General features: G+C 41.2%; 1 protein-coding gene across 1 annotated transcript; it reads left to right on the top strand.

Annotated features, from left to right (window-relative positions):
• Nucleotides 1-7635: 7635 nt before the first annotated feature.
• chrna6 (cholinergic receptor, nicotinic, alpha 6) lies at nt 7636-57419 on the top strand. The gene is made up of 9 exons (XM_034188583.1): nt 7636-7786; nt 31038-31177; nt 34000-34044; nt 35788-35897; nt 36373-36580; nt 38981-39589; nt 42439-42711; nt 56750-56885; nt 57049-57419. Exons 1-8 carry the CDS (start codon nt 7729-7731, stop codon nt 56873-56875), a joined length of 1569 nt encoding a protein of 522 aa, XP_034044474.1. The 5' UTR covers nt 7636-7728; the 3' UTR covers nt 56876-56885; nt 57049-57419.
• The last annotated feature ends 7064 nt before the right edge of the window (nt 57420-64483 follow it).

Below are 64483 nucleotides of genomic sequence, written 5' to 3'. Positions count from 1 at the left end.
CATTCATACAGTCATATTTTACATGATATTTCTAAAATCAGTGGTTACAGAACTGAGTATCTTTCGGTAAATTTTTCAGTTTGTTCTTGAAGCTTCCAATAGAATCAGAGTTGTTGATGCTGTCAGGGAGAACGTTCCACTGAGTCGTGACTTTCACAGAGAAAGCTGACTGACCAAAAGCAGTACGACAGAAAGGCAGAGAACAGGCTCTTATTGAAGATGTTCTGGTAGATCTTATAGACTGCTCCGGACCAATATTAACAAATTGACGTAATGGGGAAAGAGCCAAGTCATTTAAGATCTTAAATGTAAGAAACAGATTACAAAACAGTTTATAATTCTCAAAACTAAGCAGATGAAGCTTTTCTAGAATCCTGCAGTGGCGATATCACATAGATTTTTTTATGTAGAGTTTTTAAGGTTTGTTTATACAAAGATTACAGTGGTTTAATAGTTGTTTCTCCAGCCTGCCCCCAACGTGTGATACAATATGACAAATGAGAAAGGATCATAGCATGCATGAAGGTCTTTGCAGCATCCATTGAGAAACAGCCTCTAATATGTTTAAAATGTATCAAATTATATCTGATGGTTTTGGTCATTTTTTTCACATGTGACTTAAAATTAAGATTTGAATCAATTACTCCTCCAAGATATTTCAACTCCCTCACATTGTCAATCCTCTCAGCCTTTATAATGATTTCATTACTCGCAAACTGGTTGGTTTTAGAAAGTAACATACCTTTTGTCTTACTTATGTTAAGGCTGAGACATGACTGGTCAAGCCACTCTGTGATCCTTTCCATAGCAGCTGTCAGCTTCCTAGCTGCTAGTTCAGCAGTTTTTGCATGTGTGTATAAAGCAGTATCATCGGCATACATTTGCAGATCCATGCCCTGACACACCTGTGCCAGATCATTAATATAAAGACTAAAGAGGAGGGGGCCCAAAACAAAACCTTGTGGCGCACCCATTGTACACTTAATGTTATCAGAAAAAAACATCACTAACTTTAACACATTGCATCCTATCAGATAAATAAGAAGCCATCCATTGCAGCATTTCTGATAAAATATTAAAATTTGAAAGTTTTGAGATAAGAACATTATGATTTACTGTATCAAATACTTTTCTCAAATCTAAAAATATGGCACCAACTACCCCCCCCCCCACCCTTTGTCTAGTTTAAATTTTTTCTGCTCGATCAGAGTTCTGTGTTTCAATTTCAATTTATTTTTCAATTTATTTTCCTTTATATAGCGCCAAATCACAACAGAGTTGCCTCAAGGCGCTTCACACAGGTAAGGTCTAACCTTACCAACCCCCAGAGCAACAGTGGTAAGGAAAAACTCCCTCTGAGGAAGAAACCTCAAGCAGACCAGACTCAAAGGGGTGACCCTCTGCTTGGGCCATGCTACAAACATAAATTGTTGTGTGGGCCGCCTGAAAAGGAGGTACTGCTGGCCCAACACCAGAGGGCGCCCTGCCTGTTGTTGGGTTTCAGGCACCAGAGGGCGCAGTCGCCACAGGAGTCCGCCAGGTGCTCGGTGCTGACAGCTGTCACACATCATCATTCATCACATCACATCCATAAAAGCCTGGGAGAGACATCATAACTCCGCCGAGTTATCAGCTTACCTGTCAGGTAACCGACTCAGCCGTCTTGTGCCGTACGCACATGTTTTGCTTCTGATCTTTGCAGTCGTGATCCTTTTGTATACTTACAGCTTGGAGCTGGGTTTGTGGAAGTTTGGAGGAGCTGGCGTTTCCACTCCTCACTTTCCTAACTTTCTAAGTATTACATTAGGCACTGCACGTTTTCAGTGTTCCTGTTTTCTGGGAGTGGTGGAGTTTTCCCTCAGGAGAGGAACTGAACTGTTTGCTGACTGTTGCTGGGTGTACACACACCCACCTATAACCTCTGTCTATTCCTACCAGCAGTACCAGATCCAACAGCTGGAAGCGGTGGCCACCTGGGGCTCAGGACTTGGCAGCTTCGGTGGATTGCAGGTCTCCGTTGGCGGTGGAACCTCGTGGGTCCCAGCTCTTCTCTGGATAGGCGTCTCCTACCCTCGGGCCTGCCCACGCGTCATCTTTTGTGTAGATTGATTGACAGACTAAAAGCATATTTGGTTGTTGTGCACATTTGCAGAATAAATTGTTATTTATTCAGACTTCCTATTGGCCGTTCATTTATGCCCCCTATCGTGGGTCTGTGTACTTTACTTTCCCAACATAAATTACAGAAACAATTCACAGAACAATTCACGAACGAATATACAAGAATTGCTGTTGGTGCACAGGACAGGAGGATCGCCAACACAAATACAACTCCCATCTCTGGATGGAGCTGCACCTTAAACAGAGAAAAAAACAGAATTGATGCAGGGAGATCATTCCACAGAACAGGGGCACGATAAGAGAAAGCTCTGTGACCCGCAGACTTCTTATTCACCCTAGGGACACAAAGTAGTCCTGCACCCTCAGAACGTAAAGCCTGGGCCGGTACATAAGGTTTAATTAGGTCAGCTAGGTAGGGAGGTGCCAGTCCATGAATAATTTTATAGGTTAGTAGCAGAACCTATAAGCCTATAACCTATAGTGTTCCCTTTGAGTGACAAAGAGATATCCTGTCATTGTGTGGATAATACGGGAAAACTGCATAAATTCAGACTAAATGGCACTAGAACCACTGTAGTGGTGCAGCTTAGCTACAATTTCCATAAAAAAAATGTTCATTTTGTGATAAAAGCATGGAATTTGGCACACATATTTTAAATTAACTAATTAATTAATTAACTATGGAGCCATCCTGGAGCTGACCTCTAATGAGCTACAGGGGTCAATAAAGAATTACACAGGGGTCAAAATTTAAAATGCTCCAATCATGTTGAAATCATGCTGAAAACTATATCACATTATTTGTGTGATCATAACGATACAAAAAAGGTCAATATGGAGTGCATGTTGCACATTCCCTCTCGCATTCAAGCCCACTCCAAACCTAATTTCTTTCATCATCTCAGCATTTTCTAAATAAAATGTTCCGTATATAAGTTGTAATAATAACAACAGAACGTGGTTGTAGAACGTTCATGTTTAGAGGCCTCGGAGTCTGTGTTGTGTGACGTATGGACTGTAAAACCCACTGAAGTGTTTCTGTAATTACGGGCTGTAAAAATAAACCTGGCTTGAGTTGTCACTCCTCACTTGCTTCCTTTCTGCGTGCTCATTGAGAGGTTTGGTGACAGCTCTGCTCAGCTCGACTTGTCTTATTTCCTTAATTACTTAGTTTGATGACGTCTTTCCGAGCGTGAAAAATTATAGGCTAGAATTAAACTTAATCGAGGCAATCCCCTGGCTGCTAAACAGGCATCTGCGGCACAGAGCGCCAGCAGCTCTCTCCGATGAAGCGGAAACTATCTTTTGCCGTCACTAAACTTTAGTCTGCAGCACAACAAAGTGTTGCAGTGCCTTCGCTGATGAAACAAGAACGAGCGATCAAGAGAAGCATCCGTGTTTAATCATGACATCAAGTTTCATGAACTAAATCTGGACTGAGCAGCAAGCGCAGTGTCACAATCTTACAATATAAAGCCCAACATTATTTTATTATATATCATATGTGTTGCTGGCATTTAGATCATATATTGAGCAATTCCAAAGGATTGGATGGTTATATCCAAATGGAAGAGACATTCTGTATTTTTTTTTTTAAATCTCAGTCTATTTATAGCAGGGTAACTTCAAAATGATTAAAATCAAAATAATGTTTTCTGAAAAAATAGTATTCATAACCTTGAAATCTTTTTAATATAATTAATTATTGCTATATAATATTATATAAATACGTTTGGGGTTTTTTTTTACTTTTCTCATCACACTTTGGTTCAAAAGTATCACAAAATAAAAAGCCACACTCTGATTGGCTGATGGCTCAACTCGGGTCAAGAGAAAATGATTATCATTTAAAGGTAATCATTTTACACATTTTGATGACATCCAGGAACATCTCTGAAGTCTACCATGGTGAAGATGGTTTTAGGTTGGATGGTCGACAAAAGATTATCCAACCTAAAACCAATTTCGCTGTGGCCTTTGGTATGTGTGTGTGTGTGTGTGTGTGTGTGTGTGTGTGTGCGTGCGTGCGACAAAGACCATCACGATTCATTTTTCATCTAATTTTAATCTTCACATATTTATATGAATTTTTAATTGATTTGCGACGCTGTGTTGCCTCCTTGGAAATGAGTTTCTGTGCTGATTTGTGCTGTTGTCGAGTTTCACAAGATCAGGACTGAAAATTCATTCAATCTTGAATCCTAACAGAGTCAGAACAGCTGGCTTTATTTTGTGTATACAAATGAATATCTGTTAATGGCTGCAGGATATACTTAAATTGTAAATATGGTTGTGACGAATAATTTTTGCTGCTACAATTATGATTATATGTCATCATAATCTGAAATGATTAGATTTATCTGTAGTGATTGTGACAGCTGCTGTTCCATCACTTCTGGCCTCATTATCAAATTACACATTGAGTGAGCGCCCTCTGTTGACAGATGCTAGTTACTAATGATTTTTTAAATTATTTGATTTAAAGAATTTAATGAAAGTGAGCTGCATTTGGCCCCACCCCACCAGTTACCCATTCATGCTCAACCACAGTGATGAAAGCTGAAAAGAAAGCCAGTGTTCAGGGTTGCGCTAGAACTGACCGTGGTGCTGAAACCAGTGATGTCGCAGCCATGTGGCCCTGAAACCAGCTGTGTCACTGTCACATGGTGCTGAAACCAATGGTGGCGTTAACACATGGTGCTGAAACCAATGGTGGCATTAACACATGGTGCTGAAACTAGCGGTGGTGCTGTCTGCAGTGCTGAAACCAGCGGTGGCACTATAACGTGGTGCTGAATCCAACGGTGGCGCTACAACGCGGTGCTGAAAACAACAACCAGCGGTGGCTTTGTCCGCGGTGCTGAAACCAGAGGTGGTGCTGTGACATGGTGCTGAAACCAACAGTGGCGCTGTCACGTAGTGCTGAAACCAGTGGTGGCGCTGTCACATGGTGCTGAAACCAACAGTGGCGCTGTTACGTGGTGCTGAAACCAGCGGCGGCGCTGTCCATGATGCTGAAACCAGCGGTGGCACTGGCCACAGTGCTGAAAACAGTGGTGATGCTGTAACGTGGTGCTGAAACCAGTGGTGGCACAGCCATGTGGTCCTGAAACCAACGGTGTAGCCCGGCACCTGGCTATGAATTGGGCTGGACTCCATTTTGGAGTGAGATTTCCCACTCCTAAATGACCAATAGGAGAGCAGTGCTTGCACAACACCAAAGTGAGGCTGACATCAGCATCTCAGCCGCCAACCAATTGCAGGCTAGGAGAGACAAGCCACTCTCTGGCCCAATTCAAGGATGGTTGTCGGGCTACCAGCGGTGGTACTGTCATGTTGTGCAAAAATCAGCGGTGGCACTGTCACGTGGTGCTGAAGCCAGCAGTGGCACGGTCATGTGGTGCTGAAACCAGCTGTGGCGTTGTCCGCAGAGCTAAGACCTGTGGTGGTGCTGTCACATGGTGCTGAAACCAACAGGTGGGCTATCACGTGGTGCTGAAACCAGCGGTGGTGATGTGCACGGCGGTGAAACCAGCAGTGGTGCTGTCACGTGGTGCTGAAACCAGCAGTGGCGCTGTCACATGGTGCTGAAACCAGCTGTGGCGTTGTCCGCAGAGCTAAGACCTGTGGTGGTGCTGTCACATGGTGCTGAAACCAACAGGTGGGCTATCACGTGGTGCTGAAACCAGCGGTGGTGATGTGCACGGCGGTGAAACCAGCAGTGGTGCTGTCACGTGGTGCTGAAACCAGCAGTGGCGCTGTCACATGGTGCTGAAACCAGCAGTGGCGCTGTCACATGGTGCTGAAACCAGCAGTGGCGCTGTCACATGGTGCTGAAACCAGCAGTGGCACGGTCATGTGGTGCTGAAACCAGTGGTGGTGCTGTCCGCAGAGCTAAGACCAGTGGTGGTGCTGTCACTTGGAGCTGAAACCAGCGGTGGTGCTGTGCATGGTGGTGAAACCAGCTGTGGTGCTGTCATGTGGTAGCACCATGTGACAGTGCCACCGCTGGTTTCAGCACCATGTGATAGCACTGCTGGTTTCACCACTGTGCACAGAAGAAAGCAGTCCCTGTAATGTCTCTAATGTGGAAGTCAAAAGACAACATAGGATCAAAAATTACCCCAAGATTCCTCACTTTATCCATATGATGTATAACACACGAACCTAAGCTAAGTGCTAGCTGATCAAATTGACGCCAATACCTCGCTGGACCAAGAACCATAACTTCAGTCTTATCAGAATTTAAAAGTAGGAAGTTACTAGACATTCAACTTCTCACTGATGCAAGGCAATTTTCCAAAGATTTTATGTGAATGAGATTACCAGCAGTTAATGGCATGTACAATTGGGTATCATCAGCATAGCAATGAAAGGCAATCCCAGAACGCTGCAGTATATTCCCAAGGGGTGCTACATAAAGGAAAAAAAGCAGGGGGCCTAAAATGGATTCCTGTGGAACCTCAAACTTCATGTCCCTAAGATCAGAGGAAGTGCCATTACACAACACACAGTAAGAACGACTGGACAGGTATGATGTCAACCATGCAAGGGCAGTTCCGTAATGCCAAAATGATTCTCCAGCCTATCGAGTAAAATATGATGATCTACTGTATCAAACGCAGCACTAAGATCCAACAGCACCAAGACTGTAGTGGTATCCGAGTCCATTGCTCGCAAAAGGTCATTCACAGCTTTAGTAAGTGCTGTCTCTGTGGAGTGATATTTTCTAAAAGCAGACTGCAATGGCTCAAAAAGTTTATTCTCAGTGAGGTAGTCCACAAGCTGTCTGAAACCACTTTTTCCAGGATTTTAGAACAAAATGATAGATTTGATATCAGTCGATAATTTTTCAATAGACTAGGGTCGAGATTGGATTTCTTAAGTAATGGTTTAATCACTGCAGACCTGAAACATTTCGGAACAGATCCAGAAGTTAGTGAGAGATTTATAATTTCCAGCACAGTCGGCCCAAGAATGGGCCATAAATCCTTAAGCAGTTTTGCTGGTATGGGATCAAATAAGCAAGTAGTGCTTTTTGTAAACATCACAAGCATCGTCAGCGCGCCTAGCGAGATACCATCAAAATCTATAAATCTGGGTAACATCTCAGTGGGAGCATCCACCTCCATAGCAGCATGCGATGGTTGGACGAAGGCCTGCTGAGATATGCTCAATCACATGGTGCTGAAACCAGCGGTAGCGCTATAACGAGGTGCTGAACTGAAGCTTTCTTTAGCAGGGAAACTTTTCAGCAGTTTAATCATCAGGATTTTTGGCCATAAAAGCGAATATCTTGGGAAAATAATGAAATGAAAAACTATTATTATTCCTATTTCAAATAAGTGACATTGAAACTCATTCCTTGTCATCTTCAGACCACATGGCATTTTCCAAATTCCGTGTGTTCGCGTGCGGACTCCGTGTGGCTGCGCCAGAGGGAAACCTTGTCTCACTCGTAGGGAGGGACGAAGTCAAGTTGGGATCAGAGCAGGAAGGCGCGCACGGGCACAGCCAAGCGCACGGCGCCGAAAGAGGGACGCGATCGAGCAGTGTTCGTGCGTCTCAGAGTTTCGACCGGAGAAAGTGAAGCTGATCCCAGGAGCGATGCAGCCGGCGGCACCGTGGACTCTGCGGCTCCTGCTGGCAGGCGTGATGGCACAAGGTGAGCAGCAGCGTCCAGCTGGAGCTCCTCAGGACGCAAAGAAGAGGGGGGGAGCAGAATGAGTCTGTCAACTTTTACGTCAGCTTTACGCAATTTAGTCAACAAGTTCTGAAAAAAATAATGATAAAAACAAAATCGTGCGCTGCAGCAGTGAAATCGTGGTGTTGCTTCAGCTTCATGTTAAATAGGCTGACAAAACAAAAAATGTGTGTGTGTGTGGGGGGGCAAAAATCCACAAAATGCAAATGGACTTTTAATGGGTGCAGATTTTGCTTTGAGGTAGAAAGTGAGATTTCAGGAAAGAAAAACGCATGAAATGTCTTTGGAGCTGCGTTTTCTAAATGTGTGCTCACAGACGTTGTGCAAATATTTTATTTAGAAGGCAGAGTGGAGCTTTTAGGTCCGTGTGTAACACTGTGCAAAAGCCTTCCTTAAACAGAAAAAAAGACTAGAAAATACGAAAACATTTAAAATGATTTCTGCAAGTATGCAAGTATATGACGACTTTTTGCCTTTTAAATCTGAATGCTTGTGGTCGAAGTATAGCTGTTTTACAAGAACATCATGTTGGTCAATTCATTACTTATTGATTGATTATTATCTGAATTCGGTTGGAAATGACTGCAACTTTCTTTAAACATAAAGATCTAAACCCACATTTATGCAAAAACCCCAAGGAGTTGAAGGTTTGCACTATACAGCATTCGTACATATGTGTGTGTGCGTGCATGCGCATGGCATGCATTTTGATACTCCTGGACTTATTCGATATTATTACTATAATATATAATATTAGCAGTGGCTACTTTGTATAATATATTATTATACAGTTATTGACCATCCATTCATAACGTTTTTAGTTCAGTGTTGCTATACTGCTAACATCTGTCTGGATCTCAGATCTAGAACATGTTCTGGATTGACTCAAAAATTACATAAATTGTTCCCTAGAACCTTGATTCACGTGGTCATAAAATATTGTCAAAGTATATCGAGAATATGTTCCAGGTCAAAATCAACATAAAATCCCCCATTTCCGAGGACATTATCCATCTGTTCACCACATTTCATCAACATGCTCTCACAATGTTTTGAGCTAAATGTTCCTATGTGCCAAACATTCCTCCAGATATCAATTCCACAATATAATCTGGATCAACTTCAAAATGGAGTCCCTTACTTCCCAGAACTGTATCCTTCTGCTCACCAAATTTAATTGAAATCTGTTTATTACTTTTTGAATGATCCTATTAACAGTCAAACAGACAAACACTGGTGAAAACATTACCTCTTTGGTGGACGTAATCATCAAATATGTAACAATGGTGAATTCAACAGTGTCATTAATAAATCATGTCATTCTTTTGGTTTCATGTCAGTGACATGTGCCCTCGAGCCTCACAGACTGTTTCATGTAGAGCTTCTAAAATCTGGATCACTTGTACCTTCTTGTCTCATGTGTCTTGTTCTGTGCTGAGTTTGGTTTTATTGCTAAACCATTTGTAAATGAGTATCTATATTTAATTAATCCATGTAGTTAACTGAGCTATCTAATGTTAGCTAAATACACCACGAGGTCCAAGCTGTGACTGATATATACAGCACTAGCGTGTTGCCTGTGGGGATCCATGGGCTCTAGATTGGGTAGTGTTTATAAAATAAGTAGCTGACATTTTTCAAGGGATGGTAATAAATTATGCAAAGTTTGTATAATGATTTGGAATGGTGTGTGAGTCCACAATGTAATCACCAATGTCCATTGTTCACTGTTGTTACACAATATCCATAATGTGTCCAAATTAGTGTTATCAGTGTTCTATTTTGGCAGCGTTCATCCTTGACTCAAAATACATAAACATACCAAATGGCAAATGTCAGCTCTCCCCAGTGACACAGGCCACTTTGCTTTTAATCTATTAGATGCTGCGTTTGAGTTCCAAAATCTCCAAGTGACTCAAACACAGTCAGCCACTGCTGCGTTTGAGTTTCGTCAGAACAGTTGTAATTTGGAGCTTTTTTTTTTTTTATCTCTGCACATGCGAATTTGGAAACAACATGGCTGTCTCCATGGAAACAGCTGTCAGGCAGGATGACGGTGGATTTGGTTAACGACCCTGTCTCTGCATTTTCTTGGTTCCGATTAAAGAATTTAGTACTACAGCTCCATTATTACTTGAGCATTCAAACCTGGAGCCTGAGTCATCCAAGGTGAAGGGTTACTCCAACAACGGCGGACAAATTTACATATTAATTGGGATATGAACTCAGTGAGTCTATTCAAACTTATGTGTCAACGCTCTGAATGACAAACTCATTGAGCGTGTTTTGTTATCAAACAACACATCAGGGACTTAAAGGTTAGAAAGTTAATTTTGTTTTGCTTCCAACTACAAAAGCAAATAATAATAATAATAATAATAATAATAATAATAATAATAATAATAAGAAGAAGAAGAAGAATAACTAGAAGCACTCGGAGAGTGCAAACCTCTGCCAAGGCCATAGGGTCACTGACATCACATAGAATGCCCTTTGGCAAAGAAACTTATTCCATGTCGTTTCACGCATCTACTGTCATGTTTCAGATTCAGTGGTTAAACCCTTAGATCTTCAGCAAATGTATTTATAAAGAGAAATGGCATGAACTGCACAAGTTTTTTTTTATTATTTTCTAATAAGTTTATTCAATGAGGAGAAACAAATGCTAAATTATTGTTGTGTCGTAACTTAATTTTTGTTCAGCCTTTATGACCCGTCTTCATGAAGTTAGATGCAAAAATGTTGAAATTGGCTCTATCCTGCAATGATGAAGAATTCTTAAAAAAATTACTGGATCCAGATCGTATTCCAGATCATTACCAAAATTTAATAACTTCTAAGTTAGGCCAAGATACACCCCTGGTAAAAATTTTATTGAAATCTGTTGAGGATTTTTTGAGTAATCCTGCTAACAACCAACCAACCAGCCAACCAAGCAACCAACCAACAAACAAACAAACGGACGCGTCCGAAAACACAACCTCCTTGGCAGAGGTAATAAGTTACCTCCACCAAACAAAGAAAGAAATAAGAAATTTGAAGAGCTTGTTTGTATATCTGTGGATTTTTCGTATTTGAAAACGTGATAGTTGGACTCCAACAAAGTTTTGATGGCTGATGGCTCTTGAAAGAAGAGTTGTTGATATTTTGGCAGTGACAGAAATCATCTTCCCTTTTATCTCTCTCTTTGATGTTGTAAGCTACATGTCCTTTGTGTCTCTTTCATTTAAAAACATGCCTTATGATGTCACAAAGGTCTGGTACGTTTAATAATTAAGTAATTACATCGTAACAGAATTAGCAATTTTTTAATGGTTGTATAAAATGTGGGCATATTTTACAGCCATTGTAATTCTGTTAATATAGAATTGTGTTGGCCATGAGTCCTCTTTTGGTTGAGCATGGACTGGGTGTTGGGTCAGGTGGTGGAAGCTAGTGGTTTGTGCCTTTTTCGGTGATGAAATGTCTACCGACGTTGACTTTGTGCTCAGTGCTTTATGCTCCAAACTGCACAATTTGAAGCTTTTAAATGCAACAAAATGACAATACTTAGTGGGACTTGACCTTCTGTTGCTCTGATTAGTGGAACTATAGTTCTTGTGAGAGCCTCGCTGGAATAATAGTTACCGTGAGAGGAGAAACCCAGCAGCTGCATTCCATCCATGGAAACACTGTCCTTTTGCTATTGTACTTTGTTGACATTCTGAAAATGTCACTTAACTTTGGTACAAATCTGTCATGGAAACCCAACAAACAGTGACATTCATGTCTCTGCATCCTCGGCCTTTGAGATAAAGAAATGCCTGTGAGGAATCACGAGACCACTGGACAGAGATGTTTGGTGATGCTGGTATCTTTGCAGGAGAACAAAGTCTTTATGGTCCTGTCTTAGGGTCCTATTTCACTGTGTGGTTTTAACGTTCTGGACACAAACCAGTGTCTGGATGTGTTTAGTATTTGTTCTCTTTGGAAGTTCTTTGGTTGCCATTAGAATGACTTTGTGTTAAAAAGAACAGTCATTTAAGGAGACTAAGATGACAACTGTCATTTGCACTGAGAGGGAGTGTCCCCATGTGACATCTTTCCCTGTCCATGATCCAGCACATGCCTGGATGTGCTGAGTGTTGAGGACCCCAGAGGGTGGAGAAGGTGAAGGACACAGTCACATTTCACCTGTCAGCGAAAGATAGATGGTTACTTTGAAGAGGTGGCGATGGACCGGGTGTCTGCATGGATGGTTGGGGTAATTCATTATTATCAGGTTTTCCTAAAAGTTCCCTGAAAAGCCTTCAGTTAATTCAAAATGCTGCAGCTAGAGTACTGACAGGGACTAGAAGGAGAGAGCATATCTCACCCATATTGGCCTCTCTTCATTGGCTTCCTGTTAATTCTAGAATAGAATTTAAAATTCTTCTTCTTACTTATAAGGTTTTGAATAATCAGGTCCCATCTTATCTTAGGGACCTCATAGTACCATATCACCCCAATAAAGCGCTTCGCTCTCAGACTGCAGGCTTACTTGTAGTTCCTAGGGTTTGTAAGAGTAGAATGGGAGGCAGAGCCTTCAGCTTTCAGGCTCCTCTCCTGTGGAACCAGCTCCCAATTCAGATCAGGGAGACAGACACCCTCTCTACTTTTAAGATTAAGCTTAAAACTTTCCTTTTTGCTAAAGCTTATAGTTAGGGCTGGATCAGGTGACCCTGAACCATCCCTTAGTTATGCTGCTATAGACTTAGACTGCTGGGGGGTTCCCATGATGCACTGAGTGTTTCTTTCTCTTTTTGCTCTGTATACACCACTCTGCATTTAATCATTAGTGATTGATCTCTGCTCCCCTCCACAGCATGTCTTTTTCCTGGTTCTCTCCCTCAGCCCCAACCAGTCCCAGCAGAAGACTGCCCCTCCCTGAGCCTGGTTCTGCTGGAGGTTTCTTCCTGTTAAAAGGGAGTTTTTCCTTCCCACTGTCGCCAAGTGCTTGCTCACAGGGGTCGTTTTGACCGTTGGGGTTTTTCCGTAATTATTGTATGGCTTTGCCTTACAATATAAGGCGCCTTGGGGCAACTGTTTGTTGTGATTTGGCGCTATATAAATAATATTGATTTGATTTGATTTGATGGTTGCCCTGCGGGACCCGTGATGGTTCTGCGGTGTGATGGATGCAGCGACATGCAGAATCAGGTGGTCAATCAGGTGGTCATCATGGTCTCTGTCCTGACATGACCTGAACTCGTGGAGAACCTCTAGTGTCCATCTAGTTCCTGTTTTACTGACTTATGCTTAACCCAATTAGCTAGCGTGGTTAACTTTCCAACAACTGTCAGTGCCCTGCGATAGACTGGCGTCCTGTCCAGGGTGTACCCGGCCTCATGCCCAGTGACTGCTGGGTTAGGCTCCAGCCACCCGAGACCCTGAATTGGAGTAAGTGGGTACAGAAAAAGGATGGATAGACCAGTGTCAGTCATATGTAAGCCCTGAGGCCTGTTGGTGCCAGTGGATGAGGGTGTATGACTTCCCCTGAAGGGGAAACTAGTCTGACACAGGTTATTTCACCAGCCAAGGTGGACTGAGACAATACACATTAAGTGTCAACTTTTGAGTGATTTAAAAAAAATCAATCTGATCAGATGTTGTGAGTCAGACAGGAAGAAGAATGAGTTAATTGCTCAACATGAATGAGCAGATGAAACATAATATCTGAGAAAGCTGAATGAAGGAGAAGCTGGAAATGAGAGATTTGTGTTTGTCCACAAACACATCACTCTGTAACAGATTTGACCTGGAATTCTTTTCCTACTGACAGAGCGACGCTTCATTACCAGAATGAAATCAGTGTCCTTACCTGTTCTCTGTCTTTTGAGATTAATGTACAGGGGTGATCACATGACCTCCATCCTCCTCTTTGGGCTGTTGGAGGTAACAATGAGCTGATTTGAACACAGGGAGTCTTCATCTTGTGCTTCCGGTGTTTGTTACATGTGTGTGATATTTCAGCCTGTAGGCAGCTGTATGATGCGTTCACTTGTCTTCGCGGGGAGGCTGCTGTCTGTGTTCGAATGCCGAACTGATGATCTGCTCAGTGAAATGCACAACACGATGATTTTGTGTGTGTGTGTGTGGCCGCACAATAATGAGGCCTCACGTCACACTGATACTTATGGAGCAGGACACGGAGCAGACGAGCAGAGGAGGTGTCGCCAAACACAAACTGAGTCACAGACAAATGTGTTCAGAGCGCCTCACGCCGCACAGCGCTGTAAATAATCAACAGTCTGGTCGTGGAGCTCAGTTATGCACACAAACAGAGAGGAAGCCGTCTCCACGTTTCCAGCACATTTGTCAACGAACCAGGCATCTGGGCGACTGCAGTGTCTCACCGCTGCCAGCTAATTTTTTTGAGTTTGATTGACATCACATGAAGCTAGTGACATATGAGGTGTGATATATTCGTTAGCTTCAGGAGAGTTGATGCAGAAAACCAGTTTTCAGTATCTCATGTCGTTCCACAGCGCTAACTTTAATTCTAACCATAACCTAACTCTAACCATAACCTAACCCTCTCCCTTACCATAACCATACTCTAACCCTTTCCCTAACCTAACCTAAACTATCCTAACCTAACCTAATCCTCTCCCTTTCCCTAGCCCTTTCCCTAATCCTAATCCTAACTCTAACCATAACCTAACTCTAACCATAACCTAACCCTCTCCCTTACCATAACCATAACCATACTCTAACCCTTTCCCTAACCTAACCTAAACTATCCTAACCTAACCTAACCTAATCCTCTCCCTTTCCCTAGCCCTTTCCCTAATCCTAATCCTAACTCTAACCATAACCTAACTCTAACCATAACCTAACCCTCTCCCTTACCATAACCATAACCATACTCTAACCCTTTCCCTAACCTAACCTAAACTATCCTAACCTAACCTAACCTAATCCTCTCCCTTTCCCTAGCCCTTTCTCTAATCCTAATCCTAACTCTAACCATAACCTAACTCTAACCATAACCTAACCCTCTCCCTTACCATAACCATAACATAACCCTTTCCCTAACCTAACCTAACCTAACCTTACCTAACCCTCTCGCTTTCCCTAGCCCTTTCCCTAATCCTAATCTTAACTCTAACCATAACCTAACTCTAACCAATAACCTAACCCTCTCCCTTACCATAACCATAACCATAACCGTAACATAACCCTTTTCCTAATCTAACCTAAACTAACCTAACCTAACCTAACTTAACCTAACCTAAACTAACCCTCTCCCTTTCCCTAGCCCTTTCCCTAATCCTAATCCTAACTCTAACCCTAACCCTAACCCTAACCCTAACCCTAACCATAACCATAACCATAACCTAACCCTCTCCTTTCCCCTAAACCTTTCCCTAACCATAACCATAACCATAACCTAACCCAAACCTCCACAGACTCCCCCCCCCCCGCATCACCCCACATTTCATGAAAATGTGAGGGAAGGAAGGAATGTGCCGCTTTTTGTAACAGTATTATGAACCAGTAGGTTAATTTACTTGTGATGCCATCACGAAATGGTGTACAGTTGGGTTGATTTAATTCACCAAGTTTGATTCAAAGGTCACTTTGCATTTCAAAGATATCACCACAGACAGACTCAACTGAAATTTCCCCTGTATTCTCTCCGTATATTTCTGCTGTTCATTTTTGTTGCCAGATTGGCCATTCAGGTGTGCTTTTGGAGATGTTGAGGAAATGTTTCCATGTTCTTTGAATTTGTTATGAGTTCTTCAAAGAGTGGATCCCTCAACAGAGTGATTTCAGCCAAATGTGACTTGAATAACACATTTGCTCTGAACAGTCATTTACTTGACACCAGTGATGCCGGTAACGCGTTACTTAGTAACGCGTTAGTCTAATCTGACCACTTTTTTTAGTAACGAGTAATCTAACGCGTTAATCTTTCCAAATCAGTAATCAGATTAAAGTTACTTCTCCAAGTCACTGTGCGTTACTATTATTTTTGCATTGTGGGTCGATAGCAGCATTAAACTTGGTCTGTGGGCAGGAGGTCGGGGTTCGACTGAACTGCCCACTTTAAACGAGCTGTGAGCTTTTCATCCGCGGTTTTCTACAGCAGCTACAACTCGTCCTCACCTCTTAAAGCGCAGTGATAACAGCACACCTGCACTGAGATTTACAAAGACATTTTTATACTTTTTTCCTCCTTTATTTAGAATTCTGAGCTGAGCCGCTCCGTATCTGCTGCTAAAAACAGCTGATCCTCCGCGACACGTCAACAACTAACACTATTTTCCACTCAAATGCACCTAAACTCTCTTTCTGAGGACCACATGATGTGAAAATGCAATAAAACTTTCTTACCTGTAAATCTGGTCATGTTTTCTGCATAAATAAATGTTATCCATTCTTTGTGCTCAGACGCCAAAGCAGGGGCGAATCCAGATTGAATGGGGGCATGGGGCAAGGATGTGCCCCCCTCCCCCCCCCATAACACCCCTAGATTAAAGGTCCAGTTTTGAAGCCTTTTTTGTTTACTACAACTACTAATACTACTTATAATAATAATTTGGACAAGTAAAATGTTTAGAGAGAATTTAAATGTTAGAAAAATGTTAGAAAAAAATTCAATAGTTACATTTATAAACAATGTAGGTTAGAAATGGCAAGTTTTACTGTTACAGTGCTGTCAACAGTTAAATATGAGGTCAAGAAAGATGTCTTTATTTTACTTTTTATAAAACAAGTATTTATTTTCATTGAAGTCAAGAAAGGGTGACTATAAAGTGAGTTTTGGCAAAACAGGTATCATTGTCATGTTGATGTGGGTTGTTGTCAGCAGCTGGGAAAAGTAACTAAAAAAGTAACTAGTAATCTAACTTAGTTACTTTTCCAGTTGAGTAATCAGTAAAGTAACTAAGTTACTTTTTCAAGGAGTAATCAGTAATCAGTAATTGGATTACTTTTTCAAAGTAACTGTGGCAACACTGCTTGACACAAGTGTCTGACTGAATGGCCACTTTAAATTTGAAGTGTTTCTTGATGAATAATGCAGCAACGAACTATGCAAGGGGCTGCATTGTTCCCCTCATCCAGTGACAATTCTTCTCCTCACCACTGATGAGGCACTGACGACTGCAGTGTTGTGACCCATGATTGACTGAGCTCACCCCAAATGCTGAGCAGCTTCTGATTGGTCAGTACAATCTGATAACTGAAAATAACAGCTGCTAGTGATGGCATTATTTCTTGCAGTATTTGCCGCATTTGTTGACCTTATGTAGGCTTCCAAGAAGAAATTCTTTATCTAGCTTAACTATCTGAATGCACATAAACCTGTGCCAGCTACCAGAGGATGGTAGCAGACACTGTAGATCAGGGGTAGGCAACCTGTTCCAGAAAGAGCCATGAGGGTGCAGGTTTTCTTTGCAGCCACTGACTCCACCAGGTGATTTTACTGATTAATATCACTTTGAGCAGATGGAATCAGTTAATCAGTGAAATCACCTGGTGGAGTCAGTGGCTGCAAAGAAAACCTGCACCCTCATGGCTCTTTCTGGAACAGGTTGCCTACCCCTGCTGTAGATGTTTGTCATGTCATAAGTATGTTTCAAGTCACATCACAAGACAGAAAGGTCTTGCATCATAACACATGAAGGGTATGTTTGTATTATGGTGTCATAAAGCAAGAATTTAAGGAGTGCTTTTTAGTACATTGTAAGGTAGAAGGATTTGATGCCATTAATTTGTAATAAAGCAAGAATGTTAATGTGTCAATAGAATGAAATAGAATATATTTGTTGTCACTGCAATACACATGATTATACCGTGCAACCGAATGAGGTTTGCAGCTCTATTACATCACACGGCGAGACGGTTTGATGCTCGAAGACAAGAAGCTAAGGTTTTCTTAATGTGCCATAAAGCAGAAATGTTTGTTTTTCCTTTGAGCTTTGTCTTATCATAGGACAAGAAGGTGTGATATCAATTCCATTCAGTTTATTTGTGTAGTGCCAAATCACAACACAGGTTGTCTCAAGGTGCTTTACAAGAACAGGTTCCAAATAAGAGTGGACCCAACTCAGTTGGTTGACCATCCAGTCTGGCAACCACAACAAAGTAAAACGTCAATAGACGCAATGCAAAATACAAGAGATTTGTTTCATCAAACAGCAATGCAAGTAAAGTTTATGTAACAACAATAAAATATGCTAACAATCAAATTCACACAATTAAAACAAGAGGTAAAAATGCAAATCAGTAGCACCAAATCAGTGTCAGTTGTAAGAAAAAGAGCAGTTTAAGTTTTTCACTGAGACTGAAATTATTCTACAGAATCAGACTGTCTGATTTCAATGATCAAACTGTTCCATGAAAAAGGAGGTGGAAAAGAAAAGACCCTGTAACCAGCTAAGGTCTTCTTAACCCTCTGAACTTCCAACAAAGCTACACACCAAGAACAGACAGCACAAACTGGTACATACGGTGTGAGTAAGTCAACCAAATATGATGGAGCTCGTCCATGAAGATTTTGTCTTCAAATCAAATCAAATCAATTTTATTTATATAGCGCCAAATCACAACAAACAGTTGCCCCAAGGTGCTTTATATTGTAAGGCAAAAGCCATACAATAATTACAGAAAAACCCCAACATCAAAACGACCCCCTATGAGCAAGCACTTGGAGACAGTGGGAAGGAAAAACTCCCTTTTAACAGGAAGAAACCTCCAGCAGAACCAGGCTCAGGGAGGGGCAGTCTTCTGCTGGGACTGGTTGGGGCTGAGGGGAGAGAATCAGGAAAAAGACATGCTGTGGAAGAGAGCAGAGATCAATCACTAATGATTAAATGCAGAGTGGTGCATACAGAGCAAAAAGAGAAAGAAACACTCAGTGCATCATGGGAACCCCCCAGCAGTCTAAGTCTATAGCAGCATAATTAAGGGATGGTTCAGGGTCACCTGATCCAGCCCTAACTATAAGCTTTAGCAAAAAGGAAAGTTTTAAGCCTAATCTTAAAAGTAGAGAGGGTGTCTGTCTCCCTGATCTGAATTGGGAGCTGGTTCCACAGGAGAGGAGCCTGAAAGCTGAAGGCTCTGCCTCCCATTCTACTCTTACAAACCCTAGGAACTACAAGTAAGCCTGCAGTCTGAGAGCGAAGCGCTCTATTGGGGTGATATGGTACTATGAGGTCCCTAAGATAAGATGGGACCTGATTATTCAAAACCTCATAAGTAAGAAGAAGAATTTTCAATTCTATTCTGGAATTAACAGGAAGCCAATGAAGAGAAGCCAATATGGGTGAAATATGCTCTCTCCTTCTAGTCCCCGTCAGTACTCTAGCTGCAGCATTTTGAATTAACTGAAGGCTTTTCAGGGAACTTTTAGGACAACCTGATAATAATGAATTACAATAGTCCAGCCTAGAGGAAATAAATGCATGAATTAGCTTTTCAGCATCACTCTGAGACAAGATCTTTCTAATTTTAGAGATATTGTGCAAATTGAAAAAAGCAGTCCTACATATTTGCTTAATGTGCGCATTGAAGGACATATCCTGATCAAAAATGACTCCAAGATTTCTCACAGTATTACTGGAGGTCAGGGTAATACCATCCAGAGTAAGGATCTGGTTAGACACCATGTCTTGATGTCATACATGTCATAAATCAAGAAGGCTTTAGTTTCTTTATTGTGTCATAAAGGAAGAAAGCCTTGAACTTCATGACATGAGACATTGTAAACTAAGCCTTTTGAATGTGATGAAAGTGAAACGTTTGTTGTGTCCACATCAACATTCCATGAGTTCTTTCTTGTCCTGTGCATCACTCTTTTGACATATTCCCTGAAGATCTGCAAACACATTTTCAGGTATCCTGATTAAAACAAAAATAGTCATCTGGTTCATCTTCTCACCACTCATTTCAAACCTTTATTTGATGTCATAGAATTTGTTTTGCTGACTTTAGAGGGTTTGCTGATGCTTTTATTTTCTAAATTCTTGGTATGTATTCTCCCATTGAAGACTCCGTTCTCTACAGGGTCTTGTCAGGGCCACACGGAGACTCTAGAAATAAGAAAACGGCTGCTGAAACATCAGACTGCAAAGGTTAAGTGACGCTTTCACATGAAACAAATTCAAATTCATATAACCCACTTTTTGTGTGCCTTCAGGGAAAGATGAGTGATGTTTATTTGATCTGCTGATTCTGAAGGTGAAAACATGTGGGCGTACACATACATGTGCAGAATTCTCTGACTGTCACACAGCATTTAATAGAGACAAATTTGAATTATATTGGAATTTACTGTATAAAAGAAGCAGAGGAAGGAAGGAAGGAAGGAAGGAGGGAAGGAAGGAAGGAAGGAAGGAAGGAAGGAAGGAAGGAAGGAAGGAAGGAAGGAAGGAAGGAAGGAAGGAAGGAGGGAAGGAAGGAAGGAAGGAAGGAAGGAAGGAAGGAAGAAAGGAAGGAAGGAAGGAAGGAAGGAAGGAAGGAAGGAAGGAAGGAAGGAAGGAAGGAAGGAAGGAAGGAAGGAAGGATTATCAGCTCCCCCCCCCAAGCTACTGCCCAAAGGTGATAAAATATGGCAAAGGTCTTCCATAAAAAAGTCTGATTGATGAACGCCACTGAATGCAGAATTACAAGATTTCCATTGTTTAAAATATAAATAGATTATTAAAGTCATGGTTAGAGAGTCAGTGTTCAGCTTCCCAGATGGAATTAAAATGCAGGAACCAGGATATAGATTTTTAAACTTTTCCGGTGAAAGGGTGGAGAGCATGCCTTTGAATTTGGTGAGTTATAAGATGACAGAACTGATTGTTTTTGAGTTGCTGTCTGTTCGCTCCGGCTGTGATGGACTCAATCAAGAACGGATGCTGTTTACCAAACAGGAAAAAACAGCAGGAATCTTTGTTTTTTTCCAACTGAAGGAAGGAAAAATGTCACGTTCATCCGACTTGTGTTCATCTGTGCATTAATTCACGTCTTCACGTTTAGACACAGAGTCAAACTCCCGGCGTCTCCTCGGCTGTTTGTACTCGTCGATCACGTCTCGCTCTTCCATTGTATACGATCTCATTTACAAATCTCTCAGGTTCTCTTTCTGTCATCCACTCTGTTTCATCTGTTGTTTCTCTTCTCTGTCTCTTTCCATCTCTACCTTTTCCTTCCCTCCCAAGTCTGTCAGTTGGATTTGGTTTGTTGCTGCCAAAGAAAAACCAGCTCACTGCAAATTAATTACTCCTTTATTCACTGTTTACTGGAAACAAACTGATATTTTTAACATGAAATAAAGATGTAAAAGTAAAAACACACTGCTCTCTTCCTCTCTCTCCCTCCCTCCCCTTCTCTCTCTCCCTCCCTCTCCCTTCTTCTTTCTTCCTCCCCCCTCTCAATTTTGATTTTAATTTCATTGGTGCTTTATTGACATGGGAAACATGTCAAAGTAAATGTTACATAGAACAACAAATAATAAAAATTAAGATGTACACACAGTTAACAAAGTAAATAAATGTGTAAACAGGAGATGTGGGATTGAAATAATAGTAAAAATTGTGCTTTTGGTGTAAAAATATACTATCCTATGAAATGTGTTATATTATACATAGATAGACAGAGAAGTTTAATTTTCTGTTTTGGGTTTATGGTGGTTTACAGTAGTGTTCAGAATAATAGTAGTGCTATGTGACTAAAACGATTAATCCAGGTTTTGAGTATATTTCTTATTGTTACATGGGAAACAAGGTACCAGTAGATTCAGTAGATTCTCACAAATCCAACAAGACCAAGCATTCATGATATGCACACTCTTAAGGCTATGAAATTGGGCTATTAGTAAAAAAAAAAGTAGAAAAGGGGGTGTTCACAATAATAGTAGCATCTGCTGTTGATGCTACAAACTCAAAACTGTTATGTTCAAACTGCTTTTTTAGCAATCCTGTGAATCACTAAACTAGTATTTAGTTGTATAACCACAGTTTTTCATGATTTCTTCACATCTGCGAGGCATTAATTTTGTTGGTTTGGAACCAAGATTTTGTTCGTTTACTAGTGTGCTTGGGGTTATTGTCTTGTTGAAACACCCATTTCAAGGGCATGTCCTCTTCAGCATAAGGCAACATGACCTCTTCAAGTATTTTGACATATCCAAACTGATCCATGATACCTGGTATGCGATATATAGGCCCAACACCATAGTAGGAGAAACATGCCCATATCATGATGCTTGCACCACCATGCTTCACTGTCTTCACTGTGAACTGTGGCTTGAATTCAGAGTTTGGGGGTCGTCTCACAAAATGTCTGCGGCCCTTGGACCCAAAAAGAACAATTTTACTCTCATCAGTCCACAAAATATTCCTCCATTTCTCTTTAGGCCAGTTGATGTGTTCTTTGGCAAATTGTAACCTCTTCTGCACATGTCTTTTATTTAACAGAGGGACTTTGCGGGGTATTCTTGCAAATAAATTAGCTTCACACAGGCGTCTTCTAACTGTCACAGCACTTACAGGTAACTCCAGACTGTCTTTGATCATCCTGGAGCTGATCAATGGGTGAGCCTTTGCCATTCTGGTTATTCTATCCATTTTGATGGTTGTTTTCCATTTTCTTCCACACGTCTGTTTTTTTTTTTTTTTTTGTCCATTTTAAATCATTGGAGATCACTGTAGATGAACAGCCTATACTTTTTTGGACCTGTGTATAAGTTTTCCCCCCTCCAATCAACTTTTTAATCAAACTACGCTGTTCTTCTGAACAGTGTCTTGAACGTCCCATTTTCCTCAGGCTTTCAAAGAGAAAAGCATGTTCAACAGGTGCTGGCTTAATCCTTAAATAGGGGACACCTGATTCACACCTGTTTGTTCCACAAAATTGACGAACTCACTGACTGAATGCCACACTACTATTATTGTGAACACCCCCTTTTCTACTTTTTTTTACTAATAGCCCAATTCCTTAAGAGTGTGCATATCATGAATGCTTGGTCTTGTTGGATTTGTGAGAATCTACTGAATCTGCTGGTGCCTTGTTTCCCATGTAACAATAAGAAATATACTCAAAACCTGGATTAATCTTTTTAGTCACATAGCACTATTGTTATTCTGAACACTACTGTATGTGCGTTTCTCCTTCTTGTCGTGTCACAGCGGCTCACAAACCTTGCTGCTGTGTTTGTACATTGTTGTACTTCAGCCAGCAGATAGTGAAGTTTGTCGATGTTGGTCGTGCTGTCAGAGTCTGTTTGGGTGTTTGTGATCTGTGTGTCTGTTCATGTTTCTGATGTCTTGGTCCAGCTGGCAGGTGGTCAGGAAGTGCAGCTTGCTCTCCACCTGGTGTTGTGAGCAGTGGGTGCTCAGTCTGTCCTCTCTGGTGAGCCAGGTCTGTCTGTGGTGGCCTTTCTCCACGGTGAGGCTGTGCTCACTGAGTCTGTTCATGGTCAAGGATTTCCTGAGCTTTGAGTTGGTCACAGTGCTCAGGTATTCTGACACAGAGTTCTGTCTGTTTAGGGACAAACAGCATTCCAATGTACTCTGGGTTTTGGTTGATTTTTTTCCAATGTGTAGTTTTCTTTTCATTTTCTTATAATTTGGTTTAGTCTCCCCCCTCTCTCTCTCTCCCTCTTTGTCTCTCCCTCCCTCCCTCTCTCTCTCTCTCTCTCTCTCTCTCCCTCCCTCTTCCTCTTTATCTCCCCCACCTCTCTGTCTCTGTCCTTTAAAAGCATTTCTCCCTCATAGGAGAATGAGCCCTTAATGGCTCTCTTATATCCTCTCAAACAGCTGATAAAACACACTCTTCCTTCTTCACTCATTATTCATCCTTCACTTCTTTTTCTCCTCCTCTTTTTCAATTTCTCTCTTTCCTCTCTCACTTCCCCACCACAGGAGTTTTGCTGACCACTGAACCTCTTAATACATTTGACCTCTCGTGCTGAGTAGTTCTGGAGATTTCCTGGAACCGGCTCATCTCTTCCTTGCCTGGATTCCTGCTGAACTTTAACTTTTTTAACTGACCGTTAATCCTGGAATGATAAACCGATGGAAATTCCAGATTGAGATCTATAGACGAGTAATTGGAAAGATGGTGTGATAATTTATGAGCAGGATGACTGTGTCACATGTGGATGAAAGGAGGCGAGTGGGCGCCGGATCCTGTTTTGATCAAAGAGGCTGATTGAGTCACCAGACGTGTGCACAACAAATCTGATTTTTAATCTCAGAAGAAGAAACCGTGACAGTCAGATTTATTTTGTTTTGCTTCAAGCTTTTTTTAAAAAATCTTTTAATTAAAATGACCTGCCTTCCTTCCTTCCTTCCTTCCTTCCTTCCTTCCTTCCTTCCTTCCTTCCTTCCTTCCTTCCTTCCTTCCTTCCTTCCTTCCTTCCTTCCTTCCTTCCTTCCTTCCCTCACATTTTCCTTCTTTCCTACCAATATTGCTCTCTTCCTTCCTTCCTTCCTTCCTTCCTTCCTTCCTTCCTTCCTTCCTTCCTTCCTTCCTTCCTTCCTTCCTTCCTTCCTTCCTTCCTTCCTTCCTTCCTTCTGTCCTCCTGTTCTTCCTCTCTGCCTCCCTTCCTACCTCTATTCCTCCCTTCCCATCTTCTTTCCTTCCTTCTTCCTTCTTTCCTTCCTTCTTCCTTTCCTTCCTTTTATTTTTGTGGCACCTTTCAAGTAACCAAGGTGCTTTATGACAACATAAAGCAAAGGGACGTGATAGTCTGGATGTTAAAGTGGTGGGATTGAGAACAGAGGACATATCTGGAAAAGTTCTTTAATCCCCAAGTATCTCCTGGTAAGCAAATTGAGCATCTTAGATGGCAGGAAACTGATGTGAGTGTGTGTGTGAACGGGTCAATGTGTGTATCTGTGTGACCAGATGATCCTTGGTTCAAAGCACTCTGACACCCGTGTGTGAGACCATGAACAGTCGGGCGGTCAAAAAACAAATAACATCAACTCCAGTTCTGGTTGTTTTTCGGTTGTACTCCCAGTCATTTCTTCACTCAGTGAAGCAGTGAAGGTCGCCCTCACCCTAACGTGCACTTAACCTCGATGTCCACAGGGGGATTTTGGGACATGCAGCAGGTTTGTTCGGATGTTTCTGCTCATCCTTTGTCCTGGTGGGAGCCTCTGATTTTTGCTGAACATCACGTCACGCTACATTTGTCCAGGCCGTGAAAGTAACTGCAGCTCATCCTGAAGCTGCCGTTGGATCATTGTGTCCTTGCACGCAGCCAGTGATCAAAATCTCCCAGCGACGCCACCTCAAAGCGGCGGCCTGAGCCCAAAGTGGGTGTTTATTTATTCTCTTTCCTTCACGTCACGATAAGGTGCCACGTATACGGTGCTGTCCTTAAAATGTGCTTAAAATAGCTTTTACTCATGCGAGGCAGCTGCCTAACAGAAGGCTATGAAGTCTGGTTTCACATAATCTGCCGAGTGACATTTTAAGAAGGCTTTGCCTCCAGTTTGTCTCCAGTCCGTCCTCTCCTCTCCTCTGTCATGATGTTTTTCATCATCTTTTCATTCTCCCAGAAGAGCTGTCACTGAGAGTTCACCATCAGCTGGCTTTCTGGTGTCAAAGTCTGCGTGAAGACGCTTATCGTTCGCCTTTGAGTAAAGGATCTTGATGTATTAGGGTCAGCAGCATCATCTGGGTTTCAAGGACGTTTCAAAAGAAGTCCACTTTAATTAAGAGATTTTCCTCTCAGATTGGAATGTTTTAGTCAAATGACTGAAGTCAGAGTATTTTTAACTAAAAAAGGGGTAAAAAAAAAAAAAACAACATCGGGGCAGATCAAGGCACCGCTGATGTCTGGAAGGTGATGAAAGTTCTACGAAGTTCTTCAGAATGACTTGTGTCTCATCTCACTGCCTTTTATTTATTTATTTTTATTCCTTTTGTGTTTCTGTCAGGGAGATGGATTTTTTTCTGCTTGTTGGTGTCCATTTTTTAGCAGAATAACTTAAAAAATGAATGAACTATTGGGGGAAATGTTATCTCTGACCTAGATTTGGTGATATTTTGGGTTGCGTCCAAAAAAGGGCAGAGTCTGGATATTTTAATGTGTCTTGTTGTTGGTACTGAGAAACTGTTTTCACAGATTTTCTGTCTGGAATGGATACTGTAGTACTGTGGAGCAAATCTAAATAAAGGGGTGGGGCTAGAACATTTTAAAATAATTTATGATATTGTGGAAAAAGTTTTTTATTACTAATTGACAAAATTTTGATGGAAAATTTGGGTCTAGCCAATGAATACTTATGTACATGTGATATCTTTTTTTTTTTATTTGTATTAATTTTGCAAAAATCTCAAATAAACCTTTTTCACATTGTCATTATGGGGTACTTATGGAGGAGGAGGGCTGATAGGACATGCTCTGAAAGGTGGAGGAGGCAAAAAGAGGAAGAGGATGGACTTTTCTCATTTTCAACAAGTTTGCAGGCATGCTAGGGAAACATTATTGTTTGAAAACCATAATTATGTGCATTTTGCACAATATGACCATTAAATATAAAAAAAAAGGCTGAGAATACAATATGTGACAACTCTAATTCAATTGGAGATACTCAAAGGGAGACGACTGATTGATCATTTTCAAAATCTGAAACTGTGAGGAATTTCACAGTTTTTCATCCATCTGTCCGTCTGTCCATCCATCTGTCCAGGCTTTGAAAATGTTTGCGCAGGAGACAACCATCAAAAACATATTCACAGAAGTCGTGTCATTATATTCAGCATTTTCAATGCTGATAGTTGAATACTGGAGAAGAATTTGATCTGTCATGATCTTTTAGAAAGAACAGATCACCTCCTGCACATGACGCAGATGCTTTAAGATGTTTGATCCCATTTATCACCTTCTTAGGGAGTTTAAATGGCAGCACCTGCAAACACGACAGCAAGAAAATGACATAAGAAACTAAATGTAGTTTGTCTGATGTGATGTGATAATCGTAATTCGACTGAGCTTTAATTGCTGTAGTAACCTTTTTATAATTGTTATTGTGATACATTCAACCTACAGTAGAACACCAGTTAGTGTTTTAAAATGCTAAAGGTGTCTTGTAATCCAACTGGACAACACATACATGAATAATTAAATAAATAACAACTTGTTAGACAAGTTCATGAAATTGTAATCTGCTGTGTGTGTGTGTGTGTGTGTGTGTGTGTGTGTGTGTGTGTGTGTGTGTGTGTGTGTGTGTGTGTGTGTGCTTGTGTGATGGGAGGAGGAGTGATGCAAACAGTCTTCAACCTTCAGTATAAATTCCAACACAACTCACATCATAGCTTTAAAAAAACTTTCAAACGTATGGTGTGGCCTCGTTCTGCTCACGGTGTGCAAACTCCTGATCATGCAGTTTTCAGCTGCATGCACGCTGATGCGCTTTGGGCCTGGAGGTTCCGTCTGTGATCATTTGTAAATAAGACTTCTCACAGCAGTTAGGCAGCAGTCTTGCCAAACAAGACTCTCGGATGCCTAAATTTAAGTAAATGATGATAAATCATGTTCTCATTCAGTGTGAAGCTTCCCGCACCCTGCTATCTATATTTACCGTTTAATGGTAAGGCGTGATGAAGACATGCTTGTCACTGTGATTTATCTACATTTGGAATTGTCACTAGAGCTTCAAAGAGATTCTATTCTTGGATACAATCTATAGTTCTACTGAAATTAGCTCTAATTACTTTGATCCTGGGGGCCTCAAAGTGGTACTCTTCTCAAACTTTTCTTTCACTTCTTCATAAGAAGACATCTGTGAATTGTTTTTTCACAAAGAAAATGTACCACATTCACAGTAGACTGTTTTATGTATCTTCTTTATGGTGGTCTCTCCTGAGGTGTAACCTAAGGTTGTGTCCTGGTTACTGTTTTGTTTCTCTTTGGGGACAACTTGAGTAATTCTGTAGGCGTGACATGCACAAACACAAATTACTGAATATAATGAAGAAACACTGAAAATACAGATCAAATGTTGCAAAACATTAACTCTATATACTTAAACATTGACCAAAAATGAAGATGGATGTTGTTCATGTCCTGTATGGAGTCATGGCAATCCCTCGGTGGTGAGGAAGATAGTCTCTTTATCTATTCCCAGATGGAATTCTACATCCAGGCTCAATCTAGAGACTCCTGTGTGTTGGTTTGTTTAACGTGGGAATGCTGTTACACACCGACAAACACGCTGTCCTTGACAGATCTTTAGCATGGTCATATGGCTGAGAAATCCCAGACAATCACAGTCTGAGGACCTGCTGCAGTCTTGATCTGCTTTCACAGCCGTTGGGTTCCAAGCCATTACCTCCTCCACCTGATCTGCCTTTGAGGACCTCTTGTTTCACCGGAGCTCCATTAGTCATCTTGTGCTCAGGATTCCTGTTGGGCCCTCATGGTTCCCATAGTGGCCAGTGGGTGCATAAGGTCCCCACCATATTTCAACCCAACAGGTCATCCCTTACTTGATCAGTTACCCAGGTGTCACGATGCAGACAATGCAGGGCTGTATTTCAACACCTGTATGGAGTAATGAGCTTTTATGTCTCTGTGTCATTCTTGTTGTGGAACCCTGTCAGTAATTTATCTGCAAGCTGAATCAAAAGCAACTGCAGTTCTGGTTTTAGCCTTCAAGACATTTCATCACTTATATACAATTAACCAATGTGGAAACCCTACAAAATGTCTCAAGTGATACTTTAACCACTCACAAGGGTTGGACTTTTGTAAGTTAATGTAACATATGTTGTGCGTTGGAGTTCTTTGTCCTTATTTTTAACGTCAACTGTTGAATCTTGTGAATTGTTGGTTTTTCTATGCAGATCTTTCAGCCAACTGAGGAAGAAGTTCTTATGAGACCAAATCTCTTCACATGTCCATGAAAGGGATCTAACCCAACATCACTGAGGGTCACGAGACCTTGAGGGCTCTTTAAGGCAATAATGTCAGTGTCCACTCTGTTCAACTTAACAACCACGCTTAGTTAGGTATAGACACACCCACTCTCGGGGGTTATAACCAGTTTATACTGAAGAATCCACTTTAGTGAGTGACAAAACATCCTGAAGACCAAAACAAGACACAGCTTCCACACACATTGACCCAGGTGATTGAGAATCCTGATCAACATGTTGGTAACAGAACTGAAATGGAAGAGAACCAAGGTTACTAAAACAAACAAAAGCTCAAACATCACTGTCATCACTGTGCTGCCACATGCAACAAAGAAACATTTCAACAAGGCCTTTGAGTCTAATGATCTAAAAGAGTCTTTTTCCTCAGTTCAGTTTGTGTGAAGCCTATAGATGTGTCACCAAGTATTATGAAACATTAATTCCTCAAACACAAAAGGACTTCTGGATGTGACATTCCATCAAAATGATGAGATGCTGCATCAGGCTTGGTTAAAATGAGTTGCAATATGATCTCACTCGATTAGATCTGACTCAGATGTCTGCGGCTGATAAGTACAGTTTAGTCATTCAATGCATAGTAGGGATATAACTTGTTTGCAACCCCATAGTTCTGTATCATATTCTGATGAGCTTTTGCTAGAAACAATGAAAATTATTATTATTATTATTGTTATTGTTATTATTATTATTATTATTATTATTATTATTATTTGATCAAAAAATTCAACAATGACTAACTTTGAAATTTTTATACTCTGTTGTATTTTTATACTTGGTTGCATTAAGTTCAAGTTCAAGTTTATTCGGTACTTTGCAATAAAATAAAACAAAACAAAATAAAACAAAACAAAACTGATTTCTCAGCCAGTCAGCCCATGCAACCGAACAGGTGTAGTTAGAAGCAAAGGTTATATACACCTACCCCTTTTACCTCAGCAACTTTTACTTATCACAGCAAAACCAAAACAAAACAAAGTGAGCAGAACAACAAAACACAGACATCTTAAAATAATCAATAAACTCAAATTACGTACTCATCATATCCACAACAATAACACCACACATCGGTCATTCTAGCCCCAGCAATTTTAAAATGATGCAAGCCCCTTAAATTATATTTTCCCTCTCTCTCCTTAAAAATATACATTACACACGTATATAAGTATTCACACCCTTTGCTCAATACGTACAGCCTCAAGTCTTCTTGAATATGATGTCACAAGCTGGGCGCACCTATCGTTGGCTACTGTAACGTGTGTGTTGGTTTTTACAAATAAATGTGTATTTGGAAATATGTCTTTTTTTTCATTTGTAAAAAAGGCATTTGCAAAACTGAAAATTCTATTTATGAAGTGTAATTCACAGCTAATAGCGACCAGTGTTGGTCAATATTCACAGTCCCACCCCATAGATGGCAGTGTTCTATGCATTTTGATTGGGGGGGTGACTGAAAGAGACTCATTTGAATTGCCCATAGTGCCTTTTGGCATGTGTGTCTGTTGAAGCTCAAACCTTCAGAATTAGCACATTAATTTAAAAGATATGTGTGATATTTTCACTTTGTAAAAATGACAGAGTTACCGTTAATGTTGATAAACTATCCAGAATTAGTTTTTTATAAATGAGTGCATAAAGACTGAAGCTCTGCCTTGTTATTCATTTGGGTTTTGTGATTGCCTTTGATTTTACTCAGAAACCTTGGCAGTGCTTAAACTCAAAACTGGCTTGCAGACAGTGTACCAAGTCAGTACCAAAAGTTAGCGGTTCGCAGTTAGAAGAAGCTTTAACTTCTGTTTAAACAGAAGTTAAAGCTTCTGTTTAACAGTTTAATGTTATAAAAGTTAACTTTTCAGTTAGCTGATTAGCAGTTATCGAAGCTAACTTTGTGGTTAGCTGTGCCCACCACTGGCGATTTCTTAGTTTTTTTTATTTTTAATAAATTTGCAAAAATCTAAAAGAAACACATTTTTTTTCACATTGTCATTATGGGGTATTGTGTGTAGCATATTAAGGGAAAAATGAATTTCATTCATATTGGAATAAGGCTGTAAAATAATAAAATGTGGAAAAGGTGAAGCTCTGTGAATACTTTCTAGATGTACTGTATATCACATTCTATATCAGACCAAAGTGTGGAACAAATCAAATGAACTGGACTTGTCTTTCCAATACTTCCATGATTTATTGTTTCCACACTCTGTATTGTGTTGTATTCATTCGGTCTCTGTTCCTGCCTCATTATCCTGCATTGCTTTAATGTTCTTCTCTTTTCTTTGTGACCCCTGTGACCTCTGAGCAGGCTGTTTTTCATCCAAAGCAGAGGATCGACTGTTTAGGAAGCTGTTTAGAAGATACAACCAGTTCATCAGACCCGTGGAGAATGTGTCCAACCCGGTCACCGTGGAGTTTGAGGTCTCCATCTCACAGCTGGTCAAAGTTGTAAGTTGTGACACTCATACATGCACTCAGAAATCTGTGCACAAAACAGAGCATGTGCACAAAAAACGGCAGCTTAAATTACAGCTTTCACAAATGATACATGTGAAAAAAAACATTTTTTGGGGGAATAAAAACATTCTGAACAAAGTGAGTGTTTCCAGCTGTGTAAAAAAATCAAGAAGACTTGATGACATCACACAAGGATCCTGGAAAAGATGGAAATACGAGGTCTGTTAGAAAAGTATCGTACCTTTTTATTTTTTCAAAAACTATATGGATTTGATTCATATGTTTTACGTCAGCCAAGCTTGAACCTTCGTGCGCATGCGTGAGTTTTTCCACGCCTGTCGGTTGCATCATTCGCCTGTAGGCAGGCTTTGAGTGAGCACTGGTCCACCCCTCTCGTCGTTGTTTCATTGCGAGGAAATGGCGCAATGATCATGAAGCGAGACAAAGGAACACCTCCGTTTCAGAGTGTTAGAGGACAAGTTGGGACATGTCTATCTCGGCTTTCAGTGCTTACCAGTCGAGTGAGTATAAGAGAAATTGTGGAGAGCTGGGCTTGTCCCAACTTGTCCTCTAACACTCCGAAACGGAGGTGTTCCTTTGTCTCGCTTCATCAGCGAATCGGTCGTGACGCGCGAAGCCTCCGCGCGGCTTCCCATGACAAAATCTCTGGTTAAAAGTGAAGTCTGCCGGAAAATGGCTGATGTCCAGCTCTTGTGATAACCAGAGAAATTGCACACGGTGGTCCTGGCTCCACACAGCCATCCGTTTAGAAATGATGTGGTGGTTTCTGCCTCTCGATGGTGGCTCGGAGCGCGCCGCGCCATGCGCCACTGTGGGCCGTCCTTAAAGCTGTAGTAACACTCCTTATTCTCTGTGAAGCCCGTAAAATTTTCACCGAAAGCCAGGTAAATTTTTTGAATGGTTTCCAGCTGCCAGTCTCTAACAGTTTCTGAAAAAATTCTGATGGAAAAAAAGCCCAGATCATTCCGCCATTTCCTCGCAATGAAAGAACGACAAGAGGGGTGGAGCAGTGCTCACTCAAAGCCTGCCTACAGGTGAATGACGCAACCGACAGGCGTGGAAAAACTCACGCATGCGCACGAAGGTTCAAGCTTGGCTGACGTAAAAACATATGAATCAAATCCATATAGTTTTTGAAAAAAATAAAAAGGTACGATACTTTTCTAACAGACCTCGTAAGTTTTTGTCTTTGTGTCATGTTTGAGTGTCTCAGTTAAATATTTAGAGAGACAAACATTGACACAGAGACACACAAACATGAAAACAGACAAAGGCAGAGAGAAATGATAGGAAGACACACAGACAGAAGCAGACAGACAGAGAGAGGCAGTGATGGAGATACACAGACTGAGACAGAGACATGGAGACACAAAAACAGGCAGATGGAGGCAGACAGACAGACGGATTGACAGACAGAGTCAATCAGTCCCAGTGTGTTGTGGTGGCTCACGCTCTATTTGTCATCAGACATAAAGCACTTCTTAAATGTGTCATTTTTTACATCTGCCTCTGTTGCTTGTAAAACATGGTAGGTTTTTTTTAACAAATTATTATTTTCATGGTGCAGAAATATCAATGTAGAAAACAAAAATAAACCTGCATGTTGCAGAATTCTAAAGAAGTGACACTGTTGTTGTTGTACAGTGTTCAGGCCCTGAATCTCCCAGGTAGCATAATCTAAATGTGACCGTGTGCATGTGCACGTCACAGTCCTGGTCCAGGGGACCTTCAGCTTTGCATATTAGATTAGATTGAACTTTACTGATCCCTTGGGAAGACTCCCTCAGGGAATCTGAGGTTCCAGCAGCATTGTATAGCAGCACACAAGGTATCAAAAGTGAAAGTAAAAAAAATATTTGGAAAATGTAAATACACAAATATAAATACCAGACATACTGCTCACTTCTGGTTTACTGGCTACTACTGTTCCTCTCCTTCCCGTTCTCTGTCTTCCTGTTACTCCTCCTCCTCCTGTGTGAGAAGTTGTACAGTCTGATGGCCTGAGGACCAAAGGAGTTTTTCAGTCTGTTGGTCCTGCACTTGGGAAGGAGCAGTCTGTGGCTGAAGAGGCTCCTCTGGGTGTTGATGAAGGTGTGCAGAATATGACTGGCATTGTACATAATGTCCAGCAGTTTGTCCAGTGTTATCTTCTCTACCACCGTCACCAGAGAGTCCAGCTTTATGCCAACCACAGAGCCAGCCCACCTGATCAGTTTGTCCAGCCTGGATGTGTCCTTCATGGATGTGCTGCTCCCCCCAGCACACCACGGTGTAAACGAGGATGCTGGCTACCACGGACTCGTACAACATCCACAGGAGTTTACAACGGCTGCAACCCCCTCAAACTGTCTGTTCTGGTTTAAATTATGACCAAGTTAGAGCCAAAAAAGAAAAAAAAAAGTTAGGGTTGAACATTGAGGTCAAACTTCAAATAACTATTTGTGCCATGGAGCAAAAAAGCTGCTAGGTAGTAGTTAAATGTTGAGTTACATTTTTTTTGGACCTGAAAACACAAGAAGTACCAATAAAAGCTTTACTGAATTCAATGCCCCCATTTCGCCGTCACCCATTGGGGTGGGAATTAAACCCTCAACCAGTCAGTCTCCTGATGAAATTGCATTGATTCAGTTGATTCATCATAGCATCCGGAGGACAGACAGCACAGTGTAGATGGAGACAAAATATGTTATGCTCATTTTAACACTGTGTCATGCACTGTGCAAAACACACACACGCGCACACACACATGCATGTCAACAGGTGTAATTTCTTCATTCTCTGTTTCTGTGCAGGATGAGGTGAATCAGATCATGGAGACAAATCTGTGGCTCAGACACGTGAGTGTCCACACAAACTACCACACACAATCAATACTACAAGAAACAAGGTACCACTTTAAGGTACAAGGCCAAACACAGCGTAAATACTTCTCTCAAGACTGAGCAAGCCTGAATTTTAAACATAATTATGATTACAGGTACATGAAGTTGTCAGATGTTTTTGATGATATGTGGTGCTGCTAACTAAACTAACAACACATAGAATGTGAAAATATTACTTTTAGCAGTAATGTCTTGTTAAAAATTTATTTAAAGATGCATTTTCTCAGTCCAGTCGCAAAGGGGTGCCGCCATGGCAGTGGTGGTAACTGCAGTACCTCAGGTTGCCCAGTTTCCTACCGAGTTTCTGAGTGAAAATTCCGGACCGTTCAAGGCATTTTACTACAAATTAGACGTCGGAATTTCCGACCTCATGAGGGTTCAGAATGCAGCATTACACTGTGACATGACTCTGGATAAGTGGTGGGAAATGGATGGAAATTTGCTCTCACGTGTATCCCAGATGACTTTCCGTCTTCCTTTTCACTCATTCCTGAAATTGGTTTGAAGTTGTGCTGACCATCAGTTTTATATTCTCCATCAAATCCATATTAAATATATCACCAGCTATTAGTGAGCTTGACCTTCTGATGACTGAAATGAGAACAGCGGTTCTAAATATTAAATTATTACTGTTTTGTAAACAATAAAACACACACACACACACACACACACACACACACACACACACACACACACACACACACACACACACACACACACACACACACACACACACACACACACACACACACACACACACACACACACACACACACCTATGGGGAGTTCCACCTCCCAATAATCGGAATGTGAATTTCCTGTTTAAATAAATGAAAAATCTAGTGTAGCATGACATGGTTAATTAAACAGCTTCCAGGTCATAACTGGCTATTAACGGGCTTCACCAATAAATGAATTCCTCTTGAATGATGTGCAAATAGCCGAGGCTAATGGACGTACGGCTCATGAAACGTTTCCTGCAGGTATGTTGATAGAAAGGCTCATATGCCTGCTCCTTCTGCACTTGATTCAGGAAGGTTTTCTCTTGTTTTCTGATATTTATTATTAGCTGATCTGAAACAGTGTGAATTTATCCCCAAGAAATACAGAATTAAAAATATATTATTGCACCCAATGAAACCACTTGGAAGTTTATGTACAGTATGTAAAAATGAGATGAAATAATGTTTTTGCACATTTAATATTTATTGAAGGATTATGCAAAAACTCATTTCAAAACATTCATTTGGTGGTCATTTATTACAAAATTTCAAGGCTAAGCTGCCATCTTGGTTTTCAAAAGTTGCTAAGTTGAAATTTGAGAGAAAACATATAATTAGACACTGAAATCACTTAAATTAATTAATCTTAACAGTATTGGTGGGCGGGGCCGTTGGCTTGAACCCCCCCCCCCCCCCCCGAGTCTGATCTGCTTGAGGTTTCTTCCTGTAAAACCAAAACATTTTGGCCACTGCTGTCAGTGTAAATGGTCATGGGATAGATGATGTCAAGATGAGGTGACTTGTGATTTGGTGCTGTATAAATAAATTGAATAGAAATGGTTTATCCGCAGTAATAAAAATGTCACGCCAAATTTTCATGATGATGCTTCCAGTGATTACTCATTATTAGAAGTTAGACTCCCCAGTAAGCTCAGTCTATATTTATTTATTTAATTTTCTGTGTTCTGAGTTTCAGATTTGGAACGACTACAAACTGCGATGGAATCCGGCAGAATTTGAGGGAATCGAGTTCATCAGAGTTCCATCAAACAAGATCTGGAGACCTGACATTGTACTCTACAACAAGTGAGACTCAACCATTATCACAGTCATTATCATCATCATCATCATCAAAGTGGATAAAGTCTTAAAGCACAGCTGTGGTTTCTACATTTGTATGGTTGCCACACTGAATAATGAACTCATGATAGCTACTGTTCATGCTAAAATAATTTTTAAAAATTCACTAATTTTGGGCCCATTTTGTCTTCTCACTCACAGAATTTGTAAACTGAAGGCAATTTTGTGTTTTACAATAAGACAAACTGCAGTTTTGCTGTCATCTCTGTTTGAATTCTAACATTCTCCTCCTTTATATCTCCTGCTCTACTCATCTTTCATTTACCTCCCATGTCTGTGGAACTATTTTCAACATCCGCATAATCTTCTGTCATATCTTCTCATCCCTTCTCCTCCTTTCCAAAACACACATTTGCATGAACACCTGATTATGGACGGACACACACACACACACACACACACACACACAAACCACGTCCAGCGCTGTAGGTGATTTCCTGGTGGAGGATAAGACCAAAGCTCTGCTGAAGTTTGATGGGACCATCACCTGGGTTCCTCCAGCCATTTTCAAATCCTCCTGTCCCATGGACATCACATACTTCCCCTTTGACTACCAGAACTGCTCCATGAAGTTTGGCTCCTGGACTTACGACAAAGCCAAGATTGACCTGGTACTCATTGGGTCAAAGGTCAGTGTCTGGTGGAGTTATCAAAAGCCAACGTTTTGATTTTTTTTTAATTTTTTTTTTTTACAGGGGCTACATGATACACCTTTACACAAAGCTAATATCAAATCAGCCAGGTGTTAATATAAAATAAATGTTTGTGGTCCAAAATGATCTAAAACACTGAAGTGGTGCAGCTTAAATAAAAAACTGCAACAAAAAAACTTTTCAAAGAAATGACCCGTTTTGGAATGTGTCACTTTAAATAGTAAGGAGCAGCTGATGGCCACGCCCCCACCCCCGTGTCAAAGACTACGTTTACATGCAGCCAATAACCCTTTCATAACCGGAATATTGGCAATAACCCAGTTGATGTAAACGCCCGCAAAAACCAGAATATGCTCATATTCCGGTTTTTAAAACCCGAATAAGACCCCTGGGTTACTCCTTTTCTAACCCGAATATCAGGTCATATAAATGCGCATCAGGATATCCCCATAGAAAGGAACATTATTTTGTGTTCTGCGCATGTTGTATCCGCAAGGAATCTTGGTCTTTTGAGTACAGCAACTACTTGTATGCGGCGCGCAAACCACCGGACACCACAGAAGCAGAGGTAAACAGAGCATTGTGTTCTGCGTCCTTATCAGGCGGGCCGGTCGCGGCACCAGTCGGCATATCACCGCGATTGCTCTGCCTCCGATGCGGTTACTGTCTGTGGCTCGGTAAACGCCACAACGGACCATTCTCACTGCCCCCCTCTCTTCTGTGCGTAGCTGCACCAAATCTGGCAACAGGTCCAGAGACGCTCGCTGTTTTGATGCGGAGGCAACCCCAGGAGAGAAAAATGAGAAAATGTTAATGCCTGTTTGAGAAAAGTGTGTAGTGAGGGGTTTTACACGAAGCAGGATTTGCACGAACGCCAGATCAAATCAAGCACCGGTGGACGACGTGCGTCGCTGTTTAGATGGGGATATTCCAAATGATACCAATGACCATGTATACAGGAGTAACTCAGTCTGGTTAAGTATGTAAACGGGTTATTCCTAATGATTCAGAAACCAGAATACTGACCTTATCCCGAATATTAACGGCATGTAAACGTAGTCATTGATAACAGTCCAGCCCTGCATCCAATTACTTAATATGTACTTGACATCAGTCAGTACAGACTACCGAGCTCTGACTGATGCAAGTACTAGAAGTGAGTGAGCAAGTAGTAAGGACACAATTTCAACGTGTTGCACCACCACCTGACCTGACCTTTGACCCGGGTGTTAACAGAGGATGCACAATGTGCACGTATAACACAAAAATTTTCTATTTTGCACCAGCAGACTTTTTTTAATAGTTCATGATGCATATTTGCACAATGTCACAGCCTGTTGGATGCCTGTATGTCCGCTATCTTCTTTGGATTTTCCCAGGAATTTCTTCTTGTATATACACTGTTCAAAAATAATTAGGGGAACACAGTGTTTAGGGCAGGATAATAAGCTGGAATGCATATTTGGATGTGGCTCAGTGGTGTCAGAACAATCACTTCACAGACATTTTACAGCTGGACTGTTTTCACATACGCAAACAAAAATATGGCACTTTCATTTTGAACATGAAACCCAGTGATGTAAAACTTTAAGAAGAGAGATTAAAAACTTATTTTCCACAATATGAACAATTTGTATGCCGCAATTTTTGAAGACTTTAAATATGAGATTCTACACATTTTTAGATTAGATTAGATAGAAATTTACTGATCTCTTGGGAAGACTCCATCCATCCATCTTCTACCACTTAGTCCAACTAAGGGTCGCGGGGGGCTGGAGCCTATCCCAGCAGTCATAGGGCGTGAGGCGAGGTACACCCAGGACAGGACGCCAGTCTGTCGCAGGGCCACAAATAGACAAACAAACACAGACACACCTACACCTAAGGACAATTTTAAAGATTCCAATCCACCTAACCCGCATGTCTTCGGATGTGGGAGGAAACTGGAGCACCCGGAGGAAACCCACGCAAACACGGAGAACATGCAAACTCCACACAGAAAGGCCACGGGAATTGAACCCATGACCTTCTCGCTGTGGTGCAACAGTGCTAACCACTAAGCCACCGTGCTGCCTGGGAAGACTCCTTTAGGGAAATTGAGGTTCCAGCAGCAAATATACATAATTATAAATACAAATACAAAATATAAATACCAGACCAATTTTTTTGACCAATTCTGAAAATTTTATCTTGTTATGCAAAATTTCCTAAACCTCTTAGACTAACGGGACATTTTCAATTTGAATGAAGATTTCTCTTTAAAAAGATCAAAGTGGTGAAAACTATGAAAACCAAACATTATGAGCCTTACATGTTTGGCAATGACTGTCAAGTACTTTAATTATTACATGACTAATATTTTTATTCATCACTTAGGTGAACCTGAAAGACTTCTGGGAAAGCGGTGAGTGGGAAATCATTGACGCTCCCGGATACAAACACGATATCAAATACAACTGCTGTGAGGAGATCTATCCCGACATCACCTACTCCTTCTACATTCGGCGCCTGCCGCTCTTCTACACCATCAACCTCATCATCCCTTGCCTCCTCATCTCTTTCCTCACGGTGCTGGTTTTCTATCTCCCATCTGACTGTGGAGAGAAGGTCACGCTCTGTATCTCTGTCCTGCTCTCCCTCACTGTCTTTCTCTTGGTTATCACTGAGACCATCCCCTCCACTTCGCTGGTCATTCCGCTCATTGGCGAGTACCTGCTCTTCACAATGATCTTTGTCACGCTCAGCATTGTCATCACTGTCTTTGTGCTGAATGTGCACTACCGCACGCCCATGACCCACACCATGCCGGGCTGGGTGCGTTCGGTGTTTCTCAAGGTGTTGCCACGGATTATGCTGATGCGGAGACCGATTGATGAAGAGGGCAAGGCTGAGGGTTTGGAATTCAGTGGGGAGGCAGGAGGAGCTGGAGGGGGAGGAGGAGGCGGAGGAGGAAAAGGTGGGAAGAGGAGGAGTAGCTTACTGCAGGTATGTGACCCAAATCCTACAATTACTCTACATGTGAGCACATGTGTCTGCCAAGATGCAACAGTCTCTTCAACCCCGTCAACCATAAACCATGTTCCAGTTCTTCAACCAGATTGGAGTCATTTATAAATCATCTCTCATCATTATTTTGTGAGACACCAATAAAAAAATGCACTCTCAAAAATTTGATAGAAACACTAGAACTAAATGGATTTTTATTTTTGGCTCATGCCCACTGTTAACCAAATTTCATGAACACTTATCCAAAATTTGCTGTGACAAATTAACCAACCAAGACACACGTGTGAAAATATAACCTTTGTGATGGAGCCAACCTGTGGGGCGCTGTTTCACCAAACTACAAATGACCTGGAAATCAGTGGAGCACATTCTTTAAATGTATTTCTTATTATTACTATGACTAAAAATACCTCCTTTTATTTGAATGAGCTAAAGTATTTTTGAGATAGCTTGCTGAGAAACAAGCAAGACCGAAAAAAAACATCTCCTTGGTGGAAAGTAAACGTGCATGTTTATAAGAATGTATTTTATTGACATATAAATCAAAAGTATCACATGATGCTTTAATGTGTGATAGAGTCAGAAATACTCAAGAAGTTTTAGGGTCATCTCCCAGTGCTGATTTGTGATGCCTGATTGTCCACATATTTGCCACAAGAAGAAGAAGAAGACAAAAAGAATCAGACACACAATAGTATCCTGATGTTGGTTGTAAGTGGTGATTGTGAGAAATCAGGAAATCTTTAAGCAGTATGGTTGTGATGTTTAGATACGTCGTTATCCAAAAGAGTGTCACATCTAGGTCGTGCTTTAGGTCACGCACACCAATGACCTAACTTAGGTCACCTAAGGCAATGGCTGGATGTCCTTGGTACCCGGTCTCTTCGGAGAATCCTTGGGTGCCACAGGAATGACTTTGTGTCAAATGAGATAATGAGTATCACTTGCATTGTGAAAGTGTCAGCTTTGACATTTTGTCCATGTGACCAGTGTTGTCAGATTGGGCAGTTTAGAATTTTATTTTGTGTGTAAAATTAGAATTGGGCAGGTGAACAAAATTTGGGCTGGTTTGGGATCAGTTTGGGATTTAAAAAATATGTTTTAAAAGAAATTTGACACAAAGCCCAATCAGCCGAAGGCAACTTTTGAACAACATTTGGGCTGGAAATCATCAGCTGTATCTGGCAACACTGAATGTATTGTCATCCAGGGCTCAAGGCAGTTCTGTGGTGTCATGGATGTGGCGAAGCATGGCACAGTGCATGCTGCCAGACTAAACTTTTGTTTTCTTTGCTGGAAATTCATTTATTCATTCAGTGGAAATCCAGGTCCAATATGCAGTAAAAGAGATGTAGCATTCTCTGAGCAAAAGCCTCTCTCTGAGTCTCTTCCGCAACATAAATCCCATGAAAACCATGTTGTGCTCTTTAGCAAAAGACAGTTTTGAGGTGTGAACACTCATGTAATGGGAATTGCTCATACTCAAGTGTAAGTGGCAATAACTGGCAATACTCTGAAATGATCACTTACACCCATTTGCAAAGGATCATATAATAACAGAAAATACAAATTTTGCCTGTTGTTTACATAAACTGGGCCACATTTCCTCAATTTTGGAATTGGGATGCAAACTGGGGCCAAAAATCTTCAACAGGTGACCGTTCTTTGAGTACAGTTACCTTATTATCTCTGCCAATAAGCACAGGTTTTTATTGATATTTGTCTGTCATCAACATATATTAGAAAGACACAAACACATTTCAATGAAATTTGATTGACGGGTACAGCTTGGCACAAACAGGAGTTAATTAGGATTCTGAGCAAAATCCAATCCCAGGATGATTTGAAATTAAATGTTGACTCAAAAATTTAAACCCATATTTCCATACTGAATGCAAAAACAGTCCTAGACTAGAAACATATAAAAGTAAGCTTCACAAACGTTATTTAGAATTATATAATGCCTAAATAGATCCTTGTCATTTGACTGGTGATTAGTATGTCACGTGATATTGGTCCTCTGTCCCATTTGCCGTTGTGTTCCATTTACTGTGAAAATTTGGTTCCATACATTTTCTACCATTGCACACCAGGATGACCACACGTTCACACTTGTGACAATGCTGCGTGGCTTAAAAACAAACATGGCAGGGTTTGTTTTGGTGACAGAACCAGCTTATTGACGGTGCTCATTCTTCTAACACAACCCCCCCCCCAAACAAATCCACTACGCCGTAAGCCGTCTGGAGGCATTTGCAGTATTCGTTGGGTTGTCTCTAGCTGAAATAGATATGCTGTCGGATGAAGAGCTTGACAAAGTTTTGTCGCGATTTTTCGTTGGACTGAGGAAAGCAGACGGCAGTATGTACACGAAGAAGTCAATGCACGCCACCAGGTACAGATTACATCGTCATTTTAAGACCGTGAGGGATGTTGACATTATCGTTTGGATTGGACTGGACTGTTTAGAACCTCTTGACCTCAAAGGAGTAGTGATGCACACCAAAGTGTAAGTCCCTTTTCTCTTGTTAATAAATTAATAAAATATCAAATGACAAAGATCGATTTTAGGTGTTATTTAAAACAAATAATGAATGTTTTTCATTCGTGCAATGGTAAGAATATTTCATGAGGTGAAGGATGAAATGTTCCATTCAACGAGGCGCCTCGTTGAATGGAACATTTCATCCTTCACCTCATGAAATATTCTTACCATTGCATTCATAAACATTCATTATTTGTATACAGTATGTTGTATTATATCTGATATAACTGTGAACATTTGGTTCAAGGTGAGACTGAACTGGATATTTGGTTGTGGCCCACAGCAGGTTGGAGGAAGCTCAGTCAACTGTCTGGAGTTTGGCGACTGCAAACTTCTGTCCCTGGAAGGTTGCAGTGGGAGAAAAAGCCCCTGTTCCTGCCAGCACAGTACAGAGACGCCAGAAGTACCAGACTCAGGGAAGATGTCGCGTCCGCTGAGCTCCCAGAGTATCAACACAGTGGTGGCTTTTTCTGTGCTTTCACCTGAGGTCAAACAGGCCATCGAGAGTGTCAAGTACATCGCAGAGAACATGAAGAGCCGCAACAAGGCCAAAGAGGTGAGTGGGTTTTATTTTTACTGGAGCTGATCGGTCTGAATGTGACAGACGGTAACATGGTTAATGTCTTTATATCGTGAGAGAGCAGAATGCTACATCCTTGTGTCCACTCACACACTTCTCTTTCATTTTCCGGTATATTATACTGTAAATTATTTGGTTCTTAACAAGATTAAGGGCCCCTTCACAACTCAGGGCAACTCCCATCGGAACAGCTCGTATGAGAGCACCACGACACATTGCGCCGACTGGCAGTCGTGCATGATGCCAGTGCAATGGTTTGTGCATGTGGGAACACAGTGCCAGCAGCTGCGCAATGTGGTTACACATCATGCAACTGCTGTGAAGAAAAAATAAATAAATAAATTCATGTTACAACGGTTTTGTGCACGTGGCAACACAGTGCGAGCAGCAGTGTGATGTGTAACCACATCGCACAGCTGCTGTGAAAATAAAAAAATATAAAAAATACATGACACCCACGGGATTCGAACCCACACTTTCCAAAAGCTCTGGCTACCAGTCAGAAACTTTACCACTAAGCTACCATCACCAGCCTATAAAAGATGCACGAAACTGCCTGATATCAGGAAGGACATGGATGTATTTAAAATAAATAAATAAATAAACCACATACCATATAAAAACATTGCATTGTATTGAATCCCTCTTATCAAGCTGGCAATACAAATATGATCCATCTGTTCCTCTGTAGATGACCCATGGTCACAGACGTACAGTCATGAAATGACATGAATGAGAAGCAGTCCATTCGTCTCATCAAGTCCACATCTGCTGGCGCATGTCCAGCCGGTCCACACACGTGTCCTGCTGGCGTGCCACAGGACTGACACCATGTCATGTGGAACAGAGCTCACATGGGTGACATGACAGTCAGATCGCCCACTGCGTGTTATGATCTGATGGTCCGTTTCAACCTGGGGGAAGCCTGTTAATGGGCTGCAGTGAGCACATGCACATGCTGCAACCTGTCGCCTCAGTGATATATGTTTTTATTTATGTCCATGTGATGACATCAAGCAGACACACGTGCATCACAGTGGGCAGTTGTTAGTCCATGTCTGTCCAAACACAGTATATGTTGTCCAGTTGGGATGTCCAGATCCACAGATCTCCACAGCTGCTTCTGTCATAGCCACACCTACTGGCCATTCAGCGCTTAGACAAATTTCACTGCCAGCATGAAGTACAGTTTAAAAAGTGGCTGTAAACATTTAGGGCAGTGATTGTGAAACACGGGCAGCACATTTAGGTCCATGATTGGTCAATTTCTTATTTTACATGTTTATACTATAATCTTAAAACAAGCACAACAACTTAATTCAAGAAATCTCGTTAAGTGAAATTATCTTGCTGTATGGGCAGATAATTTCACTTGTTTTGAGCACCTTTTCCCTCAGATATAGTGGTTTTATCTTGTTTTTAGCCACTCTTTTTTTTGCAGTGTAGAATAATATGCACAGCAAATACAAGTAGTACTGGTTAGTACAAACCTGGAGGATGATTTCCACAAAAATAATTCAAGACAATCCCAAAAACAGTCATTTAATGATTCCAAAATTTCAGATTTATTCTCCTCCATAATTTACAGTGGATCCACATTATGTATTAAAACCATTAATCCACCTACAGGATTCTCCCAGCACACGTCAGAACTCATACAATGTGTAGAGAGAGGCTCTGTCTCTATCTGACATGCTGCAAGCAAACAACAGCCACAGCCAGGCATTAAAAACAGGTCAGGTCAGGTCTGGGAGCATGTGTTGGGGCCTCACCATGGAACCACCTTGGGTCTTGGATGGTAATCACCCAGGCAGACAACCAATTCAAGTAACAGTCTGGTCTGCTTGAGGTTTCTTCCTCAGAGGGAGTTTTCCTTACCACTGTTGCTCTGGGGGTTGGTAAGGTTAGACCTTACCTGTGTGAAGCACTTTGAGGCAACTCTGTTGTGATTTGGCGCTATATAAATGAAAATAAATTGAAATTGAATTCAATTTGAACAGTCTGTCTGCTGCAGCCAGGTGAAACGTGGACGTGTCCTTTGGCATCCAGTTGGTTTGTTCCTCAACACTAGCTGGGTTTCCAATTAAGATTTGTGCAACTGCTAAGCGATATTTTCATTACGTCAACAAAGAACAGCAGTGAAAATACAGCATTTAAATTAAGTGATGGAATGCAACTGCTGGGTTTTGTCCTGTAGTGATAAGTACAATTCCAACAGAATGGCAAGTCCTGTTAAAAATTGCCATTTTGGGTTGTTGTTTTTTTTTTAAATTGTTGTAAAAACATCTCTCATAAGATTGTATTTACGTATTGTATCTATGTATTTTAGAACACTATGTTATTTTTTTCTGTACCTCACATGGCCTGTAATAGTGGATAAAGTGTTTCCGCTACAGTTTTTCAAAATAAGTCCTTTTCGAAATGCCTGAAGAATTTTAAAGAATTTTTCCAGAGCAACTAAACCATCAGGAAATGCTGGTGATGGTCTGTGGAATGCATGCAAAAACTCAGTTGTTTCTATATTTACCCCGTAGAGTTATTACAGGCCAACGCCCTCTGCAATTAAACCAGCAATGGAAAATTTGTGGCGACAGCTGCCCAAGGATCTTATTACACATCGAACTAATCTCCATTCAGGCAAACAGTCAGCGACTGAAATATAATCCAAACTGAAAATGAGGCAATTCACTCTTAATGATGAGAATCCATCAATAAAAGCATATTCTCTATTGAAGAGACAGATACTGTAAATGACAGCATGTTCATCCCCTCCAGGCTGTTAGCATGAAAACTCAAAAACAACAAGTGCCCTCATCTTTTAGGTCTCCAAATTAAAAGGACATATAATGAGGAAAAATTGATTCACTTTGATGCACAAGATCAACATATTACAATTACAGATATAATATGACATATCTGTTCAAAACAAAGCATATAATACTATCTGAGAAAACAGGACTGTAAATTTGTAAAAACTCAATATCATCAATTCTCTACCTTGCCATAGCAGCTATTAATGCATGTGTTGTCTGTAGCAATGTTGATTTTTTTTTTTTAACCTAAGAGTGAACAAATGTTTAACACTTGAAACACAGGTACCTTAACTGACATCCGGCAATGCACTAATAGACATTAACTACCAGTGCATGAAGACTTACTCGTGTTACGAATTCAGAAATTCAGAATCAAATTTATCTGGTGTCATTGGTGCATAAAGAACAATAAAAGAAAATATTTCTGAAAGAAGTAAAGGAATCAAATAGAAAAATGGGCAAGCTAAGTTTACTGTCAAATAGATAGAGTGGAATATAGATGGATCTCAGTTGTCTGCCAGAGGGGAGGGTAACAAAAAGTTAACGTCCTGAGTGAGAAGGATCGGCCACTATCTTCCTTGCTCGTCTCAGGTTTCTGGAAGTGTACAGGTCCTGTAGGGATGGCAGATTGCAGTCGATCACCTTCTCTGCTGTGTGGATGACACGCTGCAGTCTGCTCCTGTCTCGAGCAGTGGCAGCAGAATACCAGATGGTGATAGAGGAAGAGATGATGGACTCAGTGATGGCAGCGTAGAACTTCACCATCTTTGTTTTTGGCAGGTTGAACTTCCTTAGCTGCCAGAAAGCACATTGTCTGTTGTGCTCTCTTGGTGAGAGAGCTGATGTTCAGCGCCCACTTGAGGCCCTGTGTGATGGTGATCCCCAGGTAGTGGCTTGCCTCTACTGGTGGTTGGCTCTCACTGCGGTATTGTATCACTTCCTGTTCTGGAGCACAGCGGTGTTTTGCTGTATCTGTTAGCTGTTTAGAGTATCTTGTCAATAGTTTTACATCCTCATTGAAGACAACTTTGGATGCTGTAGCTCCTCTGAAAAAGAGAGCTTTAAATCAGAAGTGCCTGACTCCGTGGTATAACTCACAAACCCGTAGCTTAAAGCAGATAACCCGTAAGTTGGAGAGGAAATGGCGTCTCACTAATTTAGAAGATCTTCACTTAGCCTGGAAAAAGAGTCTGTTGCTCTATAAAAAAGCCCTCCGTAAAGCTAGGACATCTTTCTACTCATCACTAATTGAAGAAAATAAGAACAACCCCAACCCCAGGTTTCTTTTCAGCACTGTAGCCAGGCTGACAAAGAGTCAGAGCTCTATTGAGCTGAGTATTCCATTAACTTTAACTAGTAATGACTTCATGACTTTCTTTGCTAACAAAATTTTAACTATTAGAGAAAAAATTACTCATAACCATCCCAAAGATGTATCGTTATCTTTGGCTGCTTTCAGTGATGCCGGTATTTGGTTAGACTCTTTCTCTCCGATTGTTCTGTCTGAGTTATTTTCATTAGTTACTTCATCCAAACCATCAACATGTCTATTAGACCCCATTCCTACCAGGCTGCTCAAGGAAGCCCTACCATTATTTAATGTTTCGATCTTAAATATGATCAATCTATCTTTGTTAGTTGGCTATGTACCACAGGTTTTTAAGGTGGCAGTAATTAAACCATTACTTAAAAAGCCATCACTTGACCCAGCTATCTTAGCTAATTATAGGCCAATCTCCAACCTTCCTTTTCTCTCAAACATTCTTGAAAGGGTAGTTGTAAAACAGCTAACTGATCATCTGCAGAGGAATGGTCTATTTGAAGAGTTTCAGTCAGGTTTTAGAATTCATCATAGTACAGAAACAGCATTAGTGAAGGTTACAAATGATCTTATGGCCTCAGACAGTGGACACCCTCTCTACTTTTAAGATTAGGCTTAAAACTTTCCTTTTTGCTAAAGCTTATAGTTAGGGCTGGATCAGGTGACCCTGAACCATCCCTTAGTTATGCTGCTATAGACGTAGACTGCTGGGGGGTTCCCATGATGCACTGTTTCTTTCTCTTTTTGCTCTGTATGCACCACTCTGCATTTAATCATTAGTGATCGATCTCTGCTCCCCTCCACAGCATGTCTTTTTCCTGGTTCTCTCCCTCAGCCCCAACTAGTCCCAGCAGAAGACTGCCCCTCCCTGAGCCTGGTTCTGCTGGAGGTTTCTTCCTGTTAAAAGGGAGTTTTTCCTTCCCACTGTTGCCAAGTGCTTGCTCACAGGGGGTCGTTTTGACCGTTGGGGTTTTACATAATTATTGTATGGCCTTGCCTTACAATATAAAGCGCCTTGGGGCAACTGTTTGTTGTGATTTGGCGCTATATAAAAAAAAATTGATTGAATTGATTGATAGTTGAAAGACTCTACAATGGCAACTGGGGAGTTTAGTACTCAATTATAAATGGTGTTCAGGTGCTTTAAAATGATTATGATAATGTAAACAATGTATAAATTAATACCTTAGTTCATGTGCACATCTTTAACAAATTAATCAGTTAATACTTATTACTGAGTTAGTTAATGCAACATGCTTTGAGTCTTCTGGCTGACAGTATACTATCAGTGCTCATAAATGTTACTAAATCATCCATCTGCAGAGAATCACACAAGCCTCCCTCCTGCACGCTGCACTTCTCCTCTTGCACCAGATCTTACTGCAGAAGGTAACAATCGTTCATGTTGGAAACAAACAAATTTAGATTTTAGTAGAGACCTCTCTCTCTCTTTGGGAGTGAAATCTACCCAGAGGCAAGAGAAGGCTTTGATATGTAAAATTCAAGTCTCACTAAGCTTTGTCAAAACGCCTGTTGTTCCTCTTGACACTGTGCTTTGAATGTGATTATCAGAATAATTTACTCCAGCATATAATTTATCAGCTATGTTCCAGTTAGTGTACAAGAAATACTCGTATAAGGACCTAATTTATTTCTACAACCCCAATTCACAATAAGTTAGGATGATACTGAAAATGCAAAAAAAAAAAAAAAAAAAAAGTTTAATTGCATTTGTTATTATAAATTTATTCTTGCATTTAAGATCTGCAACACATTCCCAAAAAATTGGACGGGGCAATTTATTCTAAATATAATGATTAAATCATCACTTTTTACAGCCAGAGTTTCTTGAGAAAGTCAGGGGATGAACACATGAACTTTTCCAAGTCATTGAATATGTCTTGGAGGCCTCTACTGGTGGTTGGCTCTCACTGCGGTATTGTATCACTTCCTGTTCCGGAGCACAGCGGTGTTTTGCTGCATCTGTTAGCTGTTTAATCTGCGCAGTTAGATTGATCTAGTTAACTAGATAACGATTTGCTTCACAGTGTAATCTTCACGTGCCTTAACTAAAGCACTCCCTCTGCTGAATCACCTCTAAATTATTTACACATTATTCACTTTGTGTGTTTTTAGGAATCCGCTAGCTTAACGCAGCTACTAGCTCTTAGCCGGTTTAGCATAGCGGCTTCTCCTGTCTCTCCCGCACTTTTCTGCTCTGGGTGTGAAATGTTTAGTTATTCCTCGGCCTCCTTTAGCAGTAATAGTACTTGTAATAAGTGTAGCTTATTCGTAGCTTTGGAGGCCAGGCTGGGCGAATTGGAGACTCGGCTCCGCACCGTGGAAAATTCTACAGCTAGCCAGGCCCCTGTAGTCGGTGCAGACCAAGGTAGCTTAGCCGCCGTTAGTTTCCCTCTGGCAGATCCCGAGCAGCCGGGAAAGCAGGCCGACTGGGTGACTGTGAGGAGGAAGCGTAGCCCTAAACAGAAGCCCCGTGTACACCGCCAACCCGTTCACATCTCTAACCGTTTTTCCCCAGTCGGCGACACACCCGCCGAGGATCAAACTCTAGTTATTGGCGACTCTGTTTTGAGAAATGTGAAGTTAGCGACACCAGCAACCATAGTCAATTGTCTTCCGGGGGCCAGAGCAGGTGACATTGAAGGAAATTTGAAACTGCTGGCTAAGGCTAAGTGTAAATTTGGTAAGATTGTAATTCATGTCAGCAGTAATGACACCCGGTTACGCCAATTGGAGGTCACTAAAATTAACATTGAATCGGTGTGTAACTTTGCAAAAACAATGTCAGACTCTGTAGTTTCTCTGGGCCCCTCCCCAATCGGGAGTGACATGTTTAGCCGCATGTTCTCCTTGAATTGCTGGCTGTCTGAGTGGTGTCCAAAAAATGAGGTGGGCTTCATAGATAATTGGCAAAGCTTCTGGGGAAAACCTGGTCTTGTTAGGAGAGACGGCATCCATCCCATTTTGGATGGAGCAGCTCTCATTTCTAGAAATCTGGCCAATTTTCTTCAATCCTCCAAACTGTGACTATCCAGGGTTGGGACCAGGAAGCAGAGTTGTAGTCTTACACACCTCTCTGCAGCTTCTCTCCCCCTGCCATCCCTTCATTACCCCATCCCCGTACAGACGGTGCCTGCTCCCAGACCACCAATAACCAGCAAAAATCTATTTAAGCATAAAAATTAAAAAAGAAAAAATAATATAGCACCTTCAACTGCACCACAGACTAAAACAGTTAAATGTGGTCTATTAAACATTAGGTCTCTCTCTTCTAAGTCCCTGTTAGTAAATGATATAATAATTGATCAACATATTGATTTATTCTGCCTTATAGAAACCTGGTTACAGCAGGATGAATATGTTAGTTTAAATGAGTCAACACCGCCGAGTCACACTAACTGCCAGAATGCTCGTAGCACGGGCCGAGGTGGAGGATTAGCAGCAATCTTCCATTCCAACTTATTAATTAATCAAAAACCCAGACAGAGCTTTAATTCATTTGAAAGCTTGACTCTAAGTCTTGTCCATCCAAATTGGAAGTCCCAAAAAACAGTTTTATTTGTTGTTATCTATCGTGCTCCTGGTCGTTACTGTGAGTTTCTCTGTGAATTTTCAGACCTTTTGTCTGACTTAGTGCTTAGCTCAGATAAGATAATTATAGTGGGCGGTTTTAACATCCACACAGATGCTGAGAATGACAGCCTCAACACTGCATTTAATCTATTATTAGACTCAACTGGCTTTGCTCAAAATGTAAATGAGTCCACCCACCACTTTAATCATATCTTAGATCTTGTTCTGACTTATGGTATGGAAATTGAAGACTTAACAGTATTCCCTGAAAACTCCCTTCTGTCTGATCATTTCTTAATAACATTTACATTTACTCTGAGCAGTGCTTCCCCCAGCAGTGGGGAATAAGTTTCATTACACTAGAAGTCTTTCAGAAAGCGCTGTAACTAGGTTTAAGGATATGATTCCTTCTTTATGTTCTCTAATGCCATATACCAACACAGTGCAGAGCAGCTACCTAAACTCTGTAAGTGAGATAGAGTATCTCGTCAATAGTTTTACATCCTCATTGAAGACAACTTTGGATGCTGTAGCTCCTCTGAAAAAGAGAGCTTTAAATCAGAAGTGCCTGACTCCGTGGTATAACTCACAAACTCGCAGCTTAAAGCAGATAACCCGTAAGTTGGAGAGGAAATGGCGTCTCACTAATTTAGAAGATCTTCACTTAGCCTGGAAAAAGAGTCTGTTGCTCTATAAAAAAGCCCTCCGTAAAGCTAGGACATCTTACTACTCATCACTAATTGAAGAAAATAAGAACAACCCCAGGTTTCTTTTCAGCACTGTAGCCAGGCTGACAAAGAGTCAGAGCTCTATTGAGCCGAGTATTCCTTTAACTTTAACTAGTAATGACTTCATGACTTTCTTTGCTAATAAAATTTTAACTATTAGAGAAAAAATTACTCATAACCATCCCAAAGACGTATCGTTATCTTTGGCTGCTTTCAGTGATGCCGGTATTTGGTTAGACTCTTTCTCTCAGATTGTTCTGTCTGAGTTATTTTCATTAGTTACTTCATCCAAACCATCAACATGTCTATTAGACCCCATTCCTACCAGGCTGCTCAAGGAAGCCCTACCATTATTTAATGCTTCGATCTTAAATATGATCAATCTATCTTTATTAGTTGGCTATGTACCACAGGCTTTTAAGGTGGCAGCAATTAAACCATTACTTAAAAAGCCATCACTTGACCCAGCTATCTTAGCTAATTATAGGCCAATCTCCAACCTTCCTTTTCTCTCAAAAATTCTTGAAAGGGTAGTTGTAAAACAGCTAACTGATCATCTGCAGAGGAATGATCTATTTGAAGAGTTTCAGTCAGGTTTTAGAATTCATCATAGTACAGAAACAGCATTAGTGAAGGTTACAAATGATCTTCTTATGGCCTCAGACAGTGGACTCATCTCTGTGCTTGTTCTGTTAGACCTCAGTGCTGCTTTTGATACTGTTGACCATAAAATTTTATTACAGAGATTAGAGCATGCCGTAGGTATTAAAGGCACTGCGCTGCGGTGGTTTGATTCATATTTATCTAATAGATTACAATTTGTTCATGTAAATGGGGAATCTTCTTCACAGACTAAGGTTAATTATGGAGTTCCACAAGGTTCTGTGCTAGGACCAATTTTATTCACTTTATACATGCTTCCCTTAGGCAGTATTATTAGACGGCATTGATTAAATTTTCATTGTTACGCAGATGATACCCAGCTTTATCTATCCATGAAGCCAGAGGACACACACCAATTAGCTAAACTGCAGGATTGTCTTACAGACATAAAGACATGGATGACCTCTAATTTCCTGCTTTTAAACTCAGATAAAACTGAAGTTATTGTACTTGGCCCCACAAATCTTAGAAACATGGTGTCTAACCAGATCCTTACTCTGGATGGCATTACCCTACCTCTAGTAATACTGTGAGAAATCTTGGAGTCATTTTTGATCAGGATATGTCATTCAAAGCGCATATTAAACAAATATGTAGGACTGCTTTTTTGCATTTACGCAATATCTCTAAAATTAGAAAGGTCTTGTCTCAGAGTGATGCTGAAAAACTAATTCATGCATTTATTTCCTCTAGGCTGGACTATTGTAATTCATTATTATCAGGTTGTCCTAAAAGTTCCCTGAAAAGCCTTCAGTTAATTCAAAATGCTGCAGCTAGAGTACTGACGGGGACTAGAAGGAGAGAGCATATCTCATCCATATTGGCCTCTCTTCATTGGCTTCCTGTTAATTCTAGAATAGAATTTAAAATTCTTCTTCTTACTTATAAGGTTTTGAATAATCAGGTCCCATCTTATCTTAGGGACCTCATAGTACCATATCACCCCAATAGAGCGCTTCGCTCTCAGACTGCAGGCTTACTTGTAGTTCCTAGGGTTTGTAAGAGTAGAATGGGAGGCAGAGCCTTCAGCTTTCAGGCTCCTCTCCTCTGGAACCAGCTCCCAATTCGGATCAGGGAGACAGACACCCTCTCTACTTTTAAGATTAGGCTTAAAACTTTCCTTTTTGCTAAAGCTTATAGTTAGGGCTGGATCAGGTGACCCTGAACCATCCCTTAGTTATGCTGCTATAGACTTAGACTGCTGGGGGGTTCCCATGATGCACTGAGTGTTTCTTTCTCTTTTTGCTCTGTATGCACCACTCTGCATTTAATCATTAGTGATTGATCTCTGCTCCCCTCCACAGCATGTCTTTTTCTTGGTTCTCTCCCTCAGCTGCTGGAGGTTTCTTCCTGTTAAAAGGGAGTTTTTCCTTCCCACTGTCGCCAAGTGCTTGCTCACAGGGGGTCGTTTTGACCGTTGAGGTTTTTACGTAATTATTGTATGGCCTTGCCTTACAATATAAAGCGCCTTGGGGCAACTGTTTGTTGTGATTTGGCGCTATATAAATAAAATTGATGAAATTGATGATGATGAAAAATTGAGGGACCATGTTGGAAGGAGCCTCATGAGGGAAGCCACCAAGACAGCTAGACAACACTAAAGGCTTATGTGGATGTGAGCTGAGAAACTGGGATTGGTGCAACACTGGCATGTTGCATCATCATTCACAGATTCATGCTGGAGTGGAGTACGGAAGGACTGTAAAACAAAGAAATAGGTCAAGTCTAGGCCTGGGTTTCCCATGTGCCTTCTGGAAAAATGCAGCTGAAACTTCTCCTGTTCTTTTGATGAAAATCCTCTTCTACAACACCACTTCATCAGGAAGCTGTTTTACTGGTGATGCAATAGACAAAAGTTGCATGATGCCAGTTTCACCAACCACAGTCACAGAAGCCGATAACTCCTTCACAGATGTCTGGATGTCTTCGTGGCTTCCCTCATTAGCCTCCATCCAGCATGGTCATTCATTGGTGTAAATAAAGTCCAAGACATATTCAGTGACTTGGGAATGTTCATATCTCCATCTGCTAACTTTTTCTTTTGAGAAACCTGGCTGTAAAAGTGATTTAATCATTCTATTTAGAATTAATTGCCCCCCAACTTACTCGGATTTGGGGTTCTAATTTATGAACTACTAGCTGGGTACTCGGCGCTGCCTGGGTTAACCTGTTTTAGACATAAGCCAAATGCCAATCATTTTAATCAAAGCATTTGTTTTTGTAATGCTGATGTCATACATATAATAGTTAATGGGCTAAAGTTTGTCCAGCAGAACTATAAGAGGTGAACTCCTCAAACTAAGTGGAAATACTTAGTTAAAAGACAAACACATTTGAAGTCCTTCATGCAGACTTTGTTTTGCAATCAAATTTATAAAAAATTACACACAAAAGGTAGGTAACAGTAAATGTAAATATCAGTTAATCAAAATTGAGGTAGTGGTGTATTTCACTGTTTTTACATTGTAATTTTACCAACATAAAATGAATGTATTCAGACAGGAAGGCAAACTGGATTGTACAGGACAGTCAGGTGCTTAACAGTTAAGTAGCAGTGAGAAGTAGTGAGAAGTAACAGTGAGAAGTAGCTGAAGAAAGGGATTAAATAAACAGAGATGGCCAACACATATACAGGGCTGGAAATTTAAATCATACCCACAGCCTCAGTCTAAGCATGTTGCTGTTTTGCTGAGTGTGCTGTGGCTGTGCTGTGCTGAGTGTGCTGGAGAAAGGGATTAAAGAAACAGAGATGGCCAACACACATACGAGGTCTGTGAGAAAAGTATCCAACCTTTTTATTTTTTTAAAAACCATATGGATTTGAATCACGTGTGATTGCATCAGCCAAGCTTGAACCTTCGTGTGCATGCATGAGTTTTTTCACGCCTGTCGGTTGCATCATTTGCCTGTGAGCAGGCTTTGTGTGAGCACTGGTCCACCCCTCTCGTCGTTTTTTTTATTGCGAATAAATGTCTGAAGGATTTGGAGCTTTGCTGCATCAATTTTTTTCCAGAAACTGTGAGAGACCTCCAGGTGGTAACCGTTCGGAAAATTCATATGGCTTTCAGCGACGATTTTATGGGGATTACACAGATTAAGGAGTGATCCAGACGGTTTAAAGACCGCCCACAACTGCTGAGAGCGCGCCGTGCTCCGAGCGCCGATCGACAGGCTCACACCCTGCTGAAACAACCAGATCATTTCCAACGTGAAGGCTTTGTTGATCCGGGACGTCGTCTGACTTTCACAAAAAGGCAGGAGACGTGGACATCAGCACTTTTTCGTCACATTCCACTGTTACAGGAGTTTTTTTCATGGAAAGAAAAGCGGAGGGACGCGCCACGGAGCTGTTCATTACGCGGCACAAAACCACCTCCGTGTTGGTCTCACAGGACGGCTTTCAGGTGGATTTCAGATGGCTTTCAGGTGGATTTCAGACGGCTTTCAGGTGGATTTCAGATGGCTGTCGGTTGCTTTTCAGTCGTGTGATTATCCGAGAAATTGAGCATGAGCTGGACATGCCCCAACATGTCCTGTGAGGCTTCATCACGGCGTTGCTTTCCGCCATGCGGCTCCACCACGACGCGCGGAACTCCTCCGCACGTCTGTCTCAATGTGCCGAAAAAGTGCTGATGTCCACGTCTTTTCACAATTCCTGTGCTAGTCAGACTACATACCGGATCAAGACAGCGTCCAGTTTAGAAATGAACGGCACATTCCACTGTTACAGGAGTTTTTGTCATGGAAAGAGGAGCGGAGTTCCGCGTGTCGCTGTGGAGCCGCATGGCGCAAAGCAACGCCGTGATGAAGCCTCACAGGACATGTTGGGGGGTTTGAGCCTGGTGCTTGGAGCGCGGCGTGCTCTCAGCAGTTGTGGGCGGTCTTTAAACCATCTGGATCACTCCTTAATCTGTGTAATCCCCATAAAATCGTCGCTGAAAGCCATATGAATTTTCCGAACGGTTACCACCTGGAGGTCTCTCACAGTTTCTGGAAAAAAATTGATGCAGCAAAGCTCCAAATCGTTCAGACATTTATTCGCAATAAAAAACGACGAGAGGGTGGACCACTCCTCACACAAAGCCTGCTCACAGGCAAATGACGCAACCGACATGCGTAAAAAACTCACGCATGCGCACAAAGGTTCAAGCTTGGCTGATGCAACCACACGTGATTCAAATCCATATGGTTTTTGAAAAAAATAAAAAAGGTCGGATACTTTTCTAACAGACCTCGTACACAGGGCTAGAAATTTGAATCTGCCTGGCCATACCCACAGCTGGCTATTTTGGGGGAAATTTTCAGTTCAACTTTTTAAAAAATGGTACCAGTTTGTTCCCCATGTCATGAGGATTCAGAATATATATAGTTTTTAGGGCTACATGTTATAGTTTGGGAGTTTATCCCGGACAGACAGAAAGACAGAAGTGGCAGCATGAAACGCACATGGTACAACACTGTGTGGTCTTACATAAATGGCTATTTTGGGGGTAATTTTCAGTTCAACTTTTTAAAAAATGGTACCAGTTTGTTCCCCATGTCATGAGGATTCAGAATATATATAGTTTTTAGGGCTACATGTTATAGATTGGGAGTTTATCCCAGACAGACAGACAGAGACGTAGCCCTTTATGTATATAGATTTTCAAGTTAGTGTACAAGAAATGTCTGAACATAACTTATTCCTTTTTTCCTCTTTCTTCTGCTTTTCAATCTTTGCTCCCCCACCCTGCCCCTCCCCGTCCACCACCACCCCCTTGTTTTTCTCTAAATGTGGACATCATCTTACCTATTTGTGACCTTAAAACCCTTTTTCCACTTTCACTGTTTGGCCTGTCACTTTGCACTGTCTTGTCCTGTCCCCACTTATTGTCTGTCCATTTCCTCAAATGCAGGTGGAGGATGATTGGAAGTACGTTGCCATGGTGATTGATAGAATCTTCCTTTGGGTGTTTGTGACCGTGTGCATCCTGGGAACGATGGGTCTCTTCCTACAGCCTCTTTTTGGCTTCCTCTCATAACCACGAACCAATCAGGGCCGAGTGAAGGAGTCACACAGTCTCAGCTGAACGTGAACCTGGAACTTCTCAGTTTGAGTCGTAGAGAACCACTTGATGTGTTGCCTCAGGCTTCTTGCCTTTTGCGATTGGAATGATTGGGTTTGAATCAAACATTGGCACATCCGGTAGTCCTTCATGACTGGAATCTGAGGTTTAAACCAGACGTTGGTGAACTTTTGCACATCCTGAGAATTCCTCACCAATCAGAACACAACAGAAGCTGCTTCACTCTCCCGTCTGAGTGGGCTGATAACTGACACGCCCACTCAGCGTCTCATTCATTGAGCGACTTCCTGTCAAAATCAATTGCAGTCACATTTCCAATTAGAAGACAGTTTTCTGGAGCACTTTGCAGTGGGCTTTGCAAGAAATAAGGGCAGGCTGTTCTTCTTTTCAATACCAAATTCCATGTGTTTCTAACCATTCTTTTGATTAATGTATCTGAAGGTAATTGGTTAGTGGGTAAATATTGGATTAAATCGTACGTCACTGGTTGCTCCTGAAATGGCATCTCAGTTATTAATTCAGGACAGAATTCTATCATCTCATCCCATGGTTGTTAATTTATTCTGTCTTTTTCCCATCACTTTAAATTAACTTCCCTGTTGTGAGCAGACATTCAAAACAATAAACATGCGTGACAGAAATTCTGATGAGTCTGACCACAAATCTGTTGTCCTCAGATTAAAGCACTGCTATTGAAATCCACTCTGCCAATCATCTTTTTAATCCGATTTGGTTTGAAATTGAACGCATAAGATCTTATTTAGCATCCTGTCAAAGGCAAAGACCATAAAGAACACAACATGTCCTGAACATTCTGATAAACACAGCGGAGACATGGTCAGAATGGAAAATGGGCCGTTGTCACCTCAGTACTTTGTCCTGATAACCTTCCTGCCATGATCATGTGCGTAGCACATGAAATTTCTTTCCTACAATGTTTTCTTCTCCCAAAGGTCACATCGTACATGCATTTACCACATTCTCATTCCTGTCCTGTCTTTATTAATACTGCACCAAGTGCTGTGCTTTTTCATTCATTGTTTCATTCATTGCTTTTTTCATCATCTCTGTGACAAACACACACTCACCCATGCTCTGTGCTTTGAAGTGAACCTCGCTTTGTAGGAGAAGGTGGGGGAGGAATTTTTTTTGGTGGAGGGTAGGGGCTGCATTTCAGCACCATGGACAGTGACTGGCAAGTCCATGGACAGCTGCTGGGAAAGGCCATCTGCACTATGCTTGTGCTATATTGGTCAGGAAAGCTCTGCCTCCTATGCGGTTATTTGTACTTGAAAATGGGTGATTTTCCCATTTTGACTGTCAGTGACGTATCTGCTAACACCTACCACTGCCACATGAAGACACTTGAGCAATTCCACTAATGTTGCCTCAGGAGCATCCTCTGTATTAGGTGGGAAAACTACTGTGCCAACATCAGTGTCTTGGCTGAAGCCAAGCTACAGAGCATCAAGTATATCAGCAAGAACCAGCTTTGGTGGGTGGCCACATCCTTAGGATTGATGACAGCCATCTTCCCAAGCAGATCTTCTACTCTCAGCTGAGTAAAGGAAAAGGATCCAGAGGATGACAGAAGAAATTTTACAAGGAGCTCGTGAAGCAGGAGGGAATGAGCCAGCTGCGAGCAATGATCCACATTGGAGTGGAAGAAAAAAGCAAAGGAGCAACACAGAGAAGAAGAGCAGAAAGAGGAAGGAGAGAAAGAAAGATCCTGACCGGCAGAAGCTTCCTGCAGCAACCATGTGGAGTGTCTGTAAGAAACAGTGCATGCCTGGTCTGCGACTGGGTCTGTTCCTTCATCTTCATGTCCACCCTCCCATACAGTCTTCCTCACCACAACACCTTTGTTAATACATTCTTATTTCATTCTTACTGTATCCTGATTCCTCTCTGCATATTTTTGAACGTGTCCACAATTGGTCCACAGCCTCCTTGTCCATGGCAAAGACATGACACCCTTAACAGTTTCTACTGCATTTCTAATAAGTTGTATAGGTTCTAACCGCATCCTCCCAGTTTTTTTTTTTGTTTGTTTTTTTTTGTGCAAATGCTGATGGGTGTGATGGGGTTTTACATGACGACACATGCTAAAAAAAAAAAAAAAAGTTTGTACAAAAGATTTTGCTGTCTGTCTTGGAACATGAAATAAATTTCTTCAAATAAATAGAATAATGGGGTTTTTTTTTTTTGGAAACATAACTGCTGGGTGATGGAGGAGATATGCAGATTCATGCATTTGCACGCTGTGACAGGATGATCTCCCTTTTGTTGCCATCAGACACAAAAACAGCCACCAGAGGTATAATGGCTCTATTCACACATCATTTTAGTGTCTGGATAAAATGCATCATTGTGCGCGATTGTCACATTGCATTCATCGGGAGGTCAGTCCTCCAGCTGGAATGCTGGCACGTGCACAGCCGTTAGCGGCGTGAAATCCTTTGAACATAAACCAGAGCAGCTGGCTGTGACTCTGCTGATGACTCATCGCGACGGTCTTTAGCAGTGAGAAAGAGAGATTTGATTCAGTATGTTTGACGTGACACGGGGTGTGTTGACATGTTAGCAAGTCAGTTATGCAAACACATTAGCATGCCAGAGGAGTAACGCAAAGATGCAAATATATTCAAAATAGCAACCTAGCATGTTAATGTTCAAAGTTCTTTACTTTCGCATGCATGAAACTTTGCGGAGTACAGCACTGCTGACAGGGAAGCCTGAGCACAAATAAGAGAACAGGAGAGAAAAAAACGTGTGTAGTGCAGCAAATATATGAACTAGAATATAAATAAATGCTAGCATTTACATATGTTTGTGGGACTAACGTAAAATATGCTTTTACTCATGTTCAGTTGTCGGTTGCCCTCTAATTTCCTGCTTTTAAACTCAGATAAAACTGAAGTTATTGTACTTGGCCCCACAAATCTTAGAAACATGGTGTCTAACCAGATCCTTACTCTGGATGGCATTACCCTGACCTCTAGTAATACTGTGAGAAATCCTGGAGTCATTTTTGATCAGGATATGTCATTCAATGCGCATATTAAACAAATATGTAGGACTGCTTTTTTGCATTTGTGCAATATCTCTAAAATTAGAAAGGTCTTGTCTCAGAGTGATGCTGAAAAACTAATTCATGCATTTATTTCCTCTAGGCTGGACTATTGTAATTCATTATTATCAGGTTGTCCTAGAAGTTCCCTGAAAAGCCTTCAGTTAATTCAAAATGCTGCAGCTAGAGTACTGACAGGGACTAGAAGGAGAGAGCATATTTCACCCATATTGGCCTCTCTTCATTGGCTTCCTGTTAATTCTAGAATAGAATTTAAAATTCTTCTTACTTATAAGGTTTTGAATAATCAGGTCCCATCTTATCTTAGGGACCTCATAGTACCATATCACCCCAATAGAGCGCTTCGCTCTCAGACTGCAGGCTTGCTTGTAGTTCCTAGGGTTTGTAAGAGTAGAATGGGAGGCAGAGCCTTCAGCTTTCAGGCTCCTCTCCTGTGGAACCAGCTCCCAATTCGGATCAGGGAGACAGACACCCTCTCTACTTTTAAGATTAGGCTTAAAACTTTCCTTTTTGCTAAAGCTTATAGTTAGGGCTGGATCAGGTGACCCTGAACCATCCCTTAGTTATGCTGCTATAGACTTAGACTGCTGGGGGGTTCCCATGATGCACTGAGTGTTTCTTTCTCTTTTTGCTCTGTATGCACCACTCTGCATTTAATCATTAGTGATTGATCTCTGCTCCCCTCCACAGCATGTCTTTTTCCTGGTTCTCTCCCTCAGCCCCAACCAGTCCCAGCAGAAGACTGCCCCTCCCTGAGCCTGGTTCTGCTGGAGGTTTCTTCCTGTTAAAAGGGAGTTTTTCCTTCCCACTGTTGCCAAGTGCTTGCTCACAGGGGGTCATTTTGTTGGGGTTTTTCCGTAATTATTGTATGGCCTTGCCTTACAATATAAAGCGCCTTGGGGCAACTGTTTGTTGTGATTTGGCGCTATATAAATAAAATTGATTTGATTTGATTTATGACAGTCAGTTGAATCAAACTCTTTGAGACATTTTGCCCATACAAACATGCACACTTTGAAGACATCAAAGAGTGGGTTGACATTGCGAGTTATGGTGCCATCAGCGCATGAAGCACATGACGGCAGCCCACAGCGGTGCCACCGAGCATGAACAGAAACTTAACAAGGACATGAAAGCTGCTCTAGCAGAGAACATTCTGTGCATGTCCATCTGGCCAAAACACCAAATGAGAAAACGAATTCCTGCTCAGCACGCGCAACTAATAATTCAGCTTAAATGATAAGGCTTGAAACTTTGTTTACACGCTTAAACCCTTCAACTTTTTTTTTTTTTTTAGGTGGGCGGGGGTCGTCCAGTGTTGCTGAACGAGCAAATTATTTGCGAGTAAGAATCTTCATTTGTCTTAATGGACAACCCTGTTATTCTGAAGCAGCAATTTTGACTTTGAGTTCAATAAATCATCCAAAAGCGTGTTGTAGATCAATATAGAGATATTTTTTATAATTAACCCTAAAATGTGTTGTTTACATGATCTGTACAGTGTTAAATTAACACTGACAGTGAACATATGGTCCCAGTCTGACTAGAGTAGGATCATATGTACACTGGCAGTGTTAATTCAACACTGTCAGTGTTAATTTTACACTGGCGATTTTACTGTGTGTGCAGTCACACAGAAGAGCATCTTCATTTCAGGAGCTCAAAAAGCACAAAATCCTGAGTGGCCCTGTGGTGGGTAATTAGGCCAGTTCCACCTTTTGGTTTTGTGAGAAGAAGTGCACGTTAGATTGGAGAAGAAGAACACAGCAACCTCAGCCACAAACACAAATCTACACGAGAAGAGCACAAGTCAGTGTCCAGGTCTCAGTCCAACTAAGAATTTGTGGCTGGTCTTTTCTCTTTTTTGCCAAAATTATAAAAACCCAAAGGAGCCCAGTGAGGGTGAGAACTTTTTTATAGGCAGATATATGAAGTATTGGGTTTACGATTGTCTTGGATGAAAACTAAGATTGAGGCTTTTAATGCCTGAGACCAAGTCAAGATCAACTATAATTGCTTTCAATTCCGAGACGAGACTGAGTAAGTGAAAAGGTGATCTGGAGACCAAGACCAGACTCAGTAAATGAAGACAACCAAGAGGACGTCCACTTCTCACCTGGATCCAGCACATAGATAGCTACTTTGAAGGGGTTTGGGATGGACTGCCATTCTGCCAGAGGGGTTCCCGTCGAGGACTACAGGCGGTTCTGCAGTGTGGTGGATGTCAATGATGGATGGCAATATCATTACAATCTCCATAGTGATTTTCAGGATCCTAAAAAGCAGAGGTGGGAGTAAGTCACTGTCAAGTCACTCTCAAGTCATCAATCTGCAAGTCCCAAGTCAATTCTCAAGTCAGCTGTCAAACACTTGATGGTCATTGTGACTTGAGTCTTGACTTGGGACTTGCTGATTCATAACTTGAGATTGACTTGATGGTGACTTACTCCCACCTCTGCTAAAAAGACTGCATGATACCTCTTGAGAATCATCATCAGTCTGTTTCTGCACACCAACATCAATGTCATGTAGATGTCACGGGGCACAAATTAAATGGTGAAAACCTGCATGCTGACATGAATATTGCATTTGTCTTCCACTAATGGTGAGAACTTTAAGAGTTCAATCCCACAGACACTGTAAAGGGATATTGCCAGAGTGTTGACAGACTGCAGTTAAATTAATGTTGACACAGACAGCAATCAGTCTTCAATGAACTGGTGTAATTGTGTACAAGCAACTCAGTTAGTTGAAGTATTTGATCATGAATATCAAACAAGAAAAAGCTCATGAAAATGAATGGAGTCATTATTTGATTTCTTCATATAGTAGTGCAGCAGATAATGGAAACAATCCTTCAAATGGCGATACAAGCATCAACATATGAGTCATGTTATCAAATAGCTGATAGTCTGGAGAAGACATAACACATGCTCATCATTTGGACGGGGTAGTCTTCTAACTAATAACAGTTTTTTGGCCCACCTTTCCCCTGTTGTGAGAAATAAATACAAAGATACTGACATCCACAAAATTTACTTTTGATATTAGAGAAGCTTGAATCTTCGACTGGACTGGGTTGCTTGATTTGAGGACGTTTTGCTTCAAATCGCAGAAGCTTCCTCAGCTTAAATTCTTGCTCTGGTAGTCTGACTTCTGTCTCGACTCTTGTAGAGAAGAATTTTCTTCTCTACAAGAGTCAAGACAGAAGTCTTGCAATTTGAAGCGAAACGTCCTCGCATCAAGCAACCCAGTCCAGTCGAAGATTCAAGCTTCTCTACTATGGAAACCACCTGGACAACTGAGAGTCATCACAGAAACTTTACTTTTGATAGTAAAAAACTGACTTCACTTGCCACTTAGTTTTATCCTGAATGTATCCAAAAACAAAACACTAATTTATAAGGGAATGTCTTTATGCATAAAATATGGCATAACTGCTGCAAACATATATGTAGTTTTGCAGATATAGCAACTGATTCACTGTGCCCTGTGAGCCACCGTGCCCCTGTTTCCCCTAAACGTTAAGCAATGTCAACTTCCATTGGATTCTATGACATGTGACATATGTGATCTCGTAACGTGATGACTAAGCATGACACGTGATGCAAACTATTCCTTTTGCATCACTTTTTACCAAAATTGAAGCAACTTTAAATTTTGCCCCTGTACAAACTAAAATTGACCTTTGACACCATTCTTGCTGTTTTTACCCCATAACTTCAAAACATTCAGTCTCAGGTAGTTCAAACTATACCTTTTGGAATCTTTATAATCAGACAAATAATGTGGTGTAGGTTTCAATCTGATTGGAGCATCTTGTAATTTTGACCCCTGTGTAATTCTTCAGTTGACCCCTACCTGGTTGCCTACTGAAAATTCAAGTGGCCAAACATTTTTTTTTTTCAAAAGAGGAGTACTTGTGTCCAATTTGGTCCTTGTATCAGCATTTGCAGGATTCCTTTGTAAATATCTGCTGCACTATAGGACCGACAGCAAAGCATTTTGTTCTCATCATGCAGATATTTAATGATATGATTTTAAAAAGAAAAGCATCCAAACAAGTGTGTGTACAAGTGTGCAAGTTAACTTACACCAAATACTCTGCGCTTAAAAACGGAGAAACAAAAATTATGATAAACTGCTTTTATACGGCACTAGAAAGCTGCATCTGCAACGCGAGGCTCGCAGTAATGAATCAAATAAAAACGGATATCGAGCAGAGCTGGAATTACTTTTCAAGGCGTGAGTCATGTTCCATTTCTCTGTGGGAACTGCATAAAAAAGAACTGAGCTTGGCTCTAATTTTTCATATGTATTACACTTTTGTTTAATCTGAGTAACTCTACTAAATTGCCTTTGTATGCTGTAAATCACATGTATCTTCATGAGAAGCCTAAGCTGTAAAAAGAGATGAAATAAAGTGTGTTTGGATCATGTAATATTTGTAATTTGTTTCCCAAAAAGGTGAC

Source organism: Thalassophryne amazonica, chromosome 15, assembly GCF_902500255.1.
Source record: "Thalassophryne amazonica chromosome 15, fThaAma1.1, whole genome shotgun sequence".
NCBI lineage: Eukaryota > Metazoa > Chordata > Actinopteri > Batrachoidiformes > Batrachoididae > Thalassophryne > Thalassophryne amazonica.
The sequence above is the reverse complement of the archived record's forward strand: the minus strand, read 5'-3'. Positions and strand labels throughout refer to the sequence as shown.

Bases quoted from the DNA above. Each gene is read 5' to 3' on its own strand.
- chrna6 (XM_034188583.1), top strand. From the start codon at position 7,729: ATGCAGCCGGCGGCACCGTGGACTCTGCGGCTCCTGCTGGCAGGCGTG. The intron at 7,787-31,037 runs GTGAGCAGCAGC...ACCTCTGAGCAG, and splicing joins GGCAGGCGTGATGGCACAAG to GCTGTTTTTCATCCAAAGCA. The intron at 31,178-33,999 runs GTAAGTTGTGAC...GTTTCTGTGCAG, and splicing joins TCTCACAGCTGGTCAAAGTT to GATGAGGTGAATCAGATCAT.